Genomic DNA, 68,083 nt, shown 5'->3' on the forward strand with positions numbered 1-68,083 from the left:
TTCGCTTGGGCAATTGATATCGTTTTGCCTTTAAATGCCGTTTCTCATTTGTCATTCATTTCTTGTTACGAAAGAGGTTTTAATCTTAAAAATAAATGTTTGAAAATACCACTTATCACTTTAGCACCTTGTATTAGTTCATCAAAATCGTCATATAATAATGCACATGTAATGATATTAATAAGGATGATAATAGTATGGTCAACAGTAAGTTTATATCAAACTCCATGTCATAAAGTTATATGCATGATATGTATAAATAATGGAATATCATAGTTCTAAATTAGTTCTATTCTACAATTTAGGAAAAAGAAATGTTTTATTTCTCCGCCACCATTGCTCAAGTCATATATTTTTCACGTTTCATTTTCACCCCATATATATATTTTTTTGAAAAGTTCACCCCATATTTTCTTAAAAGGATATTGCATTTAAATAAAAACCGAGAAACAACCAATTTGATACAATGTTAATGACCCATAGGAGGAACATACGTACGCTTGAGGCTAAAAAACAGAAGAAAAGTTTGACACACTAAACGAGCACACTTAAAGCTTTAATTGAAGAAACTCCTCCTAGCGAGATAGAATTCTGAGCTCTGAAGGAACAAATCACTAGCCCTCTTAAAGAGAAGACATCAGCAACACGACATTAGAAGTGTAAGTTTGGGATGCCCAGCCTGACGGTCCAAAGGAAAATTTTAGTCCGGCTCAGCCTGGCCTTAAGCTTAAAAAGTTTAGGGCTGACCTGACCTGACCCGAAATTTTATAAGGTATTTTCAAAAAAATATTTCAAAATATGATGTTTGGGCCGTGTCGACCCGACCCTAAAAGAAAGAGGGTTGGCCCAACCTAGCCCTAAACCCAAAAAATTTAGGATTGGTCTGGGTTGAGCCTTAACCAATAGTGTCAGGTCTCAAGCCAGTTCATTTAGCTCGGCCCAAACTTGCAGCTTTACACGACATAGACAAATATCTAGCTAGACCAAGAAGTCCACACAATCAGGAAGCATACAAATGGCCTTAAGTTGATGACAGAAACTAGCATTAAACAACAAAACGAAAGAGGGTTGGGTGAGGAAAACACTACCCTTATTACAAGCACATAAACTTTGACACAAAAACTAGAGAAAAATCGAAGAAATCAATCAACAATAATGAGTCTCTCAATGCCAAAAATTTGAGAGGAACAATTAAAACAACGCCAAAAAAACCTCCCAAAACAACATTGAAAACACTTAAAACTCGGTAGTGCGTGGGGCACACGCGCCTCCGCCACCAGTGGCGATTGATACACGCGCTGGAGCACCTGTTTCATCTCCATCCTGCGATCTAGTTCCTAGGGTTTCAAAACCACATTTCACCCCCATATTTAAATTAAAAGGTAATTGGCACATGTGGTCCCTAACCTTTTTAGTAGGTAACAGTTTAATCTCTATTCTTTTAATTTTGATAAAATAATCCCCAACGTCATTAAATTAGTACAATTAAGTCCATTATGTATAAATCTATTAAATCTACGTTAAAACCCATGTGACCCCTAAAAAACCCATATGACCCATGAAAAGACAAAATTACCCTAAACTCATGTTTGAGTTGGAAAATTTTGAAAATATTTTAAAAAGGAAAATGGTAAATTAAAATAAAAACAAAAAAGAAACAAAACTATTCTTACTTCTTCTAAGTTCTACCTCAATCCAAATAATAAAACTAAGAAAAACTACAATAGGACAGATCAAATTGAAGCACCAACACCAGAGATCAAATTGAATCACAAACATAGATTGAAGATAAGAATTTCAACAACACAAATCACCAACATAAATATTATTAAGGTATCGTTCATTTTACCGATTTAAGTTTAAAATTTGAGTTTTGTTACAGTAAAAAGTTCTAAAAAACAGTCACATTTAACTTTTTTACTACAGTAAAAAGCTCTCACGTAACGTCACATCTCAACTCAAATTAAAAACTCAAATTAAAAATTTAAATCAGCCAACTAAACGAGCTTTAAAACATTTAAACCCCGTTCATTTCACCAATTTAAGTTTAAAATTTGAGTTTTATTACAGTAAAAAACTCTAAAAAAACAGTCACATCTAACTTTTTTATTACAGTAAAATACTCTCATATAAAATTACATTTCAACTCAAATTAAAAACTCGAATCAACTAATTAAACAGACCCTTCAACCATATAAAAAAGAAGGTGAAGAAAATAGATATGGGTTTGAAAACAAAATCAGATCTTGGCATCTATTTCTTCTATTCACATCTTCTTCCTTCCTTCGGCGCCAAACCCCACTTCAGATCAATGCCCACATCATGCCGCCTCTAGCCCACTGTCCATTCCTACCCCCATCGAGGGGTGCCTAGGGCCCGCTGCCCCTCCACCGTCGAAGATCTTTTTGCGAAAACAAAATCACAAAACCAATATTACAACGAAAATCATAAAACTAAAACCCAAATCCTAAGGCGGCGGCGGCGTTCAAGAGGTGACGATGAGCGGCGCAATGGGGGAAGAAGAACGACGGCTGATGCGGGTCTTGAGGAAACCACATTGCAATGAGGGGAGGGGATGGCGGAGTAGGGTTGATCGGCGGAATCCGGGCACCAAGTCCGCAGCGTGGAGGCGGAGGGTGGTCGTAGAGAGTGCGAGAAGAGAGGAGAGAGACTGAGGCCCCGTTCATTTTTCCGATTCGAGTTTAGAATTCGAGTTTTGCTACAGTAAAAATCTCTCAGAAACAATCACATTTAACTTTTTTGCTATAGTAAAAAGCTCTCATATAAAGTCACATCTCAACTCAAAATAAAAACTCGAATCAACGAACTGAACGAGTCCTGAGTTGTCAAAAAAAGAAAGAGTTATATATTTTTAGGTTTCAATTTATTTTCTATATTTTATTATGTTTTTCAAAATATTTATTATGCTTGAAAAAAAACCTTGTGATTTTACGAAAATAACCTTTATAATCGGGTCATATAGATTTTAACGTGAATAATTTAACACAACTGGATAAAAATGTTTTAATTGTATTGATTTATGGTTCGTTTAATTTATTGATTTAAATTTTTAATTCGAGTTGAAATATGCTTTTATGTGAGAGTTTTTTACTGTAGTAAAAAAATTAAATATGATTGTTTTTGAGAATTTTTTACTATAATAAAAAGTTAAATGTAACTGTTTCTGAGAATTTTATACTGTAATAAAATTTAAATTTTAAACTCAAATTGATAAAATAACATACCTTATTAATAATATTGGGGATTATTTTACTAAAATTAAAAGGATATGAACTAAATTGGAAGGTTAGGACTATCCGTATTAATTATTTTAAATTAAACAAAAATAAAAATAAAAATAAAAAGAGTGGGATGAGGAATTAAGCCGCCAAAAGTACAGAACCCTCTCACTTTCTCACTTCCGAGGTGTGTCAAAGATCTCCATATCGCCATGGAGATGGGCTGTGTGTGGCTGAGACGCATCCGCTTCAGGCCCAACTCTCTGCCTTCACCAACCCCTCCGTTTCCCTCATCTTCATCTCACAGAGAACCATCTTCCCTCATTTTCTCCAAACCACAACATAATCTCCTTCTCCTTTTCTCCTCTCCACGTCGCTCGCTCTCGACGGCCACCGCTTCTTCTTCTTCTTCTTCTTCGTCAAGTTCTCTTGCACCGGGCGACCTCGATTTCGGCTCCGATAGAGGAATTAACAGAACTGAAGCTCCAACCAAGTCCTCCAAGCTGCTTCTCAAGGGCATGACATACTCCGAACTTGAAGTATGTGTGTTTTATTTTATCATTATTTATTTGTTTTTGATTGATTGAGAGTTACAATTCTAATGACGAAGAGAAAATATGGTGGTATTACAGAAATGGGTCCAGTCACAGGGGTTCAGGCCTGGCCAGGCTTTAATGCTGTGGAAACGCTTGTATGGGGACAATATTTGGGCTCATCACTGTGATGAATTGGAAGGTTCATACTTTCTGGCTTTTGTTTAAGTCTAATTTTTGTGTTCGTAAGGGAATTACTTTTGTGTGATTTGAAAATTTGTGAATTTTTTTTTCTTTAGGTTTGAATAAGGATTTCAAGAAGATGCTGAGTGAAAATGCCGAGTTCAAGGCGTTATCTTTGAAGGAAATTCTCTCGGCATTAGATGGAACTAAGAAGGTTGACATTGTTAGCTATCCTTGTTTGTTTATGTAATTTGGTAGACTCTGTGGCTTGTATAGCTTCTGGGTATTGATTGTGATACTCACAGGTGGTGGTTGCAGATTTTGTTCGCGTTGGCAGACGGTTTGGTGATAGAAACCGTTGTTATACCTTGCGACAGTGGTCGAACTCGGAATACCGTTTGTGTTTCGAGCCAAGTGGGTTGCGCCATGAATTGCCAGTTCTGCTACACTGGCAGGTGAGCTTTGTTTTCATTTCCATTCTTGGTTAAAGCTATGCTTCGATATATGTTTGTTGTTGCCAAATGCCAAGTTTCTAGTTGCCTAAGCTGTGCAAGGTTATATTTCTTCCTTTACAACTTTCCAGGATGGGATTAACGAGACATCTGACTGCAGCTGAGATTGTGGAGCAGGCTGTATATGCGAGGCGCCTGCTCACCAGTGAAGTCGGTTTCATTTCGAATGTTGTGTTTATGGTAGGTGAGCCCTCAAAAGAGTTGTTAGACAACCATAGCCTTTTAGCAGTATATTGAAAACCAGATTGGAAATCGTCGCATGTTTTCATTAATGTTATATATTGACATGTTTTCCCTGTCAAAGTCTACTAGTGTATGTACCTCTCGAACCTTATCTTATTTCTGATTCTGAGCTTAGAAAAGAGGGGGGAAAAGGCCTGAATATAAACATTTTCTTTGTTGGTGTCTTATAATAGCTGTGATGCATACTTTCAGGGAATGGGAGAACCGCTTCACAACATTGACAATGTCATCAAAGCTGCAGCCATCATGGTGCATGACCAAGGCTTGCATTTCAGTCCTCGAAAGGTCACTGTGTCAACAAGTGGGCTCGTCCCTCAGCTGAAGCGTTTCCTACGAGAGTCCAACTGTGCTTTAGCTGTTAGTTTGAATGCCACAACTGATGAGGTATTTCTTTCAACTTTATCGTCGTGTGCAAGTCATGCGTACACACAAAACCATTATTGCTCTGCAGCAAAATATAAATGTTTAACCTTGATTGTGGTTTGATTTTGCAGGTCAGGAACTGGATTATGCCAATCAACGGGAAATATAAATTGGAAGTGCTTCTTCAGACCCTAAGGGAGGAACTTCGCTTCAAGCAGAACTATAAAGTCCTATTTGAATATGTAATGCTTGCCGGTGTTAATGACAGGTTAGATTGACTTTTATGTTTCTTCGTGTTGCTTGGTTTGGATGTATTTTCATTTTTCTCTATGCGGATTTTCAGGAAGATTGGTTTCATGATTTTAAGTTCAGACGTTGTACAGCATCTTATACATCATCATAGTATTGTCTCAAAGGATTGGACTGTCAGAATTCACATTAATTAGTCCCAATTAGCGATCATCTCCATTTCTTTTTCCTCTTATTGTACTAATTCATCGTACTTTGCAGCATCGAGGACGCAAGGAGGCTTGTAGATCTTGTTCAGGGTATTCCGTGCAAAGTCAATCTGATCTCATTCAATCCCCACAGTGGATCTCAATTCAGACCAACCGGTGAAGCAAAGATGATAGAGTTTCGAAATCATTTGGCTGAAGCAGGATGCGTTGTATTCTTGCGGCTTAGTAGAGGTGATGATCAGATGGCTGCCTGCGGTCAGCTTGGCAAGCCTGGTGCTCTTAAGGCTCCCGTACTACGTGTGCCGGAGAAGTTCCGTACAGTCATCGAACTTTCTGCATGACTCATTGGATAATTAGGGCAAAATCGGTCCATTGTCACCTAAAATGGAAACCAAATGTGCCAATTGTTGGTGAATTTCTATCACGGAATGCTAGCATGGCATGCCTAGGAGCTTTCCAACTTCGCCTATCACATGGAAAACTCAGAGCAAGATAATTAAAACAACACAAAGACAGAATGACAAACACCAAAATCTAGGGAGATTTATCTTTATAGCCCGTACGCACACCATTCAACATGGAAACTGCTTGTAAAATCTATTGCCGTGTTTGAAATTGTTTTTGTTTTTCACGTTTTTGAGAAAAAAATAAAAACGATTTCAAAACGGCGTTTGGTACAATTAAAGTAAAAAAATAAAAATGAAAACGATTTTTTAATTTAGTGTAAAATGAGAGAAAAATAAAAAATAACTTTTAATTGTTTTTCATTTTTTGTTTTCGTTTTCTCCTCTCTCGAGCAGAGAAAGATATTAATGAGTTTTTTTATATTGAAAAGAATCTCTTGATAAAACTACTAAGATTATGTTCATTTCATCGATTCGAGTTTTGTTACAGTGAAAAGCTCTTAGAAATAATTATATCAAACATTTTTGTTACAATAAAAAACTCACATAAAATTACATCTCAACTCGAATTAAAAACTCGAATCAGCGAACTAAACGGGTTTTAAACACATTTTTAAAAATGATTTGTATTTGAAATTGAAAATATTTTTATTTTTATTTTCATATAAAAAATAAAATTATTTTAATATGAATTGTAAATGCAACTTATAATTTGGGTGTGACTTAAAGTAGCCATTCCGTTTTATAAAGTTTCTCCATTGTCACATTTTGTACGTAAGCCTACTATCAATTTTGCATTGCAAGGCGGGTCTGTTCACTTCGTTGATTCGAGTTTATAATTCGAGTTAAAATGTGATTTTATGTGAGAGTTTTTTACTGTAGTAAAAAAGTTAGATGTGACTGCTTCTGAGAGATTTTTACTGTAGCAAAACTCGAATTCTAAACTCGAATCGGTGAAATGAACGGGCCTTCCCCTTCTCTCCCAGTTGGGTATTGTCATTAGGGTCTGCTGAATCAATTCTCACTAACTTCCAAACTAGAATATGCTATTGCTATCAATTTGTGTTGAATTACGAAGGCCTATAATTTAGTTAAGGTCTATAGTGTTTTTTGTCATTTGTCCCCTGTTGGGATAACCCTGGTCCTTGCCTAGAAAAGCTTCCAACGAAGCCTTCCATCATATGAAAATCTTAGACTTTAGTTAGATGAAAGTACAACGGAAAAGTGGTAATATCAATAACCAAATTGAAATTAAATTTGTTAAGAGGGAACTTGTACAGTGCCCGGAGATAATTTTGGGTAGTTCACATTTTACCTTAAAATTTATGAACTTCGAACATTAAAATTATGTAAATTACGATCAATTTGTAAATACAATAATTTATGCATTTTACTTTGTGATTTGTAAATTTTAAACGTTGAAGTTGTAAAAGTTATAATAAATCTGTAATTTATGCATTTTACCTTGTGATTTGTGAATTTCAAACGTTGAAGTTATAAAAATTATAATAAATATATGAACTGGTAAAATACCATGAAAACACTTTAAAAGGACGCGAGAAGCTCGCTGTGATTGGGAGCAACAAGCCAACAACGTTATGGCACAAATTGTTTCTTCTCTAAAAGAACTTTGGAAACTAACAACTCCCTCGAAAGTAGCCACGTGGGCAGATTATTGTGATGGACAACTCATCTTTGCCATCGTTCTAAGATTTCAATTACGATTGGTTTATAAATTAAAATAATAAAATTAAAATTATTTTTAATTTATATATATTTTTTATAAAAAAATTATTATAAAAAATTATAAATTATAATTTAAATTAGAGTACGAATCTTTTACTAAACTCTCTTCTTATCCTAAGAAACGAGCTATAGCTCCATTTGTCTTGTCTTTTCATACTAAGTGACAAATTAGATAAAATAAAGAAGTCCTCCAATTTCCACAGTACGCGTCGTCAACTCTTGCTGACCCCTATCCATCTGCTTTACACGTAACACATTTTTCGGAAAAGAGTAGAATCTCCTTCATTTTATTAATTTAAATTTTATTAAAATAAAAAAATTTTAAAAAATATTATATTTAATTTTTTATTATAATAAACAATTATCATATAAAATCACATTTTAATTCAAATTAAAAATTTAAATTAATAAATTAAAGAGACTTTTAAAAAAATAAAAAATTTATAAAAAAATTAAAATACCTCATTTATTTTATTAATTTAAATTTTTAATTCTAATTTTATTATATTTAAAAACTTTAATAAAAAATTATATTTAATGTTTTTATCACATTAAATCACATAATTGTAAACTGTCAAAAATAAATTCATAAACGGACTACAGTTTTTTCCTCGCGCTTGAGCAATCGTGTAGATGTGCCAACGCCTTTTGGCGGCATATATTCGTTCCCGCTATTCCAAAATTCCAGACATACTTCTCTTGTCTACTATTTCATCTCCCTCTCTATTCTCTAATTTGCATTCACGCAAAATCACCTCTCACTCTCTCTCTCTCTCTCCATTTTCCGGTTGACTGAGAGAAGAATGGGAGCTTCTCCGGGTGAAGATGTGTGGGCGCTCATCTCCAAGGACCGGCGATCGCTGAAGCATGTCCGCGACAACGTTCACGGCAACATCTATCTTGAACCTGTATGATCAGATTTGAATTTTTCATTCGATTATCTCTGCGTTTTTATGTCTACTGTGGTTTTTCTTCTCGAATCTTCGTTTTCGTCCTCGTTTCTCTGCGGTGTTTTGATTCTCTAGGTGATGAATTTTAAATTTGAAACAAGTTAATTAACTGAATTTGATTTTTCTCTTGAAGATTCAAGTCGAACTGATACGATGTAGATTGAACGAGTGTAATTTCGCTTCGGCGATAGATTCTTCTTCATGTTTGGATTGAATTCTATGTGAACTCTAGAATGCTTATTCGTGTTTGGATTGAATTCTATGTGAACTCTAGAATGCTTATTCATGTTTGGATTGAATTCTATGTGATTCTTTCTCTGGTAGTCTCTGTGTATACTAGTGTATTCCTGCGCAGATTTGTTTTCTCCTTTGAACGTAATTTTATGATATGGAGAATCGTCGATTCGGACTAAAATATCTTGATCCTCTTATCTCCCCTAATTTCTTTTCGGTTTATCTCATCGACGCCGCACCTAATATCGAGATGAATCTTAGTAGCATGATTTGGAGCTAGAAATTTGACTGAATCAATTTTAATGGTTTTTCTTCTCAAATAGTTGTTTTCATTAAGTTCTTTTTTTAATGTAATAGATCATTGATATTTGGGAATTAATTTTCCTTGTTTTGTCGTTAGTTTTCATTTTTTGTTTCGAGGACCCCTTGTTCTCTTCCTTTGTATTGATTTCCATTTTCAATATAAAGTTTTTTATAATTAAAAAAAAAGACTCATTACTGTAATATTCTGCAATATCATTTGAGGTTTTTAAGAGAGAAAAAAAGTAAAATCATTGAGCTTTTGGTTCGGATAAATGCAAGGACCTGGAGAATTTGAATTGTATACGTTTTTTGAGGTGTAGATTTGTAATTAAAGGGAATTTCCTTTCGACACGACATCTTAATTGCTTAAGAGACATATTCTTGATTCCTTTAGGCGGACAGATTTTTCCGCACTGTGAGTTAGTATGTTAATATATTATTGATTAAGTATAAAGTCAATGTTTATTGGACTGTACACAAATATAAAAATCATCTGCTTACTATTTTTTATCTGTGTTTTATAGCTGTTTTTGAAGTTCATTGATACTGAACAGTTTCAGAGGTAAGTTAGATTAATTTCCAAGCAAGGGTAACATTTTTGTTAGCTCAATTATTGTGACGATTTGCTGATGATGTAACCACAAACTGCAGGCTTCGTGACTTGAAGCAACTTGGTAAGTAGACTTCTGCTAAAAAAAAAAAAAGTCGCGTTTGTTGTAGCAAAGCAAAATTGTAAAGTTATTTTTTGATTCAACTGTCGCCTGTGGATTTCAGAAGTTAGTTATTCATTGATAATAACTGACTTTCTTTATGTTAAATCTCCTAAATTTATGGATTTAGGGAATTTTGATAATCTATAAATCGGTCCACTGCCGCTCAGAATGCAAACTGATTATTTCTTCCTAAAAACAAGGAATCCAATGAAATGGAATCTATCTATGATAGATGTAATAGCTTTCTAGACAACTTTAATTTCGTGCAAACTTCTTGAATTCTTGATGTGCTTGCTGGCCTAGTGGAAGTATGAATACAGTTTTGAAATATATTTTTCCACATTAAATTTGTGTTAGAGCCGAGTCTCAGACACACTTTTTAGTTCGCTGTCAGACATTTTCTTCACAAAAAAACGTTTGCTTTTGGAATATAATATGTGAGGCCTTCGAGTTGTCTTGCTTCTATCCAGGGCTGACACATATGGTTTATCCTGGTGGTGTACATTCTCGATTTGAACATTCACTTGGGGTGTACTGGCTAGCGGGTGATGCTATTAACAGAATTACAGCTTACCAAGTAGGAATCTTTCTCACAGTTTATCATTCTTATTTCTCATAGTTGAACCTACTAGTGAAATATTTTTCTCCTTTGCATGCCATCCACACAGGGATTGGAGCTTGATATTGATCGTGATGATATAAAGACGGTAAAACTTGCCGGTAATCCAACTATTCCTGATAGCAGCAAATAATTTAGACCAAGTAATCTGATTGACCAATCTTGTTTAATCTCTGTATAGGATTGCTTCATGATGTTGGCCATGGGCCTTTCAGCCACCTGTTTGAGCGCGAGTTCCTGCCTCGGGTTCTTAATGGCCATAAATGGTGACTCAAACAGTCTTCAATTTGATTAGGTTTTATTTATATCCATAAAAAGTCCAAAGAAAATTACATTCAACACATCACTTGCCTTTTCGTTAGAACTGCCCTGATCTGATCATCTAAACAAGTATAGGATGGTATAGTTGTTAGATTCATCAACTTCAAGACAAACCCTGCTTTTTCTTTCCCTTTTTTCTTCGTGCATTAACTTTGAATGCATAAACAAAATATGAAAAATAAGAACTTTAAACTAAAGAAGCTGTGACAAAACTTTGTGCACGTCAAGCATGAAAATATTTTGGTGGTTATAACTGGTGAATGTCTTTGCTGAGAGGATTTGATCCAGTTTTGGCTATCATCTCTACTATTTTGCAGGTCTCACGAGGACATGTCTGTGGAAATGATAGACTACATTGTTGATGAGCACAATATTGAAATTGATTCTGCCACCCTGAAAGGAGTGAAGGTTTATTATGCCATATGAGTCTTTACTTATCTCACAGTAATGTCTTCAGGAGCAATGTTTTCCGAGCTGTTAAAATTTGATCATATAGGCAGAAAGATGCAAGTTTTCTTTTCAAACCTAGGAATATATAAATGGTAGGATCGCATTGCTCTAGCAGTTCCTTTTCCACTTAATTTCATTATGTCGAATTTTGTTCTGCTGAGACTGCTCACAGACACTTTTCCATGTCTCCAATCGATATCCCTTTCTGGTATACTATTTGTGTGAGACCGCTCCAAATGCTAAATGTTTCTATACTGGCTTGTTTCACACATGAAGGATGATAGATATTAACTGCAACTATAAGAATGAAAAGTATTTGATTCTTCATTATTTGTGAATCTTACCTATCCTTATTCCTTCAAAATGACAGGAAATGATTACTGCTAGCTTTGAACATGATTCTTGCAAGGTAACTCATCATAAGTTTTAATTTCCAGTTTTTCCTCCCCTTGGAAATCGTTTTATTAATGTTTGTGATCTTTACTTGTATCCACTTCCATATCTTATTCTAATCATTTCCATTTTTTTTTTTTTTTAAATCTGAAATGTAGAGCGTGAAGCATAAAAGTTTCCTATATGATATTGTTGCCAATGGCAGAACTGGAATAGATGTTGACAAGTAAGTCACTCTTAATTGGCTTCATCTTCAGCACCCCACCTCCACTCCTCTCACAATTTCAGTCTTAAAAGTTTTTGGGATAAACGTATAATTTCTTTGCAGGTTTGATTACATTATCCGTGACTCTCGAGCTTGTGGTCTAGGATGCAATTTTCAATCTGAGAGGTTTTGACATTTTCTGAAGCCCTTAATTTTGTAGTGTTTATATTACGGTGCACTCTTCAGCTCAAGCCCTCAAATTTATAGCATCCATGTTATGGTTCACTCGTCATTTGAAGTTGCTAAAAGTTTGTGTGACATGTTTATTGTTTGTTAGAGACAAACTCATTACAAGAAGGGCTTTTTAATTGAACTTTCATTCTGAATTGCAGGTTGATGGAAAATATGCGAGTTATGGAAGATGAGATATGTTATCGCGCAAAGGAGTGTGAGTGAATCTTGAAGATTCTGTTGCCATTTTGGAATGGCTAATTATTACATCCCTCATTTTACTTCTTGAATCTTTATCAGATCTGACAATCCACAAACTATTTGCCACTCGTGCTGATTTACATCGAACAGTGTACACACATGCCAAAGTGAAGGTACAAGAAGTACACCTTCCTTGTTACATCTTAAACATCACATGTTTCTTTTCCAATCTGAGAGTGGACTCTAATCTTTCTCAGGCTATTGAGCTCATGGTTGTAGATGCTCTCATAAAAGCAAATGATTCTCTTGAAATTGTGTCGAAGATCCACCAACCAGCTGAATTTTGGAAGGTTCATTAGCTACACACGTTATTTTCTCGTTAAAGCTGTTGATTTTAGATGGTTATACCTTGAAGTGACCGTCTTTCAAATTCAGTTGGATGACTCCATTTTGAAGACAATTGAAACCTCTTCTAAGCAAGAGCTCAAGGAGGCTAGAGATTTGGTCCTACGCATTCGGAGAAGAGATCTATACCAGGTATCCTAAATAGTAAGAGTAGGAGGCAGTGCGTCCTTTATTTTTCATCAATGGAGAACTTAAACCTTTGTTCACATTCTAACACTCTCATCTGATTTTCAGTTCTGTAACGAATTTTCTGTTCCAAAGGAGAAAATAGACTACTTCAAAGTTATCACTCCCCAAGACATAATTTGTTCCCAGGTACAAAAATTTTGACCATATGTTATGCTCCCATTTCGACCACTGTAGATTTGTGATATTCTAATGCATTCTTTTTCAATCAGAAATCTGGCCGTGTTACATTAAGAGAAGAAGATGTTGCTGTGAGCAATGTTAAAATTGATTTGACTCGAGGAAGAAATAACCCTCTGGAAAGGTAAACCCCGAGAATAGGAACTCTTCATTTTCTTAAAACTCGTCACTAGATTTTGCTTTTTCTTATCTATTTTTACAACTGTTCTTTTTTCTTTTCATGCATATACTTGTTGTCCAGCATCAAGTTTTTCAAGGTACTATAACTCTAAATGCTGGACTCTCGCATTCTTTTGGTTATAGATACTCTTGTCAATGTTTGGTTGCGAAGACTCGAACTTTGCGTAGTCAATTAAACAATTGTGATTTTGCCGGGATTATGATAGCAATGAGAAATTCTCAATCCAAGATGACCGCATCAGTCATTTGCTGCCTGCGTTTTACCAAGATATGATAGTTCGAGTGTACGCGAAAAGGCCAGAACTGGTAAGTGAAGCAAAAAATTCAATATGCTCTTATTGTTGAGTCAAAGGTTTTGGTCTGGCTTGGATTTATTCTTACGAATGAAATAAATCATGCAGGTCGAAGCAGTTTCTGAAGCATTTGAAAATTTTCAGCTGAATACCTATGGCATGAAAAAGCAGGTTCATGCGACTCCTGACAAGAAAAAGCGTCGGGTGTTGGCCGCTAGTGAAGCGTTCCTCTCATCCAACTTTTAGTTGGGAAGGCCTATTCTATTCAAGTAGATACTCTTATGTTCGTAACCAAAAAAAAAAAAAAGTAAATTCATGACCAAGCGTATGCCTGTATAACATAAAACTAAAAAAAAAGGTGTAATTCACGATCTGAATGTCGCGGATTCGCGATCATATAGATATATGTACAGTTACATTCTAACAAGTGGTTTTCACGAGTTTATGGTATTCATTTGCTTGATAAACTTATTTGAGAATCGAATCCGAGTAAGAGGTTTTTTTTTTTTTTCCTCATTTGCAATATACGAACTTCAAAAGAAAAAGTTATTGAAATGAACGTCAATATATGTTCTGCTCTTATCGCACTCAGTTTTCTAAGCCATTGCTGTGGAGTTTTGATGGGGTTTGAGAATTTTCTTAGTAATTAGAGTCGAGATTTGCTATTTATTAAAAAAAGAAAAATTCATTCAATGAAAAATCAGCCAAAAAGAAAAAGAAAGTAAAATCTTTTCAATAAAAATGGTTTAAATATGGGGTGTGCATAAGGGTAATTGTGTGATTATATGAGATTTTGGTATTAAAAAGAAAACAATTTCAAATTTTGAATATGTTGGGGTGCCTTAATAAAAATTTAGGGTGTAAATAAAATTTTCCATTTCCAAAACGCAGAACTCCCACAATAGAATACTTTGAAAATTAAGGACTCGTTTAGAAAGTATACTCTAATTATGATTATTGATTTTGACATTTAAAATTTAAATTTTTTTATGAGAAAAATACAGTAGCAAAAGTATAATTTGACCGTTTGATTTATGGATTAAAACCATTTTTTATTTACGTGTGTTTTTTATGAGAAAAAATACTGTAGCGAACCATAAACCATGATTCGAATCAGAGAACGAATCTTCCAACCAAATGGGCTATTAATATATGAAACAAACGACTCTTAAATTATAATTATTAATTCTGACATATAAAATTTATATTTTTTATAAAAAAAAAATACTGAATCAATAATTTAAATTTAAATATATAAAACAAACTGCCTTTAAATTTTAAAATAAATTATGTTCTTATTTTAATTATGTTCGCCGCTCAAATATCAGCCTTTAAAAGATGAAAAGAGAGACAATTTAAGCTGTTTAATTTATTTCAATTATTATCATTTGTACAACGGACTACTTCTGTTCAACTACTTGATTGAATTGTATATTTTCATCTTCTAGTATTCAAATTTGAGCCCGCATATAAATTCTAAGAAAAATGTGAACAATATTATAGTTCTACCATAAATTTTATACAACTCTTTTTGCTCCTTTGAGGCTTAGCCTATATTGTCCATTCCTGCTCATCAAATCCTCAAAAATTGTAGCTCATACAAATCCTTAAAATTCCAAGTTAGTGGATGTTACTTTAAAAGCCATGGATACAACTTGTCAGCTTAGAGGGGGTAGATGGTGGACGTCTATGCTTAAAGAACCACCATCACCACCGCCACCTCTCAGAACTATAGCTCCTCAACTTTAGTCTTCAGTTAGAGGAGCTCCTAAGTCACCAAAAACTGTCATCATTTACAAAGATGATTGACCATTTACAGATTGAGACGAAAGTAGGTTGTAAGCAATGTTATCTGTATGATGTACCAATCATGTGATCTATACAAAGACTGCATTGGAGAAATTAGTAGCAACGTGCACCAAATCCGACCTTCGGGTTGGCCTCGATTCATTCTTCTAAAGCACCACTTGAAGCAAATTTAACCCCTTTGTTGAACTTGGGTTTTTGATTCATCCTTCTAAGACATCACTAGAAGAAGAAGGTGAAGAGTCCAATGTACAACTACTCTTTTGTGCATTTTTGAATTCTTCCATGAGCAACTTGTGAATTTTCCCTCTCAAGCCGGAGGCCTCTTCAGGTTTAAACCACCGCTTGCCGAACTGAAAATTGAAAATAGAATCCACAAAACATCGCGTGAAATTAAACTAGATGGAGACAATTTGCAATTCTTTTAAAAATTAAAGATCCTATTGCAAAGAAATTAATTCATCATAATCATATTAACAGGAACCGTATGAAAGAACATAACAAGATACCATTTCTAAATTTTTCTTCTTGAGTCTTTCAGGAGCATCTTCTATGAAACGTTCCATGAAGAAAAGCACAAAAAGACCACAATCATATTCGTTCTTCTGTTGGGGTACCTGGTGGAACATGTTGAAGAACACCCAAAAAACAAAAAAAAGGTGGAAAGTCATAGTCTAACCGTATACTTCAAGAAAAGAAGAAGATCTCCACAGCAGCTGTAATTCAGCAACCGAGAACATAATTTTTTCTGTAGTCCCAAATTAATAGCTTAATTGAATCCGAAGCCCACGAATAAAGCTTTAGAGCACTTTTGTGCTTATACTGATATAAATCTATATGAACACATACAAATTGATAAGTGGGCCTAGGCTGCAAAAAGAAGCCAGCCAAATTTCTTTGATCAACTTTCCAAAATAAAAAGGAATGGTTAGAAACAACTAAATTGCTTCTAGCATAAGAAAGCTGAAGGCATAACCATGAAACTGGAAAATATTGGTAGCAAAAAACATGAAATTGTCTTTTGCAGACTTATTCTTAGATAGGGTATTTGCATGATTATGAATCTATGATAGCCTTTGGTAAGTATGAGGCCCTAACGTGCATTTTTCAATATGTCGTGAACTATATGATAGACAAGTATATACAATTCAAATACTTTTCACATCAAAGTTAAAGTACTAGATGACAAAATTTACCGCGATAGGTTTTTCTGTGATCCTTCGAGGGAGATGATTCCATATATTTTCTGCAAAAGGAAGATCTGAAGGAGAAACTTCCCGGGCCAAATATTTCCATTCTTCTTTCAAGAAGCTACAAATTAAAATCAACATATGAAATACTTTACACTTTTTAGAAACTAATCTAGGAACCTGAAATAAAACAAAGCTATTTCCATACCATACCTAATTAATGTTGAGATCGATTTATGTACTTTTTAAAACTTTTTAGTTGAAATTTTTTATTCACTAACGACCAAATTAAGAAAGAACCTTTTGTCTCACCTTTTAATGTTTTGAAAAACTGTTCTGCTACAGTGAAGTCCTAATGAATCTAAATGAAGTACAATGGGTCCTGATCGTTCTTCCTTTTCTGGGTTGCAGATAATCACCAGGCTCCAATGAAGACTGGACACACATCAAACATCATGAAGAGTAAAAATGTGCCTGAATTATGGTAAAAACGAAAAGGGGAATAAAGCAGAAATTATAGCTCGGCACTATTTCAAAGAAATCGATATCTTAGGTGGAATACTAGTAATTAAAAAATAATAATAAACTAAAACACATACACACACGCGCGCTTAAGAGGAAACATATACTCACATGTTTAATTTATTCCTGAATCACTCTATAGCTGCAGAAAAAACATACCTTTCATTTATTGGAATAAGTATACCTTTCATTTATTGGAATAAGTATGTATTCCTTCTGAAATATATTTACACCCTTCCACCACCTTCTGAACTTGACAAAAAATCCATTGTTGCCGCTTCCCTAGATGTTAATAATAAATATTACAAAACTAGGAAAAGGACATTGCTGTTAAACATCAGGAAAATAGTAAAGAACGGTACCAAGTTGCCCTGGCACTTGGACCATAATTTCAATCCTCTAGGAATGAATAGTGCTCTCTTGGGGGATAACAAGTAGGGAGAAACAAAGAAAAGAACAAACTACCTTATCTGATACAGCCCCTTGGAGCTTATTGTAAAAGTACGTATTAAAAAAATGGCAATCACGCATCACCCTGTTTGTTGGAGAAGCATGTTGTTGTAGATACCTAGCCAATGATCCAACAGAAAATTCATTAAATATGCAGACAAACAATGAAAACAATGATCCAACAGAAAATTCATTAAATATGCAGACAAACAATGAAAAGAGGTTGCAGCAATTCAAGGGTGGATAAAGTGACCTTTGATTAAGAGTCCAAAAAACCAACAACATCAAGCAAAATATTGTGGAATGGTTACAATCAAGATCATGCCAGTATCATAAAGAAAATCTATAACCAATAGACTAGTTTACCATAATTTCTAACTGCCGTGCACCAAAGTTTCTAAGCCAGGAAATCAAACTTTTTCTTTTTAACATGAAACAAACTTTATTAAAAGTCCGATCAAATAATAGAAAGTACTCTCTCTCTCTCTTTATTTTATTTTATTTTATTTTTTTATGATACAAGGCGAGATTGAACCTGCACCCACCCTTAAAGCCACACCCCATCCAACCCAACCCCCCCAGTGCCCAACAGATCAGATGGTCTTAGGCATAAGAAACAACCTTTATTGATACTCAACATGGCACAAGGGAAAAAGAATAATCATACGTAGAGATAAAGCAACTGAAAAAAGAAAATGCTTAGACAGAAATAGTGGCAACAAAGAAAACGAGCTGTATACTTATAAAAATTACCGCATATAAAAGTTCATGATAGTTGATGTCAAGTAGGCTTCAGGGGCGAGGCAATCAAAGTCCACGTAAGAAATTTCAACAGATTCCGGATCATCCCTAGAAGTTTTTAACATTAAAAATAAAAAATGAAATACACAGGCTTCATAAGAAAATACTAACATTCATAATTCAACAAGGTCAATTGGCCTCATCCGTAAGAAGCAAGCTTTGTATACCTTGAAGGGTAGTAGATCTTCACATCTTTCATTCTGAAAAATTTAAGGGACATTCAAATTATTGATCAAACACATTCATATTGTAAATTGAAATATGGAGGGAAAAAAAATTAAAGTATTGGATATTTACGATTCATCAGGTTTCTCCGCTTTTTGTTCTCTCTCTATAAGCTGAGACTCCTCCTTTGTTGTGTCAATAAGCTGAGGCTCCTCTGGTGTTGTGTCTATAAGCTGAGGCTCCTCTGGTGTTGTGTCTATAAGCTGAGGCTCCCCATGCGTTGTGCCTATAAGCTGAGGCTCCTCTCGTGTTGTGTCTATAAGCTGAGGCTCCTCCTCCTGTGTTGTGCCTATAAGCTGAGGCTCCTCCTCATCTACAAGAACAATGGTCTCTTCCTGGTCGAACAAGGTTACCATGGATTCTGAGTGAATGAAGATGACGAACTTTAAAAGAATACAGAATTACGATGATAGAATAAAAAATCTAGGGCAGCAGTACTGATTCATCCTGGGGGAGCACTATCGTCTCCGATAACTTCAAGTAATAGAGGAGAGATTGTTAATCTACTTTTAAGAGGGGGAGGGGGGACTCCCAAAATTACAAGATAATTTTCTGAGTTATTAAAGAGTTCTCTGTACCTTCCTAGGCCTTGACGCATTAGAATCTGAGACTGGAAATGCCTCGTTCCTATCAGAGAGAGAGAGAGAGAGTAAAATGAAATATTGAGGGTTCAAGCATGCTAAAGGAAAGCACATCTCAAATTACAAACTGGTACTAATGGTAACGTGATCTCTTTTTTTTTTTTCTTCTTTTTCGAAACAAGAAACTTGTATTAATAATATGAATTATGTACAGCCAAAAGAGGAAATGATAACCACAAAGAAAATACAGCATAAAAAAAAAAGAGCCAAAACAAAACAAAACAAAAAAATAAAGAGAGAAGAAAAAAAAGACTAAGCTACAAAAAAAGGGTCCCAGCTAACAGGCTTCTAAATTCCTTATCCTTTATGGACCCAAATTGCAACGGAATATTTACCATTCCAGATAATGGTAAAATCTTCCTCACGACCCGAAAAAATTCTAGGATTTCTCTCCGACCATGTACCCCAAAAAATGGCTAAAACTGCTACTTTCCCCAAATGTTCTCTCCTTTTGTTTCTGTTCTTTTTTTCTTCTTTCTTTCTTTTTTTTTTTTTTTTTTTTTTTTTTTTTTTTTTTTTTTTTTTTTTTTTGAAAAAGAAACTCAAAATTTTTTTTATTAAAGATAAAATGGGAAAAAATGTTACAACTGATGAACCAAAAGCCTAAAAAATCTATAAAAAAAGATGACCAGTCTCTAACTAGATCTGAGAAGAGAAGGTCACAAAACTCCTTGCTGGAATATTCTCTCCTTTTGTTATGTCCATACCAAAAGGAAGACACACACAACTCCTTACAGATCTTCGGAGTGACCCAATAAAGTCCCAACTTCTTCAACAATAAACACCAGATGCTATAAGAAAAGGGACAATGCAAAAACACGTGGTCCATTGATTCACCACTCTTCTTGCATAAGAAAAACTAACATGGAGAAATTGAGACAAACGGTTTCCTTCGCTGCATTAAATTGTGAGTGTTCAGTTTGCCAAAACTTTAGTAACCAACAAAATATTTTAACTTTAGAAGGAATACGGGATTTCCAAACAAGATCGAAAAGCTCAAAGGGGGTAGCATTAGGGGTCATTAATCAAGAATGGAAAAAAAAAAAAAAAAAAAGATTTGACTGAAAAAAGCCTCAGATTCTGGACAGACGAGCTTCGAACTAAACCCCACACTTGTCTATCTAGAACCCCAACAGAAAGGCAGATTATGGACAGACGAGTTTTGAGACCTCCTCTATCTCCCTCTCAGATAAATTTCTAGAGAACTTAAAGTCCCATGAGTGCACCCCGTTCTCTCCCTGTATGGTTTCTGAGACAAAGATGCAAATGGGCTGATTATGGAGAGAAGAAATTCTGAATAATGCTGGGAATTGGCTGAAAAAGGCCGCTCTTCACACCGGTGATCTTCCTAAAATCTGATAGTATCCCCTCTCCAAATAATAAAAAAGGAACAGAAGTATAGAGGGAAAAACAACTTACATCTTCAGATAGAAATTGGAAAACTTTTCTCTAATGTCTTGACAATAAATGGAAGAAGCTCTGTCCTTTTCATTGCCATTTGATTTATGTTTATTCCTTTGGTGTTTCGAGGGAGAGCGTCTTAATGATGGGTCTCTATGCCTTCGCTTTTGTGAGACTTCCTTACCATTTTTCATTTTCTGATGCTTACATGGACCCAACATTGACATCTCTTTACCAAATGCTTGGACTGCGCCACAGTCTGTCTGCTTAACAAATTTGCAAGTGACATAAGTAATTATATTAATGGTTGAAACGAAGCCGTATGAAATTTAGATAAAAAATACGTAGTTAAGCACCATACGTTTCCGTCTATCTTCTTGCAAAAAGATGTACCGAAAGATGACTGTCTCTGGTCTTGAGATGCCATATTCTCTCTTCTGAAGTCTTTAGAGCCACCTATAATACATTGTAGGTTCTTATATAGGAGCAACCAGATATGGTGTTTATGATACATCGCAGCTCTAAAATGCACTTCACAAATCAGAACCAAAAAGCCTATTATCTATTATTTACAGTTTTTTTTCTTTTTTCTTTTAATTTCATTCTGCAAACCGAATAAAAAAGCACTTTGAGGAAATTAATCACGACTGATGTTCTACATATAATCTCCAAACAGTCCAAGAACTATCAAAGTTACCATTTTTTTTTTATCAAACAGCAACTTATTGATACAATGTATCATTGCTTGTAGGGAGAGCCCAGCTCGCAAAAAATCGCCACTCCTAGAATCTCAAAAATTTTAGCATCATGTAAATCTAATTGAATGAAATTGTTAAATATTTATAATCTTCAAGGTCTAAAAGATGGGGGGAAAAGTTGCTGAAATCCTCACCCACAATACTGGAGCTAATAGATTGTGTGGGTTTCTCAAATCCATCACCTTCCTGTTCAACAAAAATTAAACGCAATGAGAATTCATCCTGCATAAGATTGCAAAATCTAGAGTTTAAGTCCTTGCCAAGAACTTAACATGAACATTCAATAATAAACCTAGTAAAATAAAAGTTTGTAAGATTACACATGCCCATGATGGAAATCTCACTAAGCCTACTAGAAGATCTTCGAAAATTAGGCTCCATTTGAAGCAAATCGAATGAGTAAAGAAAGAAGGAAATGATACCCAAAAAAAGATTGAAAGTTTATCTGCAACATATTCTCATTTTATCCAATAACCAAATAACTCACAGAAGAGAAACTCCTCCAGAGTGAAGAATCGAAACTGACAACTCATGAAAGCTCAAGCATTCTAGTTGTACGCCCAAGAATTCAATTTATGTACCAAATGTGTTCAAAGTAGAAAGCTCAGACATAATAATTTGCATATTAAATTTAAGCATAAGACCCAGAATCCACCTTTTCCATCTTATTCCTTCCACAACCGAACACTTCTAAAAAAAAATTCGAATCTGAACATAATTCACAACCGAAAATGACAGCATTTCGGCCATTTTCTCGGCAACCAAACATAACATAAACTAAAAAAAAAAAAAAAGCAAAGGAGAATCAAAAGTCAAAAACCTCCAAGTGAATTGTCTCAACCCGTCGGAGCTTCCTCCGGTCCCTCTCGTCCTCCATACACTTGAGAGATTCTCGAAGCTTTGCGCCTTTGTCGGGCAATGTGCGGATTAAATTAGGGATGCTTTGTCTGGTGCTGTTAATCCTCTCGAGGAGCACATGATCGGCCATCTGCTCGTACGTCTCGTGCTTGTCCGCAGGACGGCGATCGGCGGAATCGGCGGCGGCCATCGCCGGCTCCTTCCAGTTCTCGCCGGCGAGGGCTTTGGAGTTGACGATCACCACAGATGGTGGCGGCCCGTCGTCGTCTCCTTCGTAGAAAAGCTTGTTCCAGTCAAGCTCCAATGGCTGCTTTGCAGCACTCCCCTCTTCCATGCATACACTTCTGTCAGATTGGCCTCTGCGTTATATTCTTCTCTCCTCTTGATTCCCTCTCTCTCTCTCTCTCTCCCTCTCTCCCTTTCTCTCTCTAACTTTCTCTCTCTTCAAATTTTATGTCCGTTTCCTCTTCCTTTCTTTTTCCTCTCTCTTTTTTTTTTTTTTTCTCTCGAAGGGTTTTGAGATTATTAATAAAGCAGCGAAGGTCCCAAAAAGAAACGGGGAAAAGAATCATAAAATTAATTTCTAATTATGCCCTCATATTTTTTTTCCTCCCTCTCAAACTCTAACCAAAATAATTGATTATTTGATCTATTTTCTTTAATAATTGACTGCGTTGCTATTTTTCATTAACAGCAAAAATAAAAGAGATAAATCTTTAAAATCATCATATTAAAAAAGCTGTAGAATATGAGATTATTGATAGTCTATTTTTTAAGAATTCATAGAAAAATTCTTTTTTTTTGTTCTCTTTTAAGTATTGGCGCTAGAGTTCTCATTATCTCATTTATTTACTTTAAACAAATTAATAATAATTTGTTTTCAAATGTTCGTTTAAATGTTTTTTTTTCTGAAAATAAGAAATATATTCACTTATAAACGATGTAAATACATATTGAGCCAAAAATAATATGTACAAATCAGATAAAGGGCATAAATTACATATGATTATATAAAATATTGAGAGGTTATAAAATGCTAATAGAGATCATAATGAAGAGGTTACAAAAAATTATGGATCAAGTGTTCGTATCAACCATAATTTATTTACAACAGAAATTATACTCGATAAATAAATAACATAAACAGAAAATTGTTGATGTATGGGTATATTAATACTTAATTAATATAGTTATTTAACTTAAAAATATTATTTAAAAGTAAATACGTAACTAAATTTCTCCGGGCCGAGCCTGAAATTAGTATGTGGGCCAATAACTGCATATATTTGGGCCTCAGCCTAGTTGGGTTGGAGTATTGTTTGGGCCGGTTTTACTTAGTAGCGAGCCGACTAAACAAATGGGAAAAGAGGAGGAAAAAAAAAAAGAGGAAAAAAAAAATAAAGCAACCCTCCCTCAGTCCCTCTCCCTCTCTCTCTCTCTCTCTAGGGCACAGAAAAACCTGAAACGGCAAAACCGAAATTCACACAATTCACCAAATTCCATTCACTGCCAGATCTCTCTCTTTCTCTGAAGCTTCTTCATTTCATCCATGGCGGACGCTCCTTCTTCTCCTGCTACCATGGAATTTAACCCTCAAAAATCTCAAGACCAAAACTCTACCTCCCAATCAAACCTCCCCAATCCTCCACCAGCTCCAACACCGCCACCACCGTCGTCACAAGCTTCTCAACCTACGCAATCGTCGCCAAACCCTAGTCCGAATTCAACTCAAGTGCCTCCAACGCCTCCCTCTATCTCTTACGCGCCTCCGCCGGTCTCCGGCGTCGCCGCCTCCTTCGTCCCGCCCTCGGCGCCGTCATTTCGTCCGGTTCCGCAGTTCTCTCCGATTCCAAATTTTCAAAACCCTAGCCTCCAAATTCCAGGCGTCCAGCCTCCCGGCGTGAGCTCCGCGGCGGCCAGCGGCGGGGCCGCCGGGGTCCCTATTTCGGTACCGGTGCCGCCGCAACCTTTGATGCATTATCAGGTCCAGCCTGGTCAGTTTCCAAACCCTGCGTTGAGACCTTCGTATGCTCCGATACCGAATGGATTCACGGCCGTGCCTGGTGCTGTTACTCAAGGCACTATACCTCCACCTGGTGGGTTATTCGTCTCTGTATATCTCGAGTTGATTCGCTTGTTAAAGTTATGTATTTTACCGACTTGTTTTTTGTGAGATTTCTATACTTCTTTTCTGCACCAATTGTGTTTTTGAGTCTTAATTTCGAAGTTTTGGCGTTACTCTGATTCGAATTGTTTCCGATAATGGCTAATTGGAATCTCTGTCAGTTGCTTTGCTGCAGCTATGGGATGAGTTATTTGATTGCGATTTGCAACAGCATATCTAGCTTATTTCTAATAAGTAGATAGGAAACTGGTAAAAGAGATAACATCATAATCTGAAGAGTCTGATGTGTTTTGAACGAAAAGTTGTTTTTAAATATAAGGATCGGTTGAATATGAGGTCAATTGTATGAAATGTTGAGGAAGAGTCTGTTAGAGAAGAGTTCGGAGTTTCTTAAAAGAATTCGTGTTGGTTAGATAGAGGATATCGATGACAGGATGTTTTCTCCTACAGTGTCTTGATTGAATACGGTGAGAAAGTTTGGAAGGCATGCTTCATATTGCTTAGAGATCACCCTTCTACAACTCCTTTTTTGGTATGCACATATTTGCTTGTTTCTTTTGTTTGTATTTGCCTATTTGGAATAATAAGTATCAATTGGAACGCCTGTTATTCCTATTATATAACTGGCAGTTGGAGCTTACCACTACTTAAAAGATGTAACTAGATTTAGCAAATTATATTGTCCTCTTTTGTCATGCTAAATGATCTATGATCGTGTCGTATTCATTTTATTAGGATGCATTCTGGTAGTTTAAGGGTACTTTCCTTTTCATGGGTTATGAATTGCCAGAAGCACACCATGTTTACAACTGAGTGGTCATTGGCCTTGTGTTCTGAGGTATCAAAATCCTTCCAAGTTCCAATTAAAGGCTATCTCTTTCTTCTTTTATATTTACATAGGCATGTGATCACGTATAAGTGTGACTTTTTCTGTTTATAGTTCCTTTTTTTATTCCCTTTTGCTTTGTTCTTGCCCTACACCACTTGCTGATTAAAGTAAATATCAATAGCAATGATCATATTCATATGCAAGTACAACTCTACAAGTTTTACCAACTTCTTTCTCCGCATGAGATCTAGTTGGAGTTTCTTTGTTCCTTTAAAATGTTTGCCACTGTTGGATGAGAAGGATATGATGGCACAAGTGTATGCATAAGGTAAGGCCAATTCTCATGTTTATGGTTTAAGAAACGATGCCTTTTTTTTTTTTAATGTTTTCTTCAGGTTTTCTATTCAGCTGGTGATTGTTGCAATGCCTATGCTGCCATCTCTATTATGCTTTTAATGTGTGGTAACAACATTAGTTATTCTTTTTAGCCTATATTTTCCGTAAATATGTGTAGTGTGGAGTTGTGCTGTTGGCACAGACTGTAGTATGTGTACTTTCTCTGATACATTTGCCTAGATATATATTTTTGTTTATGTAGGACTTCCTCGTTTTCCTTCTCCTTATACCACGATGGTCCGGCATGCATTTTCTCCACGGCCACCAGGAGCAATTGGGGTGCTACCACGCCCTCCTGTTCCAGGGATTCCTGGAGTTCGCCCAATCATTCCCCCTATTGTTAGGCCAGTCATTCCTAGTGTTACTCCAGCCGAGAAACCACAAACCACTGTATATGTTGGCAAGATAGCACCAACTGTGGAAAATGATTTTATGTTATCTGTCCTTCAGGTAGGATTTGTATACAATATAAGATCCTTGTGTGCCTACCTATAGGCTTTGTGTTCATTTACATTATTTCAAATATGTATATATATGTATGTGCATGCTGTCTTTGGAGCCTTTTCTTCATAGTTTTCTAATAGTTTCATGTCTGTGAAGTTTTGTGGACCTGTCAAGGCTTGGAAACGTGCTCAAGATCCCACTGATGGGACTCCTAGAGGTTTTGGATTTTGTGAATTCGAGTCTGCTGAAGGTGTTCTTCGTGCATTGCGCTTGTTGAGCAAATTTAGTATTGACGGACAAGAACTTGTGGTATGTCTATTCTTCTCTCTTTGTTCATGCTGATCACATGACTTTCAATTTGTTGTTTCTGTTTTGTTATTATTGTTTATCAGACTTGCTGTGTATTAAAAAATGTAGTAATTATAATTTGCTTGATTCATGTTGTCTTACTATATGGTTGCCAATTTTTTTTTTTTTTTTGGGATAAGAGGGAAAAAAATGGTTTCATGTAATTTATAGCTTCCATTGGCCAGTTGTGTGGGTTTTCTTGCCAGAGTTTTCTACAACAACTCACAGTTCATGAACCCAAATGTCCTAGAATGAACACCTTATTTACAGCTTTACTCATCCCAAAAGGCAGAAAAGGGCTTGTTCTTTATCAATTTTACATTTGGAGGCCTACTTACTATATGCATACGAATCTAAAACTTTATTCATCCCAAACGGCAAAAAACCACTTGTTCATTATTATGCATTTTACGTTTGAAAACTGGTGTGGTTACCATAGGCATATGATTTTTTTTTTTTTTTTTTGGTAGGAAAAAATAGTATTTTTGTTTTCTCCTTGAGTTAGTTTATGAAATTTTCTCAGCATGTGATTTTTGCTCTCTTTTACTCGTCTTGTTGACAGTTAAACGTTAACCAAGCAACGAGAGATTATCTAGAGCGATATGTTGAAAAGAAAACTGAAAACTCTAAGAAGCTCAAAGCAACTGAAGCTTCACCTGCTATGAAAGAGGATGAAAGTGCAGCAAGTGATGAAAAGACCGACCTTCCGAAGCCGACTGCAGAGGAGCCAACGAAGGAAGACAGTGATTCGGGGAATAAAGAAAATGACAATGCAAATTTTGGTATTGTCACGGATGAAGACAGTGAAGCTGATCGGGAAGCAATGGGGAAGCTGACAAGCATGATTGAGGAGAGGTTAAAAACCAAACCTCTCCCTCCACCTCCACCTCCACCTCCACCTCCTGCACAAGCATCTGGTGAAGGCGCTGGGAATTCTAACTCAGAGCTGCCAGCTAAATCAAGGGATGGAGACTCTGATGCAGATATGAGAAATGGTAAGGTCTTCATCAAGGAGATGGATCTTGTTCTCATCTATTTTCATGATTTTGGTAATTTAGAAGGAGAATATTGCTAGTTTAAGTTAATTGTTCTCCAAAGCTGTATTCTCACATCATCCTGATCTTGCAGATGCAACTGAAGAAAAAAATGATGATGAGTCAACTAGTGGGAACAAACTCGTAAGTGAGAATGATAGGACTGAAGCAAGCTCACCTGATAAGAATAGAAGGCATGATCGAAGAAGCAGGGACAGAGACAGAGAGCGTGATCTCAAAAGAGAAAAGGAAAGAGAGCTTGAAAGATTTGAAAGAGAAACAGAGCGGGAGCGGATACGTAAAGAGAGGGAGCAAAGGAGGAGGTTGGAGGAAGCTGAGCGCCAGTATGAGGAATATCTCAAAGAGTGGGAGTATAGGGAAAGGGAGAAGGAGAAACAACGTCAGTATGAGAAGGAGAGAGAGAAAGATAGGGAACGCAAAAGGAAGAAGGAGATTATTTATGAAGAGGAAGATGATGATGATGATTCAAGAAAGAGGTGGCGAAGAAGTGCGTTGGAGGAGAAGAGAAAGAAAAGGCTAAGAGAAAAGGAAGATGACTTGGTTGACATGCAAAAAGAGGAAGAAGAAATTGCTGAGGCCAAGAGGAGGGCTGAAGAGGAAAAGCAGCGACAGCAAGAGAAAGATCTTTTGGAGAGTTCATCTGATCGTGTAACAAATGGAACCGAAAAGGCTGTATTGGCTGAGGAATCCAGTGCTGAAATGAAAGATAAGGATTATGAGGGTGATTCTGGTCATGACAATCGTATCGGTAATCTCTCTCTCTCTCTCTCTCTCTCTCTCTCTCTCTCTATTTTTCCCTCTTCTCAGGACCTGTTCCCACCCTCTGTGTTGTTTTGAATGAGATTTGTTTATGTGATAGGTGACATGATTCTACAAAATGGTGGTATCATTGATGAATCGACCATGGCATCAGTTGCTGCATCGGATACACAACATAGTGGCAACGTCACCACTAAGAAATTGGGTTTTGGTCTTGTTGGGTCTGGTAAACGTACTGCTGTACCTTCTGTTTTTAGCAACGAGGATGATGATGATGCACATAAGGAGAAAAAGATGAGGCCCTTGGTTCCCATTGATTATTCGACGGAAGAACTACAAGCGGTCCAGACTGCTTCAGGGGCAACTCAACCAAATTTGGTTGCTGCTGCTGAATTTGCCAAGCGAATATCAAATACTGGCTCCAAGGACGAGAAGCTTGATGCTGAAAAGGAAAGAAGTAGACGCACAAAAGACCGATATGATGAGGATGGTAATCGCACTAGAAATGAAACCAAGGAGAAGACTCGTGATACAACAGATCGAGAATATGGTGGGGACAGAGTAAAGACAACAAATAATAAGAAGCTTTTGGATGCAAAGCAACTCATTGATATGATCCCAAAGACCAAGGAGGAGTTATTTTCGTATGAAATAAATTGGGCTGTTTATGACAAGGTAATTATTCTCACGGTTATGATTCAAGATTCAAAATTTAAATTCTGGTTCAAGTTCCTATTATAAATGCTCTTTAGAATTAGTAATCGAGTTTCATTATTAATAGTTTATCATTGTGTTTTTGTGCTTGATATAATCTGTTTCGCAGCATGCACTTCACGAGAGAATGAGACCGTGGATCTCGAAAAAGATTACGGAGTTTTTAGGAGAGGAAGAGGCCACACTGGTAGACTACATTGTATCTAGTACTCAAGAACATGTCGAAGCAGACGGCATGCTGCAGCTTCTTCAATCCATTCTAGATGAGGAAGCTGAAATGTTTGTTCTCAAGATGTGGAGGATGCTCATCTTCGAAATTAAGAAGGTGGAGACGGGCCTCTCCTCGAGATCTAGAACATGATGCATTTTTTAGTTCCTTTGTTTATGCTGAATGCTGACTTTAGTAAAATATTATTGCCCCAGTTGAGATGAAATGTTTTTCAGACGCCCTTTAGAATGGATCAGAATCAGATGGATGGCTGTCTAGGCTTAGACATATTCTTCGGTTGTTTCATCGTCCCCATAAGCAATGAAACCCATTATTGTTTTCTTGTAGCTTCGGCACCCATTAATTCTTGATTTCTTGTTTGGATGGCAATAAAAAGTTAAAAACTCTTATAATGTTCTCTCTCAAAAAGGTTGCTTTTACTCGAGGGAAAGTGGATAAAAATATAGGATGAGTTTGGATATTCTTGACTCTGGATATGTTAGACATTGCTTTTGAAAGTTGTTTTTAGATTTAAAGAATGATTGTAGTGTGGTAAATCTTATTTTTGCCATATATTTAAAAATTTGCACACTTAGAATATAAGAAGTCAAGGGGTTCGTTCTCTTGCACAATTGTTTTGCTGATAATATTTAAAATCTTTAATAATGAACTACATTTCTAGATCTATTGATTTCATTAATTGATACTCTTAACAAATAGAAAAAGAAGATTATACCTAATATACACTTAAAAAAAGGCAATTTTCCTCAAAAAATTATTTAATAAATGCGCTATCTAATTGAACTCAAATATTTTCAATAATTATTAAATAACTTTAAAACAGCAATAGCAACTTATTTCTTCTTACATATATTCGAAATAATAATAAAAAAACATATCATAATATTATAGTGTGAGAAATTATATGAACGAAAATAAAACATGTTTATTTCAATCATTATACACGTGCACAAAATTTACTGCCCAATTTTCACAAAAGAAAAGAATTTATCAAATGTTTATCTATAACTTTTGACTAATAACAAAACTAACTACACATAATGTATGCAATATGAGAATATGCACTTTGTGATATACAAGTAAATGAATTCGCCATTTATTTTACAAGACAGAACTAGTTTAGCTGATAATGCGAGGAATCATGCCAGACCTTCATATAGTTCACTTAACGAAATTGATAGTTGGATATAAAAGAACATAATCCGGTCTATGTAGTGTGTACTAGTTATATATCAACAATATAGCGACAAAATATACGTCATAAATAAAACCATGGAATACAGATACACCACCAAATACAAAATAATAAATCAACTGTCCATATCATTTAATCCAGAAGATTCTAAACTAACTCAAAACTCTCGTATCATTTATAGCATATGGTTCTATTATTATTATTTTTTTTGGCAAAAGTTGAATTAATGTCTACATTGAAGAAAATCAAGTTACGTGGGACACACCTCTAGCACTAAACACAGCAGCCTTTGAAGAACCGTCAAAATTCAAAAAACAAAAAGTCTCGTACACGAATTATTAGATGGGTTCAATTATCAATATCAATAACTTGAAAAACAATAAGAGCAGTAATGTACTATTAACATTTAACACCCAATAGAAATAGTTTTACAACAATAAAAGATTTACACAGCTTTAACAGGATGAGAGAGCCAAAAGAGGTCATTTTTCCCCCATCCACTAGTATGAAATCCAGCATCAAATATTTTAGAAATTGCTAGGAAATTCAGATAACCCAAAACCAAGCTACAATTGACCCAAAAGCCAGACCAATAACTAGGAACAATACAATCACAATCCCTGCAGTCTCAGCATGTTGCAATGGCACAACTTTGGGAGCCAAAATCATCAACACACTAGTCAAATAGCCATTGGTAAGTCCCAGGAGGCAAGTGAGAATCATCACCGGAATCTCAGTCCGGAAAAATTCTGGGCCATGCAAGCACCCGTAGAAGAGAGGGAAGAACAACAATCTCACAACAGTTGCGCCAATTGCAAACTTTTCATTTTCAAGGAGATACAATGCAGTTAGTGACTTGCCAACCAAGTCGAACACGTTGTAGCCGGCAATCAGCAGGACCGAATACCAATCCTGGAGAATCTCAGAATGCACATCTTCCGTGATGTATCCCGGGAATATTGACAAGGTTACAAGGTAGATCAGGACAATGCCAAATCCATACCACTTGACTCTCCCAACTATGTCCCACAAAGTCGATCTCCATACAGCTCCGGTCAGAGGACCTTTCTCCTCTTTCTCCTCATTCACAGCCTCAACTTTTAACTCTCTATAGTACTTCATGACTGGAAGCCTAGGTGCCAAATTGTAGAAAACAACGCAAATGACCATGACAACTATTGAAACAGCAAAATAGAGGTTCGCGCTTTTCCTAAGGCCGTAAGCATCTTGTGGATACACAGCTTTGGTTAGGATCCTTAGAAATGAAACCAAGACGCCTGCATACAAAAATTTGACAAATAGTAGTACAACTTGTAAGTGAAATTCCGCAATACAGATAAACAATCCTAAAAATGCCAAATACTCTTGATTGCTAAAGCTAAAATTTCCTTTCAAGATTTTCATAATATATCCTCATATTTGTGTATTGATTCTGACACGATTACTACACAATCTGACATCTCAAAGCACACGACCCGATCTTTTCAACATACATGTAGAAAGTGCTACATCTAACATCTTCAGCTAAAACTTTTGATCAAAAGTCAACCTATCTCCTATCAGCTAAAACTTTTGAGAGAATTGGTAAACCGACATAGTCTCTTTATACCCTAATACATATCCCTAAAGAGCCTTTCTAAGAGAATTGAGAAATACCCAGACACCAAAACCAAAACCAACCTCAAGAAAACCCCTCAAACTCCAATTGCAAATCAGACCCACAAATCTCACAAAACCCGGATGACCAAAAAGCAAAACTTTACCAATTCTCTAATAAATCAAATCAAAACAAATAAACAAAAAGTTTCAAGCTTTACCTGAAGCCGCAGTACCAGCGACGACAGCTTGCATGTACCTCTCCGGCAGCTCACCAGCGGAGCCAATGATCCCGCCCTGCACCAACGCGTCGGCCACTCCCGACAGCGCCACCGCCACAACCGTCACGTCAAACCCGGCGTACAACCCGACCCGACCCTTAATATATACGGCGTCCATGACGGGGACGACGAGCATGGCGACAACGAAGAGGGCGAGGCCGGCGTTGATCCGCGGGTAGGCGTCGGAGTTATGTGAGAAGAAGATGACGAGGAGGAGAAAGACGAGGCAGACGAGCATGTAGACGACGGCGAAGATCCGGTCGACGCTGGCGTCGGGGTAGATGTGGGAGAAGTAGTCGACGGCAGTGATGAAGGCGTTCCATGGGAGGAGGAATCCGAGGCCTAAGGTGAAGTAGATTATGTAGGCGAAGTGGAATGAGTCTTGTGGGACTTTGTTGTTGATAAACATTGCTCTTGGAGATGAAGTGGTGGTGGTGCTGTTGTCGGCGGTTGTGGGGAGGAGGAGGGCGGAGTCGGCGTCGCCGGAGTGGACAGACAAACCCATCGGAGATGGTTAAATGGGCCGGGGTCTGGATCTGGGTTGGGTCTGTTTTGGTTGGTTGGTGGTAGTTATTTATGTTGTCGATTGAGGAATTTGGGAAAAATCCCAATTTGCAGTATAGTTTGCAATTATTTCAGTACACCCTCGTAATTTTGCATTTTAAGTTTGACGCAAATTATTGGAAAAGCGATGAGCCATCATTCATTTGAGTTTAAAATTTAAATTTATTATAATAAAATAATTTTAAAAATAATTATATCTCATTTTTTTATTATAATAAAATATTTTCACATAAAATTATATCTCAATTTAAATTAAAAATTTAAATTAATGAATTAAAATCTTAAATTTTTAATGTTTTTTTCGAAAAAAAAGATGTTGCGTTTCACATGGGTACAGTTTTTAAATGAATTATGGGGTTTGGTTTGTCTTGGTAGGTGGGATTTGGGAACTTCTACTTTGCAAATTGATTTTTTATTTATCACATGGCAAATGATTTTTTTATTTTTTATTTCTCTTGGTTTGCTTCACCTCGTTTTACTTAAGGTAATTTTAACAAATATCCCTTAAAATAGTACTATTAAAAAATTTTAGGTCTAAACATTAACCTATTAAATTTTATCTTTTTAAAGTAAGTAATTTGATAGATTATCATCTATAATTTAATAAATTATGCTAGCGGCGGGTCTCCGGTCACCAGATAGTAGGTCTTTGATCACCAACGGCGGGCGTAATTTAACAAATTACTACATATAATTTGACAGATTACTACATATAATTTAACAGATTATTATTAAAAGGGTATCCTATCACGGCAAAAAAGTAACGCTCCAGATGTATTTAAGGATAAGTTTTTGTTATTTGCTCTTTTACTTTTCTTCGTCTTCGTCACACTAGTTTCTTTATCTTCGTCCACAAGTTTCTTTATCATAGTCCAAACCCAACAGAAAAAAATAAGAATGAATGTATAAATCTGAACATTTATTATTTATTTTTTATAAATATTTTTTTATTAATATAATTATTTTATTAAAAAAATTATGAATCAAAACTAAAAGATAAAAATCTTCACCGGATATTTGTGAAGATTATTCAACCCAATTTGTAGTAAGGCCACTCCATGTTTGGACCTTTTTGGGCTTACGTTGGACCTTGGAAAATCATATGGCCCATTGGGTCCGTTGCATGATGATGGTCAATGAACTAGCTAGAACATGTTTCTAATCCCATTTGTCGTTTTTCCAAGAGAATCACCGGTAAAGGTTCAACTATTTGCTGACAATGTGGATGTTATATTATTCCCGTTCGGCAAATTGTCTAAAGACTTTAATTTAAACAATAAAATTCTTGTAATTACATATTGGAGTATGAATTGACATCCTTCAAATAAGCCTGCAGAATCATATTAGCCATTTGTCTAATTTGCGTTTTAAACTCGCATAAATCCAACTCTCTCTCTAGGAAGACCAAGTTTCCAAAAAGATTACAAATGGAAGCCAATAGATTACCAGCAACTCGTTAATATTATTATTATTCAGTTTCCAAGGCCAAAACCAATAAACTCTTTAGCTCTTTCATTAGATTTTGAAGCCATAATCAATATTATGTAGATGAAGAGAACTCGGTTTCTACTTTTTCTCATATGAGTTTGATAGATCCGTTTTTAGCAATTATTTTATCGAGCTAAATTAATAGATTATGAAAGTTATAAATAAATAGACACGAAAAATTAGTATCACAGTTCGATAACCATCTATATTAATAGGGTCACGTCCAGACATTGAATCATCCACTAATTCTCAATGATTACAAAAACCAATTAAACTTATACAAATAAAGACTCCCTCTTTAAAATTTGCAGCCGCCGTGTAGAATCAACTAGATGACGTGATTCAACGAGCATCACTCGTCTTCAAAACTGCACGGTAAAATTCCTTCATCTGGCAGGTTGCTCTCTCTCAAAATCTTCAACTTCTTCTCCTGAAAAATGATAAATGGTTGAACTCCCTTCAACACTTCAAATCATCTTCTCTCGAAAACTACAAATTCTTCTCCCGAAGAATGTTAATGGGAACTTCTCAAAACATTATGCGTGAAAACTCAGAAAGCCCACAAAAATGAGCGGTCTTGAGTCTTATTTATAGAGTAGTAGACGTTTCTCTCCAAACTTACTCAAAATTCAAACTGTCGCATAATCTATTCCATTATTTGTTACAATACTATCTGATCTTTACTTTAAAATATAAATTCAATATCGTGCCCTATTTTTTCTGCTCTATCACCATACAATCTTTATCCAATACACGTTTAGAAAGGCTTTAAAATATATCTCAATTTTTTCAAGCCTTATCAGGAATTTAACTTAATCAAATCATCTAGTGAATTACATATATCAACTAAATTCGGATTTGCACTTAGACTTGTACACCACTCTTTTATCTTCATTGCAATTCAAATATTAAACATCCCCTTTTTAAATTCAAAGCCAAGGCATATCTTCTACTGTAATTCTTATCATGACTTATCAAACTGTTCAACTCGAAACCAACTGTAATTTGAATTCAAACCCTACAAAAGCAAATCTTTTGACTTTTAAACCACGGTTGCTATATCTACTCTGCTGGAACTCCATCTTTATCTCTGTAAATCTGCAACACGATTAAGTCTGCACTAATATCACGATCAAAGCTGCATCAATTTTTCTTCACCTATTTTTTGACTTTTTATAAGATTGCCAATAAATAGCCAAATAGAGTTCATCAATTTCACACATAAAACAACCTTCCATGGATAAATTCACATTGAATATCCACTTTTCCAATCGAAAGAAGAGTAAACAAGTACCGTTCTCTTCTGTTTTCTCTTTTGTTTCCCTCACCACCATAAGTTTGTTCCTCACACAAGTTTCAGCTTCTGATTGTGTCCTTGATATTTATCACCCTTCATCTTGGAACACCTCAGATTTTGTAGCGGGAAATTGGGGTGGTTTTGTCAATAATAGTAATTGTGGGTCAGTTTTTGATGACTACCTATATGCATTGGCACAAAGGGCAAATCATGCTCAAAAAATTTTCCTGAACTCCACAGAGCAGAAAAACTGCCTGCTTGTGATGAACAATACAGTTGGTAAGGATGTCTCTGGCTGTGGCTTTGAAAAGCTAACGAGTGGAGGTGGCGGCTGCTCGGATTTTTCAACCAGGGATGTTTATGATAATCTAGGGAATACACTAAATATGCTTGATGAGGATTGCAAACTTTTTGGCTCACCCGGGGTATCGGGTGCTAAAGCTTGCAGTGCGTGTCTAAGAAGGTGGGAAGAGATTGTTGCATCGGCGGACAATGTCAGCGAAATCGAAAAAACCAAAACCATGGTTTGCGGTTTTTCTGTGTTGATCACTTTGACTGGCACTAGAGCTGATGATGGAAAATGGAGTCATGCCCTCTATAAATGCCTTGGGGATCAAAACTTTCCAATAAGTAAGCAGTTTGGCAATTAGTACTTCTCTTCAAAGTTTTTTCTCAAGTATTGTTGTTGATATTTCTTATGCCTCTTTGTTCTCCTTGCAGAAGAGGGTAGTAGAGATAATGATAATAGAAAGTTGAGTATAGGTATTTTTTTTTTATAAAGTTAAATTTGAAATCTTGATGTCCTGATTAACTGGTATATTTGAGTAACTTTCTTAGTACTTAACAGGTTTATGGATTCTAGTTGGTAGTCTAGCAGCAGCTACATTAGTAGTAATTTTAGTAATATGGACCTTGTGCAAGGAGAAATTTAAGGAAAGTCTTTCATCTGGAAAAGAAGGTAAAAAAAGACGGATATTTTTTTCTCTCAGAATTTTCTAAACTTCCATGAAAAGTACGACTAGTACAAGTCATTAAACTCCTCAGTTTACTGGACAACATCAGATAACTCGTGTTCAACGATTGAAGAAACGAGCTGCCTCAGGATCTCAATTAAGGAAGTTTATTTAGCAACAAACAATCTTGATCTGTCCAACTTCATTGGACAAGGTGTAGCAGGTGAGAACCTTTTTGATTAAGCATTTAGGACTTTCATTGTTGGTCATGATAAATTGTTTTGAGAAAAATTCAGAAGCATTAAAGCAAATAGAAGGAAAGGCCTTAGCATAAACCCAATATATTAATGTGAACACAGTATTTTAAGATAATAGTGCATGCTTTTCAGAGAAAAAGAAACAAAAATGAGAAGCAATGAGGAACAGGCATACATGGAAGAAGACTTAGATTTGGTTTTGCAGCTAAATGATGCAATAAAACTAAAAAACTTAGGGAAATAACAGAATGATTTTACTTATTCTAAAACTAGGTCTTAATGTCATTTGGCAGTTTTTCAGGGAAGGTATATAAAGGCATAAGCTAAATGGTGCAATAAAACTAAAAAACTTAGGGAAATAACAGAATGATTTTACTTATTCTTAAACTGAGTCTTAATGTCATTTGGCAGTTTTTCAGGGAAGGTATATAAAGGCACACTGTCAAATGGCCACCATGTTGCAGTCAAGCACATAATAAAGGATAGGCATGTGGATACCTTCATCAGAGAGGTGAGAAGTCTTTCCCATATCAGACATCCGAACCTAGTTTCTTTGCTCGGCTATTGCGAGGCCGTCGATGAATGTTTCCTGGTCTATGAGCTATGCCACAATGGGAACCTTTCAGAATGGTTGTTTGGTATGTTCTTCTGTTCATTCATGAGACTTATTTCATTCACCATTCTCAAGTCATGGAAAGCCAATAGATAAAGTTACTGGATAAAACAGGTAAAGATAAAACTCTTTTGTGGGTCCAAAGACTTCAGATTGCAATTGACAGTGCCAAAGGTCTCTTGTTTTTACACACTTATCCAGAAGGCTGCATTGTTCACCGTGATATCAAGGTTCGTTTATATTGCTTATCTTTTTTTCTGTTTTTCTTTAATACGTTCTTCCTATAATTTTTTTGACGTTTCCTCGTTTGCAGCCGACAAATATACTCATAGATGCTAAATTTCAAGCCAAGCTTTCAGACTTTGGATTGTCTAAAGTTATGGACTTGGATCAATCCTATGTAAGCTCAGAAGTAAGAGGAACATTGGGTTATGTCGATCCTGAATACCGAAGAAGTCACCATGTAAATCCTTCAGGAGATGTCTATAGTTTTGGTATAGTACTATTACAACTTCTGTCAGGGCAGCGAGCGATCAATTTGGATTTAAGCAGAGCAATTCCTCTCACTAAAATGGTGAGAAAGTAAAAACAAGCACAACTTTTGTACATTTCGATATTTCTAAAAAATACTCCAAAAGATTTTTAGTCCATTTGTTCATGAAAGTCTTTGCCTTTCAGGCCAGATCTCTTTCAAATGGTGGTACTATAGAAGAATTCGCAGACGCTAAACTCGAGAGAGAATACTCCTCGGAAGCTTTTGACCTTGTATTCAAGCTGGCGTTATCGTGCACCGGACTCAAGCAGCAAAGGCCATCCATGAAGCAAGTGGTTTCAAGACTAGAAAAGGCGTTTGATATTTCAACACAATTCAATTCAGTTACCTGACTTGGTTATTCCACAACAAAGACTAACTTAAAATTGTAAAATCACAGAAACCCTTTGTTCATATTCAAACAAGGACAGACAATTTTTGCAGCAATAAACTTTATCTATTGCTACTTATTCATAAAAGAAAACGAATTACAATATAAAGAGTTTTTTTTTTTTTACAAATTTAGATTCATCCAAAAACCAGAAACTGAAAATAGTGATTATCTGTTTAGGAAAACCAAGCCAGTATCATGATATATCTACATAAAATTTGTTCTATCTATTGGCAAGAGTTGAATCAATGTTTACAGAGTAGAAAACCAAGTTACATGGGTCATGGGACATATCGCTAGCATTGGAGACAGCAGCCTCTGAAGTACCGTCTGAGTTCTAAAAACAATCTATAGCAAACCATAATTCCCCTTGTGTCGTACAATGAAACGTACTATTAACATTTAACACCAAGATCAATGTTCAACCCCAGCAGAAATAAATTTACGACAATTAAAGATTTACACAGCTTTTACAAGACGAGAGCACCAACAAAAACATAATAGAAATTGCTAGGAGATTCAGATAACCCAAAACCATGATATAATTGATCCAGAAGCGAGACCAATAACTTGGAGCAACACAATCACAATCCCTGCAGTCTCAGCATGTTGCAATGGCACATTCTTGGGAACCAAAATCATCAACACACTAGTCAAATAGCCATTGGTGAGTCCCAAAAGGCAAGTCAGCATCGTCACCGGAACCTCAGTCCAAAAAAATTCAGGGCCATGCAAGCACCCGTAGAAGAGAGGGAAGAACAACAATCTCATAACGGTTGCGCCAATTGCAACCTTCTGATTTGCAGGGACATACAATGCGGTTAGCGACTTGCCAACCAAGTCGAACACGTTGTAGCCGGTGATCAGCTAGACTGTTGGAACGAGACCAACACAATCGGAAGGAGATGAATCTGAATAAATCAAGAAAGGGAAAAGTAAAAACACGCCAAAGTTATCCAGGTTCGGCCAAAAATTGACCTACTCCTGCTGAGTTTCTCCACAAAAAACTCAATCCACTATAAAGAAGAAGAAGATTACACTCTCAATTGTTATACAAAAACTCTCAACTGAGGAATTAGAGACACAAACCCAGAAACCAACCCAAGAGAAAACAAAGTGTTTTCAGAGAAAAAATACTCAGAAGAAATCTTAATTTCTTCTATTTTCTCACACCCCAAACACTTACAGAACAGGTTCTCTCTCTGTACTGTTTTTTCTCACTAGAAATTCTGTTTCAACCTCTCAGATACAAAAGTGTCTCTGTTCCTCACCGATTAAAAAAAAATTACTACAACTAATTATGTTTTACATATATATTTGTTGAGAATGAATTTGGCTCAACACCGACTTGAAGGAACTTCCACGTGAAGCACTTTTACTAGTTCATATGAATCCTTTAAGCAATACACTGCGTTTAGTCTTCTTGAACTTTCTGTTTTCATTTTCATTCTTCTGCTTTATTATATAATACATATTTACTGAGATTACTCTCACAAACTCCACCTTAAACTCAATAAATATGAATAGTGTATATCTTGTGGAATCATAGCTCTATCCTTCTAGGCTACGTTTTTCCAATATTAAGCAAATCTTAACATTTCTGGAATTTGTTTGCAGTGATTACTTTCGTAGCCATATCTGAAGGATTCTCTTTAGTATCGACCTTTTCCAGCTTGACTACTTCATCTTCTACTTTTTCCCTGATGAAGTGATGCCTCACGTCTATATGCTTAGACTTTTCATGATATACTAGATTTTTGCATAAATGAATTGCTGACTGATTGTCTGAATAAATTGTAGGAGTTCCTCCCAACATCTTCAACTCTTTTAAAAATTGTTCCCAAAAAACATTACAAAAACACATTGTTTTGTTTTTAGAGTACAAATATTGTTTTTAAAAACAGAAAATTGTTTAGTTCCATGGCCAAACAGGCCCCAAGTTTCCGAAAAGATTATAAAAGAATGCCAACAGATTTTGCAACATCTCATTAACATTATTGAACTAACAAATCAAATAAAATCTTGGCTTTTTCTCTAAGATTCCGAAGCCATATTCCATAGATGAACAGAACTTGGTTTCCACTTTTTCTCTGTCATTCTTTAATATGTTGTTCCTATAATTTTCTTTACATTTCCTTGTTTGCAGCCAAAAGATATACTCATAGATGCTAAATTTCAAGCCAAGCTTTCAGACTTTGGATTGTCTAAATGGACTCGGATCAATCCTATGTGAGCTCAGAAGTAAGAGGAACATTAGGTTATGTTGATCCTGAATACCGAAGAAATCACCATGTAAATCCTTCGGGAGATGTCTACAATTTTGTATAGTACTATTACAACTTCTATCTGGGCAGCGAGTGATCAATTTGGTCTTAAGCAGAGCAATGCCTCTCACCAATATAGTGAGAAAGTAGAAACAAGCACAGTTTTTGTACATTTCGATATTTCTAAAAATTACTTTCAAAGAGTTTTTGACCACTTGTTCATAAAATTCTTTGCCTTTCTGGCCAGATCTCTTACAAATGGTGGAAATATAGAAGAATTCGCAGGCGCTAAACTTGGGGCCTTAAGCAGCAAAGGTCATCCATGAAGCAAGTGGTTTCAAGACTAGAAAAGGCGTTTGATATTTCAACACAATTCAATTCAGTTATTTGACTTGCTGATCCCACACCAAAGATTGACTTAAATTCATATTCAAACAAGGACCGACAATTTATGCAGCAATAAACTTTGATCTATTGCTATTTATTCAATAAAGAAAATAGAATTACAATGTAAATAGCTTTTTGTACAAATTGAGCTTCATCCAAAAACCAGAAGCTCAAATAGTGTCTAGCTCTTTAGAAAAACCAAGCTAGCACCATGAGATATCTACATAAACAATGTGTATTTACACAGCCTGAAAAAGAATAAGCAACCGTAGAAAACCCGAAAAAAATTGGGTTACCATACACGGACAAATCGTTCTCGAGGAAGAACAGGAGCCACCAAGCCAGAAGACCTCCTTTCTTTGAAATCATGAAGAACCCTGATGAGAGCACTAGCCTTCTTGCTAGCTCGAGATGTGCCTTCACTTAATAGAGAATATAAAGATCCCATTAGAGAAGGGCTCTTCACCAACAGAGCGACCACATCCTTTTTGCCATTCTTGCAAAGAGCTAGCAGTAAAGACACACAGTACTCCTTCCCTGCCCTTGAAGTGGATGAATTCAGAATCTCCACTGCCAAATCCAAAGCCTTGTGAACCAAAATCGCAGTCGTTCCATCAGATTTTTCTGCGAGAGTCGCAAGGATTGCAAGAGAATCGGTGATAAGTTCTTCCGTTTCACAAGTCTTCAGAAGATTAACCAGCAGAGGAACTGTCCCAGCTGCTAGCACCCTCCAATGGTTTCCAGGGGAAGCAAGGAGCCCAAAAATGGCAACCAATGCATTTTTCTTGCCCCGATCGGTCCCATTTTCGATCAGCTCCATTAGGGCAGGAATTGTCTCAGGATTTTCCCCAATCAACATCCTATTCTCCTCAACTGAAGCAAGGTAAAACAGCACACCAGCGGCGTGCTGTCTTGCTTCTAAGTTGAGTCCTTTCTTTAGCACATCTACTAGAACTTTCAAACCTCCATTGTTGACTATTGTAGCTTTGCTTTTGGAATGCTTGGAAAAGTTCAACAGGGAAGCAGCGGCGTTCTCTTGGGTCGATGAATCCAACGAAAGCAGTAGCTTCAGCAAAGGCGGAACTACACCAGCTTCAACCAAACAAGACCGATTAAAAACGCTTGTTTTTGAGAGAAGTCTGGCTTCATAAGCTGCCATGTTTTTCTCTTGTCCGGTTTCAGACGAAAGCTTGTCCGCAAGAAAATTGGCCACCATTTTCATGGCATTTTCAGCTGCCAAACTTCCCGCGAAAACTTCTCTCTTCACATGGCGATTTCTGTGACCCGAATCAACAAATGGAATGCCATTCTCAAAACAATACTGTTGTATCAACCTCCGAAGCGCCAAATTAGTCACCATCTCCAAGTTTTTAAGCTTCTCACTGGTTTTCGGACAGATTGAATTCCCAGCGCAGAACCATTTCGCAATCGAAGAGCGATCGTATGTATGCCCTGACGCTATCGTCACCGGATCAACCATTATCTCCAGAGATATTGGGCATCGGAAATCATCTGTGTTAAGTCCCATTAGCATCTCAGTGCTACATTTATTGTTCAATTGTCGATTGGCTTCGCCGTCGACAACATCAAACAACACGCAACGACAGTAGCAAACGAACGCCATTAAACTGCTTAACATCGTCACCAGCTCTTTCCTTTCCTCGTTCGAGTTCTCGAACTCGATTTCTGAACCTAGGAACTTCACTTCCTTATTGCAGCTGCTCCAACGTCGAATTCCAAGATAATCAAGGACCAGTCTGAGATCATCCATTTCCGGGATAGCTCCCTTCTCGAACCCATTTAGAACGGACCGAACAACACTGAGAACTCGCTTATCCTCCGACGAAACATCGAAGCTCGATTTCCGAGCTTGCCTCATCACCAACTCAACGTGTTCCTTCAAATCAACCGGCACGTCGATCAGAGAAAGCGGCAGAACATCCAGAGCCGTCGCGATGGCTCTCGCGAACACGCGGAAATGGTTCGCCACGCGCTCCGCATTCACCAGCATCAAAACTCTAGCCCCCTCCCGCGAGCAATCCTCCAAGAGGAACCGAACTCTCTGGAAGGCAAAATGAATCTCCGAGAATCCCAAGACGACGGCGTCCGGGAGATCCGACACCGATCCTCGGACTTCTTCGAGGAAGGCGAGAAGTACTCCAATCTGGCGAATAATTTCTCGCGCATTCCGATCATTGCACGCGAAGAACCTCGATTTGAAACTGCAGATTTCGTTCGCGAGAGAAATCAGAGCGCTCACGAGTGTCTTCGGAGAGATTTCTTCGCATGGATGAATCGCCGGAAAGTCCAGAATCCGGCGACCTAAAACATTAGGGTTTTGGATCATTGATTGAACAGAAAAAAAATAAAAAGAAGAAGATAAAATTAAAATTCAAAAAAGGCAAAAAGATTCGGAAAAAGAACGATCTTGTTTTCTTATGTTTTGGAATTTGTTCCTGTTTGCAGATAGATATCGTAGTTTATATAGGGAGTTTGGGACGGGATTTTATAGGGACACGTGTCGGAATATCGTCCAGCCGAAAAGTCAGACGATGAATCTGGAGTGGATTTGACTCAGGATAGGCTGACACGTGGAAGTACGCACTTGGAGATCGGGGAAATGGCGGCTTTCGTGGATTGCTTCGAGAACTGGTCCAAATTCGACACGTGGCGGCATGGCGAAGATTCTGGAAAGAGCTCGTGACGGTGAAGTTACGTGGAGAGTGGTAGCCGACAGCGGTTGTGGAGATACAGCGTGGAATTATTAGAATGGAAATTGTATTTATTTCTTGTTACGTTCATTATTCATGTAATAATTGATTTAAAGTCTGTTGGTTAATTTAAATTGATATGTAATTTTATGTGAAAATTTTTTATTATAATAAAAAGATTAGTTATAATTATTTTTAAAAATTTTGTACTATAACAAAATTTAAATTATAAATTCAGAACCATATTATTTAATCTTTTTTATTCTTAGAAATAATTGCATATATATGTTTTGAGTGATGAGATAAGATTAAAAAAGAATTTAAGAGGCGATTTTGAGGGATGTATGTGGGAGGAAAGCGACCATGATATTTATTTTCATAATTTTCTAAATTGTTTTTCTTTGTAGTGGTTCGTTGTAATTTGTATTGTTGTACTATTTTTTTTTTTTTTTTGGCTGAAAATGGGTTCATGTATGGAAGCCGACGTTTTATTTTATGAGAATTTTTATATGGACTCCACATGCAATGGTAGAGAGTGGTACGACATTTGTATTGAATTGCAAGCTAAAGTGATGGTGAATGGGCCTCGGATTCTTTTTCTTTCTTTTATTATTTTTTAATTTTAAAATAATAATGTTGTGCACTTTCCCTCTTTAGTTCTTTTATTATTAAATTTTGTTTTTTTACAGTATTCTTTTACTTTTAAAAAGTTTTTAGGCTCATTTTAGAAATTTGAGTTTTTAATTTTAATTTTGTTACAGTTAAAAATTCTCACAAAAAAGTCATATTTAATTTTTTTTATTACAGTGAAAAACTCTCATATAAAATTATATCTCAATTCGAATTAAAAACTCAAATTCGTAAAGTAAATGAGATTATAGAGTTTATTTACTTGACCTTTTCTTGAGGATAATATCAAAGGAGAATTGGTAAAAAATAGTCTCTTTTAGATTTTACATATCTTTTAGTCAAATGTATTGCGGTAAGGAGACGTTTAAAGGTAACAAGAAGCGCGTTTCTTTTATTTTTTATTTTTTTTTGTTATTTATCATTAATGTGTTTATTTAATTTTTTTTTTTTTTGGTCTAAACACTTTTTTTTCATAAAAAATTTTCTTACATACTCCCTGCAAATAGATGAAACTTGAAAATACTCATAACATTTGAACTTCACATGCAACAGAAGAGAATTGTACGGCACTTGTATATTAATTTTAAGCTGAATTGATATTGGTGAATGGGCTTGGATTCTTTTTCTTTCTATTTTTATTTAATATTTTGTGCTGAATATTTTTTTATTTAATATCGCACTTTCCTTATGAAGAACATAAATTTATGGTTTATAGGGTTTTAATGTTGTTACTTGTTAGTCCTTAAACTATTAATTACAATAGTGTTAATTTGGTTTCCAATTTTTTTTTTCTTGATCAGTGTTTGAATTTAATTTTCTTTTACAGCTTTGATCCTTAACCGTAAAATTAATATGTATTTTAAAAGCCAATAGAGATGATCATACGTCAAACGCACTATATAAGTAGAAATTTACAAAAACGATCACATAAAATGTAAAAATATTGCCTAAGACCTCTTCTTCTAGTGGTACTTGGGGGTTTGAGTGAGGTGGTGTAGATGAGGAGTCGTGGGTTTAATCCCGTATTGTATAAAAAAAAATGTAAAAATATTTTCTTCAATGTCTTTAAAAACTCTTAAAAATAGGGTTGTAAGAATTTGGGCCGAACCTAACTAACCCGCCCGACCCGAACTAACCTTACCCGAAATTTGTGGATTTCTTTTTTTTTTTTTTTTTTTTTCAGATTCAAATAAGCCCAACCCGCACATGACGGGTTGATTGGGCCGCAGGACGGGCTTCTTTTGGCCTGATACTCCCCGAGCCGACCGATGAGATCAGTGGAAAAAAACCCCAATGTCCTAACTCTCGATATCTCACTCTCACCTCTCTCTTTTTGTGCCGCTCAGTAGCTCCTAGTCCTCAGCCTTTCTCTTTCAGTCTCTCTCACTTCTCAGTCTCTTTCTCTGCTAGCCTCCCTCTCTGACGCGGTTCCTCTTTTTCTTCTCACACTCGCCGAGTCGCCATCCCTACTCCCTCGCCGTTGCTTCTTAGAGCAGAGCCAAAGGCTCTCAAGCTCAACCTATCTCCCTCTCACTTCCTTAGTCCTCAGACTGAACCTCGCCGCTAGAAATGCTGAACCTCGCAGCTAGAAATATTGAACCTCGCGGTAAGTAAGAGATTGATTCTCGTGTTTTCCGGTGAGATAATCAAAAAATGTTTCATAGTAGATCCACGAAAAGAAAATGAATTTTCTTAAAATAAATAAATGAAAAGAGAAGAATATTTGTCATTGTTGTCTCCTCATTGAGCAACATCAGATTTATGGAAATCTCTGATACGATTGTGCAAAAATGGAGTCAAACATCCAGGCCTAACTCCTCCCAGCCCGCAAAACTGAGCCTACCCGAGGTAACCCGAAGGTTTACGGGTTTGTGAGCCAAATACAGTGTTGCGACTCAAATTTTCCTCACCCCAAATGTGGTGGCTCGGCCAAAATTTTAGGCTCAACCCGAGCCTACCCGGCCTACTTACATCCCTACTTGAAAATCAGACCATTCATCATGTGGTTTTTACAAATCAAGTTTTACATGATGGGCTCGTACAACCTCCATCAAATTTAAGAATCCACTGCCAATTCTAGTGGTTAGGGACTAAATTTGTAAAAATATCTAGTTTAGGGAGTAATCAGGGCAAAAATATTTAGAGACCAAACTATCAATTTTTGAAAATTTTAGGGACTGATAGCCAAAAACTTTTATTTTATTTTATTTAACCTTTGCTTAAGGATGACATAGAAGGGGAATTGTTAAAGATGGTCTCTCCTAGATTTTACACATCTTAGGGGCTGTTTTTTTACCCTTTTTGAGTTAGGTGATTTGAGTGTAGATTTTGAGTTGAGTTTGAGTTATAACTTGAGTTGAAGTTGTAACTTGAATTTGTGTTTGGTTGTGTACATTTGAGTTATGGTTTGAGATAAGAATCTTTTTCAGTTTATGTTTGAGTGAGTCAAAACTTGAATTTGTATTTAGATAGTATTTTAATAAAAACTCAATGCTGATGGAAAATTTTAATAGGGTATATGGGTGGGGTTTTATTCGTCTTTTCGTTGTAAACACCTAGAAAAAAATCATTTCAATCAGAATTAAAACGAAAAAGTTATAGCATTTTTAAGAATAGAAAAAATATTGTTTATTAATTTGAGTTTGAGTTTCTGAACTCGAATTGAAGAGGAAACTTGAACTCGAGTTTTAGTCTTAAACTCGAGTTCAAACTTAAAAAAACATGAACTTAAATAAAGTTATAACTCGAGTTATTTTTTTTAAGTTTTTAACTAAAAAAAGAGACTGCGGAACAGCCCCTTAGTCACTCCAGTCCAGACTTATTCGAAGGCTTTCCCTTCCAATAATTTTCTTTTTATAAACTCTTCCAATAGTTTAAATACAATATATAAGAATAAATATTTCATATCTGTTGGTGGACGAAGGGGACTATTAAATAAGTTAAAAAAGTTCTTTGCTCTCCCCGCCATACACAGAATAATAATCTGCAGGCAATATAAAAACGTTCTTGCGTCGTTTCTATATGCAATAATGTCGTTTCCTTTTCGTTTTGATCACTAGAAGAATACAAGCAGCAACCAGCTAAATTGTTCTATTGTATTGCATTAATACGAAAACGATGTACATTGCAACTTGAATGTTGGAATTACAAAACGGGGTGGAATACTTGCGAACAATTAAAAAGTTTTTCAGTATTAGTGTCGTAAATTACATGAAAGAGAGATATACTTGTGAATCTTGAACGTTAAAATTGCAAAATTACATGATATATACTTGCAAACAAACTGCATGCCATGAGTTAGACCTCCGACACGACCCTTAACTTAAACCAAGTGGTGCTTTGACATGGTTGACTTGATTGTCATCACCTGAAAGCAAAATCATGTGCAAAGGTGTTGGAAATCTTTTCTCTAGGTATGTGTCTCATTGACAGGTGCATGTAACTTGCAAGGGAAAAAACAGACTTTCCTCTCGTGGGCCTCAACTGATCAAACCACTTACCTAGTTTTGAGGGGCCTAAAGTGAAAAGAGCTTCTCATAAATTCTTTTTGGGGCCATGATGTGAAATCGACCTTTAGAAAATATCAATACTATAAGACAACGGTAGTGCTATATCCTCTAATAGAACATGAATGCCGTAGCATGAGACCCACATATGAGACGTGTCTTCTGTGATATGTGGTACCTTAAGATTTTTTCGAGCAAAACTAGATCCTCTCTACCATTTCTCTACAACACTCTCCAACCCTTTGGCTTTATTGTGGAGAAATCAGACACCAGCCCACCAAACAGGCTGGCTGAGATTTCAGAGGATGCTCTGTTTTCCTCAGTAATGTCAATGAATTTTTTTTTTTTTTTTTTTTTTCTGTTACACACAAATCAAGTTGAAGAATATAGACAAGGAAGGTGCAGATGCAGTTGCCAATCTTTTCCGCGCTAGTGGCATGGCCTTTTTATTGAACAACGCGTCTGATTTTGTGCCCTGTCATATCAAATATTTATCATAGCCAGCCCAAGCACTTCTGGCAAATCTGGTTTTGTCATGAAATAGAGACATTTCTTGTCACTACCCAAAATTTATTTTCCATAAAAAACTTGTCTATTATAGATTTTAAAAGGCATTCCAATAGTTTTATTATCAATCACTTTCAGGTGACTTCCTTTATAGGGATAGTATTTTACACCAAAAGTTGCCCTCCAGTGCACATAGAAAACAACCGCAAAGGAAGTGAAATATATATATATATAATGACGAAAGTGTGTTTTAGAAGATTCATCATCTTGCCCAATAATCTTTGAATTGTTTGGGAAAAAAGGGAATTCACCTTACCATATTCCATTAAATTCTTTAGATAATGTGATTCTAATGTGGTAAGATAGTTCAAAAATCAAAACTATATCCTAATGTTAGTTTTTTTTTTTTTCTTCATACCGAACGCATAAATCTCCTAAAAAAGATAAAAAGGAAAAAGAGACTGAAAGATGAAACAAACAAAACGGTCTACCTTAGATGAGTCAGACACTAGCGTTCGCATAATTGCAACTTGAGGAAAAGTGAACCATTTTGGACTAAAATTAATTGCCTTATGCCCATGATTATTGTTGCATTGAATAACAACCGCAAGAAGAAAATGGCATTCTTGTGGGACCCTTGAGGAAAGAAAATGTCCATAGAAATTTAAGGGTTTGTTCTTTTGATATTTTTGAGTTAGGTAATTTAATTATAGATTTTGAGTTGAGTTTGAGTTATAATTTGAGTTGAAGTTGTAACTTTACCTTGTTCGTTTCGCTGATTCGAGTTTAGAATTCGAGTTTTGCTACAGTAAAAAGCTCTCACAAACAATCACATCTAACTTTTTTGCTACAGTAAAAAGCTCTCACATACAATCACATCTCAACTCGAATTCTAAACTCGAATCAGCGAAACGAACGAAGAGGTGTTTAGTTGTATACATTTGAATTATGATTTGAGATAAGAATCTTTTTTGAGTTTGTGTTTGAGTAAGTCAAAACTTAAATTTATTTTTAAATAGTATTTTAATAAAAACTCAATGTTGATGAAAAATTTTAATAGGGTATATGGGTCTAGTTTTATTCGTCTTTTCATTGTCAACGCATAGAAAAAAAATCATCTCAATCAGAATTAAAACGAAAAAGTTATAGCATTTTTAAGAATAGAAAAAATATTATTTATTAACTTGAGTTTGAGTTTCTGAACTCGAGTTGAAGGGGAAACTTGAACTTGAGTTTTAGTTCTAAACTCGAGTTCAAACTTAAAAGAATATGAACTCGAATAAAATTATAACTCGAGTTATATTTTTTTGAGTTTTTCACTCAAAAACTAGCTCCCCGAACCGCCCCTAAGTGACTGTTTTCTTTACAACAGAAAAAAAGACCTTTGAGAGAAATCCCCACAGCAAGTCCTTCAAAACTCCTTTAAATCCATTTCACATCATCTTTTCTGATTATTCCCAAAAAGGTGCAAAACGCCTAATAAAAATGATATGTTAGGAAAGGCACAGCCAGCTAATTAACAACCAAGCAAGATTATGATATTAGCCTCCCTAAAACCTCCTAATAAATAGCCATATCATCCACCATTCTCTCCTTCATCCACAATCTACCCGCCAATAAAAATGGCATTTTCACAAGATAAACTACTCATCTTTGTTCTCTTAATCTTTTGCGCCACGACATCGCTTTCCGCACGCCCCCGCAATAGGCAATACACGCCTCCAAGTGTTCCTCACTTGACAGATCTCTTCCCTCATGTTTCTATCAGTAATGGCTTTTCCAACATCTTTGGAGCCAAAAACTTCCAGCTGACTGGCAATGGATCCATGGCAACTCTTGCTCTTGACAAATCCTCAGGAAAATACAGTCGAATGAACTTACATTTGATAATTTATCTATTTATTTTTTTTATAACTTGATTTGAACTCTATCATTGTGATCGCGTCAGGTGTGTAATTACTGTTAGACATGCATAATTTTCTGGTTTCTTGGTACAGGATCTGGATTAGCTTCAAAAAACGAATACTACTATGGATTTTTCAGTGCTGCAATTAAACTACCATCTGGCCTCTCTCCCGGAGTTGTAGCGGCATTTTATGTAAGTTTATTATTTATAGCAAGTTTATAGATATCTTTACATGACATGATGAAGTACACACATATGTACAATTTGGAGATTCGTGGACTAAAAATATGCAAGTATTTAAGCACGAGAATTGGAAGTAGAACGTGTCTAACAAAAAAAAATGGGAAATTGCAGCTGTCTAATGCAAATGTTTATCCTCATAATCACGACGAAATCGACATAGAACTACTCGGCCACGACAAGAGAAACGACTGGGCGTTCCAAACAAACATATACGCAAATGGAAGCGTCAGCACAGGAAGAGAAGAGAAATTCTACCTCTGGTTTGACCCAACTGCGGAGCACCACCAGTACAGCATCCTTTGGAACAACCATCACATTGTGTAAGGAAAAAAAAAAAAAAAAAAAAAAACTCAACTGTCTCAACTTTGGGAAAAAAAATGTTTTTTTTTTTAATTATACTTTTTTTTTCCTGAACGAAAAAATATGTTATTTACCACAATGATTGATGCAATCATCACATATACATCAATGCATCAAAACTAAGATATAACAACATGGGCAGGATTTTAGTAGTATTATCTTTTATGATAAGACATGTATATTTTATTAATACGATGTATGATGATGCTTAAATAAAATAATAAATAAAAGCGCTCTCTTTAAAAACTTGGAACTTAAACAAAACCCCATAAAAATTTTATGATTTAAAATTACGACATATTGTCAAAATATATTACATTCTTTCTAAGACATATCAAAGAATTCTCACATTTTTCCTCCAAAACAATCTTAAAAGTAGACCAACCTCCTATTAGCTTAAAGTTCTAAACTTTCAACTTAGGAGACGTTTGGTTCATAGATTAGAATCATGTTATTAGAATTATTTTCGATTTACGTGTATTTTTTATGAGAAAAAATATTGTAGTGAACCATAAATCATAATTCAAATCATTGTTTAAATCCTCTAACCAAACATCCCTTTAGTCTCAGAGTAGTATCTTATCTTACAATTTAAATTTGCAAAGTTTGCACTCTCTTTTGTTCTTTCTCACATATAGAGACGAAAAATCTAATGTGTAATTTGAATTTTCTAAAGACTTGGGTTTACATTGATCAACCTGTTAAATGGTCAATACTCCTATAAATTAGTTTTTTTCTTATTTTAACCTTTACAAAAACTGTAGGTTTATGGTGGACAACATTCCTGTAAGAGAGTATCAGCGCAACAGCGCGTACCCTTCAGTTTTCCCGTCAAAACCCATGTCTGTTTACGCCACAATATGGGACGGATCCGAATGGGCAACTCATGGTGGGAAATATCCTGTCAACTACAAATACGCGCCTTTTGTGGTGTCGTTTGCTGACGTGGAAATGAGTGGTTGTGTCGTATCCAATCCGACAGGCACGTGTTCCAAGACCAGCCCTTCCAACTTGGACCCAGTTGAGGGACAGGAATTCGCTACCTTGTCCAAGGAACAGGCCCGGGCTCTGGATTGGGCCAGAAGTAAGCTCATGTTCTACTCTTATTGTAAGGATGTTTCAAGGTTCAAAGTCTTACCACCAGAATGCAAGTGACGACTCTTTTTTTTTTTTTTTTTAGGGCTATTGTATAAGTATTTTAATGATTCTTTTTTATGGAGGTGGGACAATAAATTACACTGTAAAAAATAACCACTATGAGATTATTTACATTGATATATAGAAGAAGATTGAAGAAACAATAGAAATCAAATTTAATTACTCTTTTCTCTCTCTTTCTAACTCAAGGTAGGAAATGTTAAATTGTGCCTAACAATTAATGTCTTATGCAGAGGGTTTATTGGATTGATCTAGTTTTCATTGTAAAAGGGTGGCGTAGATTTGAGTTATTATTAGAGAAGTTGCATAAAGTGTTGTGAGGTGTGTTTTTTTTTTCCTAGTAAACTATTTATTTAATATAGTGAAATACTGTAGTGGTTGAAAACGAAAAGTAGTCACACATTGAGATGAACCTCTATAAATTTTACATGTTTGTTTTTTGTTTGATTTTTTTATAATCTTATTACTCTCGATAATAAAGAATTAGTGCGTCTAATTCTTAACACCGAAGGGCTCAAAATCGTAACTTTTGAGACTTGCATGCTCATTTTTATAGGAGCATGAAACTAGAGAAACGTGAAACTATTAGGTCAAAAGAAAAGAAAAGTGAAACATTTGTTTATAAGTACCAATTATAGTAGCTTAAGTAAGAAAAAGGAACTAACTGCAATTTTGAGTAGCAAGGTGGACTAGTGTGAAACTTCTAGTAGTTAACACTAATAAAAGTATGAGGTTTGAACTTGATTGCTGGTTAAGATTTTTCGCAGACTTTTGTTAATAAAAAATATCTCGAGTCTTGAGATGTATGATTCTCATCAATTGGTACTGCCACATGGATGGGGTGAAAACCCGATGGGGACCAACAGGATTACTCGATAGGATCACTCTTTTATGAGAGGATTAATAACTACAACAAAAATTCAAGAGTACAAGATTGTATTTTCAATTTTTCAAAGGGACTTCGTATGATTTCTAAAAGTATTCTTATATATAAGTAAAAAAGAAAAGAAGAAAGAAAGGTAGGGTTTTGGGGATTCAGATTTTGTCTAAATTTTGATGTTTTAATTGATGTCCAACCAATCAAATTACACCACATCATCCCATCATAAGTATAAAAGAGCTAGTTAAAATGCAATTCAAATTTTTTATACGACGTATCTTAATATGATTGGTTACACACCAATTGAGGCGCTAAAATTGAATAAAATATCTTAGTTTAATTTTAAGGGAGGAAAAACTCAAACCATAAGAGTAAACTAAAGTATATAATAATGAGATAAAATTATTTTTGTACCCAATGTTATAGCATTTTAACATTTTTAAAGATATTTTCTAAAAACATGTTAACTTACTTTGATTTTTTAATTTTGAATGTTTTAAAGTATTGTCGTAACTTTTTTTCAAAAAATATTAGTGTGCTGTTAATTTGTAAGAATGGTAAAATGGACATTTTATGTCTTAAAACTTTATCCAAGCCTTAAGATATCAAAAGGATATTTTTAAAAAAAAAATTGAAGATACCGTTTTAATATTATTAAAAATGCATAGTATTAATAAAATATTTTGTTATAATAAAGGATATCAAAATGATTCTATTCTACAAATTGACTAACAAAAAAAACTCCTGTTTCTAATTAAGATTTGTTACAGAAGTAAACCATATGTAGCACAGACGGTTACGCGTTTATACGGTCCACAGCCTGGGTTCTGAACAAACGACAGTGAAACATTTGGCAGTTGTTTTGTCGGCGTTTACCTTCCGTGATTCCATCGGAAATCTTGATTAGCAAAGAAATAAAATTGAAGAAAACCATGCATTAACTAGAACCATGTAATCTCAAAGCTTGTTTTTTATTTTAATTTTAATTTTTAATTTTTTAATTTTTTTTTGCATGGAAAAAATCGTGGAAGTTACTAGCAGATTGAATAAGTAATCTTCTTCGTTTCAGCAGAAATAAAATAATGTCAAATGAAAATTGTAGTAGTAATCTTGTTCTAACTCTAGTAATGGTAAATTCATACCCTGCCTTTAAATGTTAAGATCAAGACTTTGAATCTTTTCCCCTCAGTTAAAAAGAGAATATTATTTATCCCAATGAAGAAGAGAGAGATAAGTAAAGAAGCTTGTTCGGATCAATCATAAACTGTTGAAAGATTTTAATCAAGGGAAGCATGCAACAAGTTCAGATTTGTACTATTTGTACTTCATTACTAAAACAACGCATACTTTTATCACCATTGCCATTGAACTCACACTTCGTTACTTGATGATGCAACTCTTTATTTTGACAATGCCTTCAAGAGAGAAAATAGAAAAAAAACAAAAAAACCAAGAGAAGGCCAGGGTCAAAGAACTTATAGCCATGCCGGGTTCTTGAGAGGTTCGACAACAGCCTTCACTTGCAAGTAGTTATGGAGACTGTAAATTCCCTTTTCTCTTCCAATTCCGCTCATCTTGTAGCCACCAAAAGGAATTGCGGCATCAAAGACATCAAAGCAATTGACCCATACGGTACCGACACGCAATGCACGGGTGAGGGTGTTAGCAGTGTCGATGTTCTTGGTAAATACCCCAGCAGCAAGCCCATAGCGAGTGGCATTTGCCCTTCTGATCACCTCATCAAGATCCCTACAAAAGGTTGCCAAAGTTGTTAGTCCCAAAACAAACGCAGGAAATTATACTAATAACCAATATACACAGTCATTATGGCCGTGTTTGGAATTGATCCCGTTTTTATTTTTCACGTTTTTTGAGAAAGAAAAAATGAAAACGTTTTTAAAACGGCGTTTGGCGCAATAAAAACAAAAAACGGAAATGAAAACGATTTTTTAGTTTAGTGTAAAATAAAAGAGAAATAAAAAACGACTTTTAGTCGTTTTTCATTTTTTATTTTCGTTTTCTCCTCTCTCGAGCAAATAGAGAGAAAGTGAGACATTAATTGATTTTTTTACACTAAAAACAATCTCTTAATAAAACTACCAAACTCATTTTCAAAAATAATTTCTGTCTGAGATAGAAAACGTTTTCATTTTCATTTTCGTACAAAAAATAAAATTATTTTGGAACGAATTCCAAACGCGCCCTATGGTTTACTCACTTAAATTTCAAGATGGACTGAACTGGGCCAAATATCTCATCCTTTGCTATCTTCATGTCATCCTTAAGAAATGAGACAGTAATGTCAGTTAGAGACACTCATAGTTCAAGCAGCTTCGGTGAAAAAATGGTTACTTGGGACGTAAGATAAACGCTTTACCGTGACATTTGAGAAAACAGTGGGCTCCACAAAGTAACCCGTTGAGCCAATTCTGTTTCCTCCAGTTTCCAGTGTAGCTCCACTTTCGTTTCCAGACTTTATGTAACTCAGGACCTTGTCAAATTGTTCTGGATCAATCTGATCCATCAAAGTAAAAGGATCAACGAGTGTCATTACTAAAGGCTTGCCGGTTCAAATAGAAAATTCATTTTCTTGGAACATATTTTCTATGGCTGTGAAGTGATACATTAGTCTACAAGATTGAACACCCATTTGTTTCCCCCATCAAGATTCAGCCGAGGCTTCCTCAAAGCTTTTGAAAAGGTTGAGTTGTTGATTTTTACCTGAGGACCTTGTTCAATGCCTGCCTTGAATGGATCTCCAACCGTACGTTTTATAGCTCGCGCTGTTGCTTTTGACACGAACTCATCATATATGCTCTCGTGTACAAATGTACGAGAACCAGCGCAACAGCATTGTCCCTGCAGAGAGACAGGATGGTCATCACAAAATGTTTTTCTTTTTTTGGGTGTTCTATGGGAATCGAACTTTCTATAGTGCTAATAGCAAGAAAATAACACATACTTGATTGAAGAATAGTGCAAAATGTGCAAGCTCAACAGCCTGATCTACATCAGCATCAGCCGCAATGATAAAGGGGGATTTTCCGCCAAGCTCCAAAGTGACCGGTTTAAGATTGCTTTGCGCAGCTAGTGACTGTACAATCTTACCAGTCTCAGTTGAACCAGTAAAAGCAAGCTGCAAAGAAACCCATTTACATATGTTAGCAGGAAAGAGAGTGAGTTAATTGTATAAAATCAAAAGTTGGTAAGTGCTAATACCTTGTCAACATCCATATGACTGGCAAGAGGTGCTCCAGCAGTTGGACCGAAACCAGAAATCACATTGAGAACGCCATCAGGAAGCCCAGCCTGTCAAGGAATTAACTTTTTAATATCCATAATCGGTCATTCATTCGCAGATGCAACAGATGCGAGCAGCTTAGAGGCAAATGTAGTTGAAAAGTGAACATATTAGGGGAGTAAAAAGATTGAAAAATAAAGAGTATATAACCATGAGCTCTCTTTACCTGTAGTAAGAGCTTTGCAGCGAAGTTTGCAGACAGTGGAGTCTGCTCCGCTGTCTTCAGAACAATAGTGTTTCCAGTCGCCAAAGCAGGCCCCACCTTCCAAACAAACATGAGCAGTGGAAAGTTCCATGGAATAATCTGGCCACAAACACCGATTGGTTCGTGCAGTGTTTGCACATGATGCGGTCCATCGGCTTGAGCTGTCAAGCCGTGAATCTTATCCGCCCAACCTGAGGCATAATAGGCAGCTTAGAATTTTGTGGAGCATCCAACTGTAGTGAAGGAAGCCATTAAGCAATCTAAACCAGAAATACCTGCATAGTATCTGATTAGACGTACACAAATAGGCAGTTCGACATTAAGAGCCTGTTCATATGGCTTCCCGTTGTCCCAAGTCTCGAGTTTCGCAAGTTCCTCCGTATGCTTTTCCAGCAAATCAGCAAAACGCAAGAGTACTAGCGACCTTTCCTGTGTAAATACATAGACGTCGTTAGAAATTAAAAGCGGTTGTTGGACTAAAGCCATAGAAACAAATAAAACAAGGAAGAAAAATATAGTTACATAGGCAGTCATCTTTGGCCACGGTCCCTCATCAAATGCCTTTCGAGCAACAGCCACAGCGAGGTCTACGTCTTCTTTACCGCCTTCGGCAACATGTGTAATCACCTCCCCGGTCCTGGGGTCAAATGTTGGAAAGGTTTTGCCTGAGACAACAATAACACCAAAATTAAATGCAATTAAATGCTAATGTTTGTGAAAATGCCTTGTTTGTCCAAAATTTGAGAGAACAAACTTCAAATGTATGAAAAAAAAAAAAAAAAAAAACCCTCACCTGATACTGAATCCACAAATTGCCCATTGATCAAAAGCTTAGTGTGCTCAATGCTGACAGATGGCTTGATTGGCTCCTCAATAGCAGCAGCAGTGCCATAATTAGCAACTGCTCTTACTGCAAAAGGAGTCCTTCCTGATAGAGAAATATCAAAGAAAGTAAAATAAATAAGAATAATGAGCCTCTAGATTTTGGTGAACAAGTCCCAGGTGTAAGTACTGTAGAAAATTCTCTGCATTAGAGTGCCCTATTTTTTTTCCCCCTTCCATTGCAAAGTATCTAACGAAGCTAGAAATGAAATGAGCATTAATTACTATTATTCCTTAAAAGTCAGAAGTGGGAAAGTATGTAATCCAATGAGTGTTAAATAGTAAGAACACAAAAAGTGAAATAGGCATTTATTACTCCATTTAATGTTAAATATGCGGTATATCTAGAATTGTAAAATCAACTTCTTCAAATATTCAAAAAAAAGGGGAAAACCCCATTTAAGCTATTTGGAAAAAATGACCTTAACTATTGCGATAGGTTAAAACTTTGAATCTTTCCCACACCCTTTTTTTTATAAATAAGATTACAAATCTAAGTACCAATCATTTTATGATCCATTGCCCAGAATAGGAAAAGAGTTTAAAAAACCATGAACATAACTATGACAACGAGAGAGATTAAAAAAAAATGAAAATGAACCACCATAATAAAAGATATACCTTTGAGAAACAAAGCAGAACGAGAAGCAGAACAAAGTGAGCTTGAGAGAAAAGAGGACATCTTCAAAGCCGCCATGTTTAACCAAATGAAAATATAAAAGAAAAAAGAAAAACTCTCTTTTAGTCTCTTCCTCTCTTCTGTCTCTCTGTTGCTTTGTCAAATGTGTATATATCAAATGTATATATATATATATATATATGTACACACACAAGCATATGATGTTATGATCAATGGGAAATCGTTATCAGAGATTTGGGGTTTGATATTGTTATTGCGAGATATTTGGAAGTATTTTTTTTCTTTTCTTTTTTATAATATAATAATAGAAGAGCATCTCTATGATTTCAGAGGCTGACCCCAAAATGATGGGCAAATCACCTCCTACCTACTCAACGTGATCTCTCAAAATGAGATAAGAGTGTCTTTTTTTTTTTCATAAATTTTGTTTTGTTTTTTTTAAACTTATGTTTCGTCCTAACTATTTCTCTTACCACCTTTTGGTTAAAGTGTGAGCTTTTGTGGAAACCAGCTTGTATATATGACCATTGTCAAAATGCCTCTAAGATTCGTCCGTTTTGACAAATTTCATGTTAGAAAAAATTTTGTAACAAAAAAATTTAAATTGTAGTTCAAACCACTTTTTAATTGACATTGTTAATTACTGTTATTCAATGCAAGTTATATTATTTTCGAAACTTGATAAGTTTAAATTTATGTCAAGTTTTTGAAATTGCAGTACAACCTGTTATTTTGAGATGCACCGCGCAATCCATTTTTCAGCTATTTGATGATGCTTAAACCAATCTAAGTCATTAAGAGAACGTTTATTTTTTGTATTTGTCTTTAATTCTAAATCATGATTCATGATTCTTTATAGTGTTTTTCTCTCACATAAAACGAGAATGATTCTAAATTCATGAACCAAACATCCTCTAAAAGTTGGTCTGCGTCTTATCAGGACAATTAAAACTTTCAATCTAACTTCTAAAAAATAACTTGCACGTTACATCTCAAAATAATTTGTATTGTAGCTCAGTCTAAAAGCTTTTGTTATAGTCATTGATAGGATAGGAAACCTCAAGAAAAATGGTGAGATGAGACTAACTATATACTAAATAAGTTATATACTTATTAAAATGATTAGGACTTAATTTTTTTTTTTTTTGTGTTATAGTCATTGATAGGATAGGAAACCTCAAGAAAAATGGTGAGATGAGACTAACTATATACTAAATAAGTTATATACTTATTAAAATGATTAGGACTTAATTATTTATTTTTTGCTTGATAAATGATTAGCGTCATTTGACATACAAGCTTGGAGAAGGGAAAAAATTAGAATTTTGAATTTGGCGGGTTCTTATGTGTTGAGTGTTGACATTTCTAATTATTATCCAAACCAACAGATAACATTAGAAGAAAAACTCCACCTTTTTCAAGTCAGCTTTCACCCTTTTTTTATAGTCTTCTATACGGAGAGAAGACCTCAATAAAATGTTAAAATTCGGATAAGTTTAAACCTAAAGATACACGTATTGAAATAGGATCTTTCTATGTAAGGCCTTTTAGTTTCTGAACATTAGATCTAGTTAAATCACACCAGATAATTTTTAATATAAATATGACAGTTAAAGACAAAAATTTCTCGGTAATTTATCTTTTTAGTGCCTACTAAAAAAATCTCTACCAAAATAATCATAATTTATTAATGAAGATTAATGATAGAATATCATTAAAAATGGGTTGAACTTGCTATCTAATCAAGCGATGTATGTCTCGACAGATTTTATTAATTGCACCAGCTAAGCCGTGCTTAAATAATTGTTTCTTTTCCTACATTAGTTATCACGTTCTGTGGAGCTCCTTACGGCAAAATCTGAGGATAGAATACAAATACAGAATGCGTTGAAGTTGATGACTAGTGATTTGTCTGATAAAATTATTATCTTCACCAGCTAAGCCTAAAGCCACGTTTAAATAATTGTTCTTCCTTTCTTGGAACTCTATTAAACAAGAATCTAGAGAGTTATTCTTTTAGAGTGTAACTTGAGTGTAGTTTTTGAGTTAAATTTAAATTATAACTTGAGTTGAAGTTAGAACTTGAATAAAGTTGAGTAAAATTGAATAAAATTGAAACTTAAAAAACGTGAACTTAAATAAAGTTGAAACTTGAGTTGTATTTTTTTTTTAATTTTATAGACAAAAGAACATGCCCTCGTGAATTCTAGGACAAATATTTATATACCCGTACAGATAATCACATTGTATAAGCAGGAAAAAATTGTGAAATCCCAAAACTTTTGGCGTGCATTAACCTGGACGGAATAATATACTAATGTATAAGATTATTTTTCTATATTTTTACTATCATATCTCCTTATTATGTGTCGCGTCTTTTATCATGTATTGCAACTTCATTCGTGCGAAAATTATTTATATCTTTACACAGTATCTTAAAATTTAGGATTAATATAGGCATTTTGTATTATGATTGAAGACTACTCAAGTACAAGTGTCCAATCAAATTATAACTACAAATAAGAAAATACATTTTGGTGTCTTCCCTATTTTTAGATAAATTTTTCAAACTCCCTACTTGTATAAAGATAGCCCCGAGTTTTGAAACGTACATATTTTCCCGCAAATGTATAATGTCTCTAAATTCTCCCCTTGAACTTATAAACGTGCTATTTTTTAGACATATTAGCACATGATGCACACACAAGAAGGTTAAATTTGTCAATTTCTTTAAAATTTTAACTAATCGCTCTACTTTTTTTTCCCTATTGTTCTCTTGCTTTTGAGCAACTACTCTAATGAGAATATATATATAACATTTACTGCCTAATTAATTTATTTACAGTGAGAAGCATTTGTTGACCCCTACATGTTGTAGCTAAGCTTAAAATAAGCAACAACTCCGAGTTATAACTAAAAAAATAACACATTTCAAAGTTGGAGCGTAAATCTAAAGAAGTATTTTTCCAAAGGGTGGTACGTTTGGTTCACTGTTTCAAATTTTATCGATTTGAACTTTTTATTTGAACATAAAAATTCAAGTTGTGTTGTTTAAATTGACATTTGAATGTGCAGATAAAATTTTAATCTGAATAGATAATAAAATTTAAATTTATGTTTAGTAGGTTTGAAAAGCAGATAAAGTATGCACCTTTTTACTGTTTAAAAATAATTTGAACAGTTGAATTTAAGGGAGAGCCAAACTCTTAGTTTAACAGTTTAACTCATTTCAAACGGGAATATAATTCAGACTGCATACTTACTAAACGCAAGTTTAAACTGTACTCACCGTTCAAACTGAATTATAGTGAAGCACACGGCGGTTCCAAACCAACATATAAATGGCACCAACTAATCGGGAAGGAAAAAAAATGCAATAATTTGCTGTGATGTTTTATAATTTAGCAATAAACTAATCATCCACGAATTTTTATAAACTCTAATTATCATTATACAGTTTATGCACTGCAATTTTATTTTTTGAAGGCAACCACAGTGTTATTAATTGCCGGATGCAGGTGTGAATATTCTTAGAACATCATCAATACAATATTAAAGTAGTACGTGGATGATTTTAACATTTAAGTAAGAAAATTACTCTAATATAGTGCTATCTTTTATACTAATTTTATTACATTCTATACTTGATGGCTTGATTGATTGCTATTGGTCAAATTATCATAAAGTTAAAAATTAATTTTTACAACTTTCAAGAAAACTTGTTTACAATCAAATATAAATTTAACATTTGAAATAAGAACTATGCATTGGAGTATAAATAAAAAATAACATAATGGTTTTGCACTTTTTTGATGTCAAATATGCCACTTTTTTATGTCAAACATGGCATTGAAATTAGCATTTGAATTTGAGAAGACAAAGCACTTCCAAGAAGAACAGCACATCCCAGATGAACATGACCTCGTCAATTAACTCAAAGACTAGAAATAACCAATATATATATATATATATATATTGATTTTTTATTAATGAATGAGAGAGAAAATTAAAAAATAAATAAATAAATAAAGAGAACGAACTAATCATATGCTAACAACAAATGAAATCTTTGGTAATTTATTATTACGTCGATGAAGTAAGCTAATCTGATGAAGTTTCAACTTCCATCACTAACCCGGTGGAGGGACAGCAATTCGTTATTATTACGTCGATGCAACAATTAACAATGTATGGTTTTGGAATGGGCAGAGAAGGAAGTTTCGCTCGGTAATTTCAAGGATATAAAAACATCAAAACTTCCAAGTCCCACGCCCAAAAAGCAAATAAATAACAACCCAATAAAACCAAGCAAAAAATGCAAGAAACTTCTATAAGTTCTCACGCATGGCTTGTATGAACTTGAACAATCTATAATCAACTAATTCATATGGGGCAAATAACAAAATGATGGGCGAAAAAGAATACCCAACCTGTTACTCTTTTATAAAAGAAAACGCAAAAATGTACTACGCCGAGAAGAAATTATGAAACCATTATTAGGTATCAACAAAACTAGTCGAATATCATAACCATACTATCCACCATGATTAACACTGTATATAATATAATCACAACCAACTAGGTCAACCATGACTTTCGGTATACGGATTTGAGAACTGACCAACATAGGCAATATAGTCAGTTTATCCCATATGGTTTACGTCCTCTTGATCTTCGAGAATGTTCCTGTTTCTGAAAAATAGGTGCTTTGAGTACCACTGCCAAGCTGGTGTGCATGAGCCTGTGGATTCGAGAGCTCAATCCCCTGAAAAAAAAAAAAAAAAAAAAAAAAAAAAAAAAAAGAAACTTGTTGTTTTTTATGTTTTAATTTTTCTCTTCGAATTTAAACCCCACTAAAGAGAAGGCGCCAGAAGGGAGGAAAAACATAAACTAAAATTACTGAGAGATAACTATAAATTATAAAACAAGCCGAAAGGATGAGTTAAAACATAAACTTAAATTACTGAGAGATAACTATAAATTATAAAACAAGCCGAAAGGATGAGTTCATGCGTAACGTAAAAAGCACAAATTACCTGCACAGGTGTAAACGCTAAACTTGAAGTTAATCCAGACGTAGCACCGCTACTACCGTAACTCTTTTCCTTGAACCTGGAAACAACAAGCAGCACATGATATATTTTAAGGCTTGACCATCTGAGATCATTTACAAGTGGCCATTAGCAAAGAAAGAGGAAAAAGAAAAGCGTAATAACAGAAATGACGAAGGAAAAGAAGTGGCTAAATAAAGGTGCACAAGAAAAGAAAAATAAACAGGAAGCAACAGCAAAGGAAAATCTTACTTCTTAGCAACTTTTGCAGCAAGTTTGCTCTGTCCAATTGATACGCGCAGCTTCCCACTACCAGCCTGACCAAGCATTCCATAACCTTCTCCCAGTCCGTCCCCTGTCGTCAAGTAACTAATCAGTAAGCGGAATGGGAAACAGATTACTAAAAGCCCTCCACTACTTTCTAGAACTACAAAATTAAAGTAACCCAAAAAAAAAAAAAAAAAAAAAAAAACCCCAAAAAATTGGGGGCCCAAAAAAAAAAAAAAAAAAAAAAAAACTCCAGAAAATTGCGTGCACAGAAAAGAAAAAAAAGAAGCAACATACTAGCGGTTATCCTTGGAAAAGGTACAGCAATTTTATTTTATTAAGCTGCATTATTGAACTATTTGCTTCAAGAATAAAGACATAATAAACTTCAAGCTTATATGAACCTTGATACATATATTCTAAGTACTCAACAACATCAACAGTGATTCCTGTGGTTTGTTTAAAAAATAAAATAAAACGCTAGACATTTTATAATTTGAATATAATCCAAATGATTAAGACGATAAAAGATTGAGGCCTCGTTCATTTTCCCTATTCGAGTTTTCAATTTCAGTTTTGCTATATGCTCTCACAAAAAGTCACATCTAACTTTTTCTGTTAGAGTAAAAGTTATCACATAAAATTACATCTCAGCTTAAATTGAAAACTCGAATCCGCTAACTGAACGAGGCTTAAAAGTTACCTAAAGAACTCTCTTCTGGCACGCCAAACTGCATCCTATTAGCCAGCTTCCGCATGTCTGTTATTGCATACCTGTAAATACGTGAATCAGCATTGAAAGAAAATATACTGACAACTCAAGGAAGCGTAAAAAGGAGAATATGTGAATAAACTGTTCTACCTTTCTTTCATCTTCCTAAGTCGACGACCGCCTCTTTTCTTCTTAGGTTCCGAATCCGGGACTGGAAGTGGTCTAGGTTGCTTTGCAGGAGGAGGCTCTTGCCATTTCTCAATTTTCTTGAGGGCTTCTTCCCGTAGCCCCCTTCCTTTGCTCCCGGATGGGTCGCTTCTTGCCAAATCTATGCGTGCTGCAAGCGTCGCTTTTGCAGCTAAAAGTCGGCAAGCACGCATTCTCAGAGGAGGGGGTGTACTTTGAAATATTTCTGCCTGCTCAATATATCCTACCCGAAATTGCGTTGTTGCAGTAGAAAACCCAGCAAGATTTTTTCTCTTGGCACCAAGAAGCTGAACGTTACAAGCAGGCATCTTTGACAATGCCCCAATACCACCAGCAGTCCCCATAAGTTTTGCTGCGACGGCGCTCCCAACAATAGCAGAAAGATTTGGAGCAATATATCCCATTCTGCTTTCTACAAAATCGAGAACCTTTTTCTTCGCCGAATCAAGAGAAAGGGCTTGATCACAAGCATCAATTGTCTTCTGAAGTACATCATCCGGAAGCGGCTTACCACTTGTAGTAGATGCTGTAACCGACACCACCATTATAACTGCAGAGGGCACAAGCCCCTCTAGATCAACAAGGGTAAGATCCATTTCATTCCCAATCTTCTTGACAACTCGAGCGTAGTCAATTGGATGATGTACAAGTGATTCAAGCTCTGGAAATTTTGGCCGATACTTATCACGTATAAAATTGTGAATAATGATAATCTCATTCTCAATGTCAACAGACAAGGAATTACATTCCACTAACAGCTGGTATTCCGGATCATCTTCCAAATTCGTTCCCTGATTCGATTCATCAGAACCCTTTTGCAGTGCATCTTCCACTTTCTGCCACAAAACAAGAAGGAACCATATTTCCATTGACAAAAACACAAAAACATCCAAACTACAGAATTATAATGAAAAAAAAAATGCAGAAAAGAGTCAAATAACAACCTAAGTACTGTATTAGACAAAAGGCCATGCTGACAAAGTACAAGAGAGATCTGAAACAAACATATTCCTTCCAGGGACAACTTCTAGAAACGCTGAAAAAAATTATCATCCACAAGAACCCCAAAATTTCAACTATTAAAAAAATTCTACATTAGATAAGGAAAAAAAAAAAAAAACATCCACCGAGTTTAATACTATAGCAGCACATTCACAAACAAACCTGCATTATATCGACAAATCTCTGTGTTTTTTGCAACTTTGAAACACTATCCAGATCATCATAATTAAGAGTCTCCAAGTCTTCCAAGTCCCCATCAACATCTTCCTCCATGTTTGCAACATCACCACCATCTTCATTCTGAAACATCAACAAAAATCATAACTAAGATTTCTTTCTTTTCGCCATAGACCAACAATTTCGAACAACGTTAAATGTAAAATTTAGGAAAAAATAAAATAAAATAAAATAAAATAAAATTTTACTCACATGAAAATCTTCTTCGTTGTCAGATAGTTCGTCAAGGTCTTGAAGAAAAGAATCAGCCAGAGTTGCCTGCAATTTAAAAAAAAAAAAATTAGCAAAATATAAATGGCGTTATCTAATTCAGGGTCTAATTCGAAAGCCAAAAATTACTGAATCAAAAAATTTATCTTCAAATTAACATATAAAAGTATGTAACAGAAAGTACAATTGAATATTAACAAATGGATGAACAAATAAGCAAATAATACGTGAAAATGAAGGAAAAAAAAAACAAACAAAACAAAATACCATTACGACGAGCGTAAAGCGAATTGAATTCGAAGCTTCAAGAGTTTGTCTCTGTCACAAATCGAGAAGTGAAAACAGAAACTCAGAAATTGAAACCCTCAATTGGAAAATAAACGAACAAAAATAAAAGAGCTATAATCGTAGAACAGGGAAAGGAGATTGGTACGCCAAAATCTTTCTAGCGGGGAAAGAAAACCCTAAATTGAAGTCCAGAAAAATAAAATAATATTTATATATATTTTTTGTGAGATACAAACATTAAACTTAACCGACTCGGTTTTCTTATTGTTATTGTTGATTTGAGTGTTTAATTTGAATTAAGATATAATTTTATTTATGAATTTTTTATTATAATAACTGTTTTTTAAAATTTTTTATAAAATTAAACGAGGTCTAATTTCTCTTTTTTTTTTCTCCGTAATTTCTGTATAAATCCTTCGCTCGGGGATGGGCCGAGCAGGGGATATGGGCTTCTGGGGAATGACCTCATTTTATTTGGGCCGAGACGTGCCCCAAGTAATAGCCCAGACCATGAGGATGAATATGCCATGATTTTTAGGGATTGCTCTTTTAGAGTGTAACTTGAGTGTAGTTTTTGAGTTAAATTTAAGTTATAATTTAAGTTAAAATTAAAACTTGAGTTTGTGTTTGGTTGTGTACATTTGAGTTATAGTTTGAGATAAAAATCTTTTTTTGAGTTTATATTTAAGTGAGTCAAAACTTAAATTTGTATTTAAATAGTATTTTAATAAAAACTCAATGGTGATGAAAAATTTTAATAGGGTATATGGGTGAAGTTTTATTCTTCTTTTTATTGTCAACGTATAGGAAAAAAATCATCTCAATCAGGATTAAAACAATAAAGTTATAGCATTTTTAAGAATAGAAAAATATTGTTCATTAATTTGAGTTCGAGTTTCTGAACTCGAGTTGAAGGGGACACTTGAACTCGAGTTTTAGTCCCAAACTTGAGTTCAAACTTAAAAGAACATGAACTTGAATAAAGTTATAACTCGAGTTTCTTTTTTTTTTTGATTTTTTTGGACAGTCGAACACGCCCTTAATGTTTGATTGAGTTTTGTCATGGATACTAAAACTATTATAAAATATATCACAAAGACGTCATTTAAGTTTTTTAAAATAAGAAAAATTATACTTATATTTTTGTGTATTTTATTTAATATATTTGGATTTTTGTGAGAGTTTTGTGATTTTTCGTGTATATATTTTTTATTTTTATGAATTTGACGATTTTTAAATATCGTTGGCTATAGCATTCTTTGTAATAATTTATATTTACTGACATATGTCAATTCAAACCTAAAATTTATGGTATTCTTGTAAAGTACCCCACTACAAAAGGGAAAAGTATAGGTTTCTTTTGGACATATAGTAAAATCAAAGTAATGAAGGCAAAATGTAACAAAATTTTCAGAATATTTTAAAAGTAGTACAAATTAATTTTATTAGAATAGTTACTGTATAATTAGTTACTATATAATTATATGGTATGAAATATGATGATTACTATGGTAAAAATTTATTAGAATAGTTACTGTATAATTATATGGTATGAAATATGATGATTACTATGGTAAAATTTTATTAGAATAGTTACTGTATAATTAGTTACTGTATAATTATATGGTATGAAATATGATGATTACTATGTTATTATGCTATTTTTATAATATTTTGAAAATTTTACTGAATTTTAATTTTATTATAGTAATTTTGTCATGTGGTGCAGTTATTTCAAAGTAGAAGGGTACATTATATAGAACATAATCTACTAGTTATAACTAAGGTTGGAACACTATGACAGTAGCAAAAACAATTATGTTAAAATATAATAAAAAAATTAAAAGTATCTTACAAATAATATAAATTCAAATTACTATATTGAGTACCAGTGGCGGAGCAGAAAATTTTTTTTTGGACGGGAGGCGTGAACTAAATCAGATTTTTGAACTAAAATTATAAGACAACAATTTTTTTTTACCTTTATTTATCTATTTATATAAACTAAGCTTATAATAGAGCTAAATTTATAATGTTTTAAGTTTAGATTCTGAAAACTTGTGAATATATATAGTAGTATAGTTGGTTTTTTATTTATTTTAATTTTTTAAATTTTAATAAAAATATATTTAGAAGTCAAAACTTAGAGTATAATTGGATTTTTGTTTTTAAAAAATAGTAATGTAAAGGTGACATTTGAAGAATTTGAGGGGCAAACAAAGGAAAAAAAAAACATCAAATATTTTAACATTGGGCCTAAGTTTTA

General features: G+C 35.0%; 10 protein-coding genes across 16 annotated transcripts; 5 read left to right on the top strand and 5 right to left on the bottom strand.

Annotated features, from left to right (window-relative positions):
• The first annotated feature begins 3,405 nt into the window (after nt 1-3,405).
• On the top strand, nt 3,406-5,991 carry LOC112092295 (dual-specificity RNA methyltransferase RlmN). Its single transcript, XM_024168104.1, has 8 exons — nt 3,406-3,778; nt 3,872-3,974; nt 4,072-4,169; nt 4,274-4,410; nt 4,539-4,647; nt 4,903-5,094; nt 5,205-5,341; nt 5,584-5,991. Exons 1-8 carry the CDS (start codon nt 3,452-3,454, stop codon nt 5,870-5,872), a joined length of 1,392 nt encoding a protein of 463 aa, XP_024023872.1. The 5' UTR covers nt 3,406-3,451; the 3' UTR covers nt 5,873-5,991.
• A 2,334-nt stretch (nt 5,992-8,325) lies between these two features.
• LOC112092296 (deoxynucleoside triphosphate triphosphohydrolase SAMHD1 homolog) lies at nt 8,326-13,538 on the top strand. Its single transcript, XM_024168106.1, has 18 exons — nt 8,326-8,589; nt 9,693-9,730; nt 9,820-9,842; nt 10,352-10,458; nt 10,550-10,601; nt 10,682-10,766; nt 11,139-11,229; nt 11,642-11,680; nt 11,823-11,890; nt 11,993-12,055; nt 12,262-12,317; nt 12,401-12,474; nt 12,559-12,651; nt 12,737-12,838; nt 12,941-13,021; nt 13,105-13,196; nt 13,314-13,329; nt 13,459-13,538. The coding sequence occupies exons 1-18, from the start codon at nt 8,485-8,487 to the stop codon at nt 13,462-13,464; spliced, it is 1,191 nt and encodes a 396-aa protein (XP_024023874.1). The 5' UTR covers nt 8,326-8,484; the 3' UTR covers nt 13,465-13,538.
• A 1,474-nt stretch (nt 13,539-15,012) lies between these two features.
• LOC21410396 (ubiquitin-like-specific protease 1D) lies at nt 15,013-22,632 on the bottom strand. Of its 2 annotated transcripts, none has more exons than XM_024168190.1 (14): nt 22,160-22,632; nt 21,474-21,525; nt 20,943-21,025; nt 20,600-20,844; nt 19,118-19,166; nt 18,612-18,874; nt 18,482-18,514; nt 18,267-18,362; nt 17,529-17,631; nt 17,248-17,345; nt 16,854-16,976; nt 16,548-16,662; nt 15,861-15,968; nt 15,013-15,704 (listed from the first exon to the last, which is right to left on the bottom strand). In XM_024168190.1, the coding sequence occupies exons 1-14, from the start codon at nt 22,529-22,531 to the stop codon at nt 15,555-15,557; spliced, it is 1,890 nt and encodes a 629-aa protein (XP_024023958.1). In that variant the 5' UTR covers nt 22,532-22,632; the 3' UTR covers nt 15,013-15,554. The 2 variants fall into 2 exon arrangements, with proteins under 2 accessions (XP_024023958.1, XP_024023957.1); XM_024168189.1 differs by having other exon boundaries at nt 20,943-21,037.
• Nucleotides 22,633-23,579: 947 nt separating this feature from the next.
• LOC21410397 (RNA-binding protein 25) lies at nt 23,580-29,488 on the top strand. 5 transcript variants are annotated; one of them, XM_024168131.1, is made up of 8 exons: nt 24,813-24,854; nt 25,058-25,160; nt 25,750-25,997; nt 26,148-26,300; nt 26,902-27,334; nt 27,468-28,142; nt 28,254-28,828; nt 28,977-29,488. In XM_024168131.1, the coding sequence occupies exons 3-8, from the start codon at nt 25,782-25,784 to the stop codon at nt 29,226-29,228; spliced, it is 2,304 nt and encodes a 767-aa protein (XP_024023899.1). In that variant the 5' UTR covers nt 24,813-24,854; nt 25,058-25,160; nt 25,750-25,781; the 3' UTR covers nt 29,229-29,488. The 5 variants fall into 5 exon arrangements, with proteins under 5 accessions (XP_024023896.1, XP_024023901.1, XP_024023899.1 ...); XM_024168128.1 differs by lacking the exons at nt 24,813-24,854; nt 25,058-25,160 and adding an exon at nt 23,580-24,293; XM_024168133.1 differs by lacking the exon at nt 25,058-25,160 and having other exon boundaries at nt 24,790-24,854.
• A 1,172-nt stretch (nt 29,489-30,660) lies between these two features.
• LOC21410398 (equilibrative nucleotide transporter 1) lies at nt 30,661-32,837 on the bottom strand. The gene is made up of 2 exons (XM_010102175.2): nt 32,109-32,837; nt 30,661-31,568 (listed from the first exon to the last, which is right to left on the bottom strand). Exons 1-2 carry the CDS (start codon nt 32,671-32,673, stop codon nt 30,838-30,840), a joined length of 1,296 nt encoding a protein of 431 aa, XP_010100477.1. The 5' UTR covers nt 32,674-32,837; the 3' UTR covers nt 30,661-30,837.
• A 2,619-nt stretch (nt 32,838-35,456) lies between these two features.
• On the top strand, nt 35,457-38,225 carry LOC21410399 (probable receptor-like serine/threonine-protein kinase At4g34500). The gene is made up of 6 exons (XM_024168247.1): nt 35,457-36,041; nt 36,540-36,693; nt 37,147-37,365; nt 37,455-37,570; nt 37,654-37,914; nt 38,019-38,225. The coding sequence occupies exons 1-6, from the start codon at nt 35,457-35,459 to the stop codon at nt 38,223-38,225; spliced, it is 1,542 nt and encodes a 513-aa protein (XP_024024015.1).
• A 2,750-nt stretch (nt 38,226-40,975) lies between these two features.
• LOC21410402 (U-box domain-containing protein 18) lies at nt 40,976-43,353 on the bottom strand. Its single transcript, XM_010102179.2, has one exon. The coding sequence runs from the start codon at nt 43,259-43,261 to the stop codon at nt 41,207-41,209; it is 2,055 nt and encodes a 684-aa protein (XP_010100481.1). The 5' UTR covers nt 43,262-43,353; the 3' UTR covers nt 40,976-41,206.
• Nucleotides 43,354-49,883: 6,530 nt separating this feature from the next.
• Nucleotides 49,884-51,948, top strand: LOC21410403 (probable xyloglucan endotransglucosylase/hydrolase protein 33). Its single transcript, XM_024168264.1, has 4 exons — nt 49,884-50,125; nt 50,266-50,366; nt 50,529-50,737; nt 51,542-51,948. Exons 1-4 carry the CDS (start codon nt 49,891-49,893, stop codon nt 51,930-51,932), a joined length of 936 nt encoding a protein of 311 aa, XP_024024032.1. The 5' UTR covers nt 49,884-49,890; the 3' UTR covers nt 51,933-51,948.
• A 2,201-nt stretch (nt 51,949-54,149) lies between these two features.
• Nucleotides 54,150-58,306, bottom strand: LOC21410404 (aldehyde dehydrogenase family 2 member B7, mitochondrial). The gene is made up of 11 exons (XM_010102181.2): nt 57,825-58,306; nt 57,115-57,249; nt 56,844-56,986; nt 56,597-56,750; nt 56,283-56,512; nt 56,035-56,124; nt 55,778-55,951; nt 55,537-55,674; nt 55,193-55,330; nt 55,034-55,095; nt 54,150-54,564 (listed from the first exon to the last, which is right to left on the bottom strand). Exons 1-11 carry the CDS (start codon nt 57,898-57,900, stop codon nt 54,291-54,293), a joined length of 1,614 nt encoding a protein of 537 aa, XP_010100483.1. The 5' UTR covers nt 57,901-58,306; the 3' UTR covers nt 54,150-54,290.
• Nucleotides 58,307-62,323: 4,017 nt separating this feature from the next.
• Nucleotides 62,324-66,009, bottom strand: LOC21410405 (U4/U6 small nuclear ribonucleoprotein Prp31 homolog). Of its 2 annotated transcripts, XM_024168160.1 has the most exons (9): nt 65,963-66,009; nt 65,797-65,847; nt 65,512-65,577; nt 65,245-65,382; nt 64,024-64,916; nt 63,865-63,935; nt 63,147-63,249; nt 62,880-62,955; nt 62,324-62,608 (listed from the first exon to the last, which is right to left on the bottom strand). In XM_024168160.1, the coding sequence occupies exons 2-9, from the start codon at nt 65,797-65,799 to the stop codon at nt 62,501-62,503; spliced, it is 1,458 nt and encodes a 485-aa protein (XP_024023928.1). In that variant the 5' UTR covers nt 65,800-65,847; nt 65,963-66,009; the 3' UTR covers nt 62,324-62,500. The 2 variants fall into 2 exon arrangements, with proteins under 2 accessions (XP_024023928.1, XP_024023927.1); XM_024168159.1 differs by having other exon boundaries at nt 65,797-66,009.
• Nucleotides 66,010-68,083: the final 2,074 nt, after the last annotated feature.

The sequence above is a fragment of the Morus notabilis genome, unplaced genomic scaffold (assembly GCF_000414095.1).
Source record: "Morus notabilis unplaced genomic scaffold, ASM41409v2 Scaffold99, whole genome shotgun sequence".
In the NCBI taxonomy this organism is placed as follows: domain Eukaryota; kingdom Viridiplantae; phylum Streptophyta; class Magnoliopsida; order Rosales; family Moraceae; genus Morus; species Morus notabilis.

Excerpts from the sequence above, each read along its gene's own strand:
- LOC112092295 (XM_024168104.1), top strand. The coding sequence starts at position 3,452 with ATGGAGATGGGCTGTGTGTGGCTGAGACGCATCCGCTTCAGGCCCAAC. Across the intron at positions 3,779-3,871 it reads TGACATACTCCGAACTTGAA|AAATGGGTCCAGTCACAGGG; the intron begins GTATGTGTGTTT and ends GTGGTATTACAG. Across the intron at positions 4,170-4,273 it reads CATTAGATGGAACTAAGAAG|ATTTTGTTCGCGTTGGCAGA; the intron begins GTTGACATTGTT and ends TGGTGGTTGCAG.
- LOC112092296 (XM_024168106.1), top strand. The coding sequence starts at position 8,485 with ATGGGAGCTTCTCCGGGTGAAGATGTGTGGGCGCTCATCTCCAAGGAC. Across the intron at positions 11,681-11,822 it reads TTGAACATGATTCTTGCAAG|AGCGTGAAGCATAAAAGTTT; the intron begins GTAACTCATCAT and ends TCTGAAATGTAG. Across the intron at positions 12,475-12,558 it reads ACACACATGCCAAAGTGAAG|GCTATTGAGCTCATGGTTGT; the intron begins GTACAAGAAGTA and ends AATCTTTCTCAG.
- LOC21410396 (XM_024168189.1), bottom strand. The coding sequence starts at position 22,531 with ATGGAAGAGGGGAGTGCTGCAAAGCAGCCATTGGAGCTTGACTGGAAC. Across the intron at positions 21,038-21,473 it reads TATTAGCTCCAGTATTGTGG|GTGGCTCTAAAGACTTCAGA; the intron begins GTGAGGATTTCA and ends AATGTATTATAG. Across the intron at positions 17,632-18,266 it reads ATCATGAACTTTTATATGCG|GTATCTACAACAACATGCTT; the intron begins GTAATTTTTATA and ends ATCATTGGCTAG.
- LOC21410397 (XM_024168128.1), top strand. The coding sequence starts at position 23,747 with ATGGCGGACGCTCCTTCTTCTCCTGCTACCATGGAATTTAACCCTCAA. Across the intron at positions 25,998-26,147 it reads TTATGTTATCTGTCCTTCAG|TTTTGTGGACCTGTCAAGGC; the intron begins GTAGGATTTGTA and ends ATGTCTGTGAAG. Across the intron at positions 27,335-27,467 it reads TGATGCAGATATGAGAAATG|ATGCAACTGAAGAAAAAAAT; the intron begins GTAAGGTCTTCA and ends CTGATCTTGCAG.
- LOC21410398 (XM_010102175.2), bottom strand. The coding sequence starts at position 32,673 with ATGGGTTTGTCTGTCCACTCCGGCGACGCCGACTCCGCCCTCCTCCTC. Across the intron at positions 31,569-32,108 it reads CGCTGGTACTGCGGCTTCAG|GCGTCTTGGTTTCATTTCTA; the intron begins GTAAAGCTTGAA and ends TTTTGTATGCAG.
- LOC21410399 (XM_024168247.1), top strand. The coding sequence starts at position 35,457 with ATGGATAAATTCACATTGAATATCCACTTTTCCAATCGAAAGAAGAGT. Across the intron at positions 36,042-36,539 it reads TCGAAAAAACCAAAACCATG|TACAAGTCATTAAACTCCTC; the intron begins GTTTGCGGTTTT and ends AAGTACGACTAG. Across the intron at positions 36,694-37,146 it reads CATTGGACAAGGTGTAGCAG|GGAAGGTATATAAAGGCACA; the intron begins GTGAGAACCTTT and ends GCAGTTTTTCAG.
- LOC21410402 (XM_010102179.2), bottom strand. The coding sequence starts at position 43,261 with ATGATCCAAAACCCTAATGTTTTAGGTCGCCGGATTCTGGACTTTCCG.
- LOC21410403 (XM_024168264.1), top strand. The coding sequence starts at position 49,891 with ATGGCATTTTCACAAGATAAACTACTCATCTTTGTTCTCTTAATCTTT. Across the intron at positions 50,126-50,265 it reads TGCTCTTGACAAATCCTCAG|GATCTGGATTAGCTTCAAAA; the intron begins GAAAATACAGTC and ends TTCTTGGTACAG. Across the intron at positions 50,367-50,528 it reads GAGTTGTAGCGGCATTTTAT|CTGTCTAATGCAAATGTTTA; the intron begins GTAAGTTTATTA and ends GGGAAATTGCAG.
- LOC21410404 (XM_010102181.2), bottom strand. The coding sequence starts at position 57,900 with ATGGCGGCTTTGAAGATGTCCTCTTTTCTCTCAAGCTCACTTTGTTCT. Across the intron at positions 56,125-56,282 it reads CTGCAAAGCTCTTACTACAG|GCTGGGCTTCCTGATGGCGT; the intron begins GTAAAGAGAGCT and ends ATTCCTTGACAG. Across the intron at positions 55,096-55,192 it reads CTGTTTTCTCAAATGTCACG|GATGACATGAAGATAGCAAA; the intron begins GTAAAGCGTTTA and ends TCATTTCTTAAG.
- LOC21410405 (XM_024168160.1), bottom strand. Across the intron at positions 63,936-64,023 it reads CTTAGGAAGATGAAAGAAAG|GTATGCAATAACAGACATGC; the intron begins GTAGAACAGTTT and ends ACGTATTTACAG. Across the intron at positions 62,956-63,146 it reads GCTGCAAAAGTTGCTAAGAA|GTTCAAGGAAAAGAGTTACG; the intron begins GTAAGATTTTCC and ends TGTTGTTTCCAG.